This window comes from Oryctolagus cuniculus, chromosome 8 (genome assembly GCF_051225735.1).
Source record: "Oryctolagus cuniculus isolate XC-2025 breed Fujian yellow rabbit chromosome 8, ASM5122573v1, whole genome shotgun sequence".
In the NCBI taxonomy this organism is placed as follows: Eukaryota; Metazoa; Chordata; class Mammalia; order Lagomorpha; family Leporidae; genus Oryctolagus; species Oryctolagus cuniculus.
The window spans coordinates 95,460,915-95,533,003 of NC_142874.1; the positions used below are offsets into that span (position 1 = coordinate 95,460,915).

The 72,089-nt window shown below is 40.2% G+C and overlaps 1 protein-coding gene, 1 long non-coding RNA gene and 1 pseudogene across 3 annotated transcripts; 2 read left to right on the plus strand and 1 right to left on the minus strand.

Annotated features, from left to right (window-relative positions):
- Positions 1-2,454: 2,454 nt before the first annotated feature.
- Positions 2,455-39,929, minus strand: LOC127483289 (uncharacterized). Its single transcript, XR_007909436.3, has 3 exons — positions 39,752-39,929; positions 17,913-17,987; positions 2,455-2,976 (listed from the first exon to the last, which is right to left on the minus strand). It is a non-coding gene; the product is annotated as an uncharacterized LOC127483289 (long non-coding RNA).
- On the plus strand, positions 22,747-23,320 carry LOC100349685 (small nuclear ribonucleoprotein Sm D1 pseudogene; annotated as a pseudogene). Its single transcript, XR_016212396.1, has one exon. The product of XR_016212396.1 is annotated as a small nuclear ribonucleoprotein Sm D1 pseudogene (transcript).
- Positions 39,930-41,350: 1,421 nt separating the features above from the next.
- Positions 41,351-59,028, plus strand: ADH1A (alcohol dehydrogenase 1A (class I), alpha polypeptide). Its single transcript, NM_001101704.1, is given in 9 exon segments — positions 41,351-41,403; positions 44,750-44,851; positions 45,706-45,844; positions 47,348-47,435; positions 47,531-47,750; positions 50,034-50,294; positions 53,957-54,092; positions 54,954-55,092; positions 58,871-59,028. Coding segments are annotated over 9 exon segments (1,128 nt in total). The 5' UTR covers positions 41,351-41,385; the 3' UTR covers positions 58,896-59,028.
- The last annotated feature ends 13,061 nt before the right edge of the window (positions 59,029-72,089 follow it).

The following is a 72,089-nucleotide window of genomic DNA, read 5'->3' on the forward strand; positions in this document are numbered from 1 at the left end:
TAAGGAAGGAAAACTGAACTGATAAGACCAGATGGCAAGCAACTGCTAGTGTAAACCTGTTAGCATTACACATGGTGAGAGGACCATGTCTTCAAACTCAACCTCTTCATTTTATAGACAAGAAGAGTGGAGAACAAAGTTGAAAGGCTGGTTGGTTCCAAGCAGAGAAGGGAACTCATGTATTCTTGTTATAGGTTCTTCTCTGTTCAGTGGGATACTCTGCTTTCCAACTAGCAGCTGTGTCTTTTCATTGTTAAACCACAGAACACAAAGAAATGTTTTCTGCTGGCTGCTTGGAAACACTCTGTGTCCCCAATAATCAAGAGACTCTAATCTCTGGTTAGAAAGGGCTTTGGAAAACATCTGTTAGGACCACCCCTCCCATCCGGTATTGGACTTCTCCCCCACTAGAATCTGCCAAGGTATTGTGTAATCTCTGCTAGAACATCTCCCAGCCTGGGAAATCATTAGCTATGTCCACAATTGTGTACTAATGCATGCAGCTAGACTTGGGACATTGTTCATCATATCACTCTCAGCTACCTCTTTCCAATTCCTAGCTTTGCCCTGACCCAGCTGGTAGGAGCTAGAAAAGGTCTGATCTTTTTCCCACATGTCTCCACCTCCATCCTAGGCCTTTACCTCTCAGATTCCTTTGACAAGTTCCTGACTCTGAGTAGGCAGGGCAGGGTGCAAATTGACAAAACATCCTTGGAGACTTGGAGGTCTAGCAAAGACTATGTTCTGTGTGGTCTCTTGGTGCTCTGAGTGGAAAATACATTTAGAAAGAAATACAATATTAAGGAATTTGAATTGATCACATGTAAAAATAAAAGTCTTTGTTTTTCTGTTTCAATAACTATTTAACCTTCCTGAATCCAAATTCCCTCATCTACACAAGGACGATAAAATAACTTATGGGGCTGGCAGAGAGAATGCCTGCAAAGCATTCAGTGAGTGCCTACAGAGAGCGGTTCTCAGTCCTCTCCTGATTGTTACCTGTCACCTCTCCTGGGCTCCCCTCACATCCTTACACCTCTCCTCCCCCTGCAGAGCCAGAGTTCACTATTTCTTCACAACTCTTCCAGCTGCTGCCATTAACACTGCTCTTCCTTTCCTCTGCATTTCCATTCCAAATTAGCATCAAAGCTACCCCTAGATTGAATGTTTGTGTCCCCAGAATTCATATATTGAAATCTAAGCCCCACTGTGATGGTGTTTGAGGGAGGACTGGATGTTGATTGATCATGAGGGCAGATTGTCTCATGCATGCAATCAGTGCATTTGTACAAAATGAATCCAGAGAGCTCCTCTGCCCTTCTGCCATGTAAGACCACAGTGAGGAGTCAGCCATCTACAGACCAAGAGGAGCACCTCACCAGATACTGCACCTGCTGGTGCCTCCATGTGGTACTGCTCGGCTTACAGAACTGTGAGAAATAAATGACGGCTGTTCATAAGCCACCCAGTCTGTGCTGTTCTGTTTAGCAGACTAACAAAGAGACTCTCCAGCTGTCCTGTGCTTGTTTCCTAACTCACTCTTGCCTCCTCTGCTTCCCACTCTTAACCTTGCCTCACTATAATATACAGTCTGTTCTCATCTGACAGAATAACTCATTTATAATCAGACTAGGCCATGCCACGCCTCAAAACCTTCCTGTGGCTTTCGATTGCAATCAGACTAAAAACAGAATCTCCTCAAAATAGCCTCAGCACTCACACTGCCTCACCTCCATTATTTCTCCGAGTTCCTTCCTTTGCTATCTTCCCTCCCTTGCTCCCTGTGCTCTGTCCACTCTGGTCCCCTTGCTAATCCCGAGCCAGCCTGGGAGACTCCCAGCTCTATTGTTCACTTTGTCTGGAATGATCCTTGCCCAGGCAGCCTGGTGTCTCTCCTCCAATTCTGTCAAGTCCATGCTGAAATGGAATATTCTGGAAGAATCCTTGAAATTGCAGGTGTGTCCCCTTCCAGGAACCTCTAGACCTCTTCCTGATTATATTTTCTTCTCAGCACTTACTGCTATCTAACTTCTTACGTAAACAACTTGCTCTGTTTCCTCCCTAAAAGTCTTCATTAGGATATGGGTCATACAAGGACAGTTTTTTTTTCCTAGAATAGCACCCAGTATATATTACACACTGTGTTTGTTTACCTAAAATGAACTTTCTTGTGAGAAGCAAGGTGGTATGGTGGGAGAGCTGTCGGTTTGGACTTTAAATTCCTGTTCTTCCACTCTTTAACCCTTGTAAATGATACTGGATCCTGCTCAGTTTCAATTTCCTCATGTGCAAAAAGTAAAGTAGACCAGTAACTAACTTGCAGCACTTGTGGGTGGTCTGTTGAGATGGTGAGGGAAGAAAAACACACCACCAGTGTCTTTTCACCACCTCTCCATGTGTATTTGCCACCCCCCTCCCACAAGAGTGGAGAGAAAACCTCCTTCTTTAAGATTCTTTTCTCTTCTTTTTTTTTTTTTTAAGATTTATTTATTTGTTTGAAAGTCAAAGTTACACAGAGAAAAGGAAAGGCAAAAAGAGAGAGAGAGAGAGAGTCTTCCATCCAATGGTTCACTCCCCAATTGGCTGCAATGGCTGGAGCTGTGCTGATCCGAAGTCAGGAGCCAGGAGCTTCCTCCAGGTCTCCCACATGGGTACAGGGGCCCAAGGACTTGGGCCATCTTCCACTGCTTTCCCAGGCCATAGCAGAGAGCTGGATCGGAAGTGGAGCAGCCGGGACTCGATCTGGCGCCCATGTGGGATGCCAGCACTGCAGGTGGCAGTTTTACCCGCTATGCCACAGCACTGGCCCTTAAGATTATTTTCTTAAAATTCCCAAAGAAGAACTCCAAAAGAATATCTTGGGTCATGTGACCCTCCCAGAGCCACTCCCTGTGCATAGAAGGACACACTGCTGTGCTTGGCCAGCTTGGGGTCTTGTTCTCATTCCCATAACCAGCGTGTGACAGAGCCAGTCCCCTGAAAAAAAAAAAAATGGATTCAGGGAAGAGTAATTCCCAGATGAAGGACCTTTAGTTTATAAAGAAGGAATAATGGAATGCTTTGGATTCAATAACAAGAAGTGTCAAAGACCAGAGAATATGCTAACTCCAAGAATGCAAGGAAGGGCAAACCATCCAAAGGCACCTGGATCTCAGTAACAAGTAGACCCAGGAACCTGGCCTCAGTGCACACTTTCTCTTTATTGTTATGTCTACTGCTTTGTGTGTTTTCTTCATTTTCTGTCACTGTAGTGTGAATTTCTTCACATGACGTAAAACATAATAGGAGTTAGTACCATTCCCACCAATGACTCATACCCTACTGTAGATGAATTTATATCACAGGCGATTTAGGCAACCCTGAGACACAGAAGACTTTGACTTTGTGTCTCTCATATTCTCCTTCTGTTCTTTTCTCCATCTCTGGAGTCATCTACCTCCTGTCTTAACCAGCTGTGGTATGTGACCTTATAGTTTACTATCCAAATCAGTACAATTTTAAGAATTAATGGAAGAGTTAATGTTAATTTTTCTGAAAACACAAAACATCAGGATCTCACTAAAATTATGACATATTTTCACCTTGCCTTTTAGCTTTATACTCCTTACTCTTTGAAGGGGTCTTATAAGAGAATATGTCCAAGGGTTTGTGGAAAAATGTAATCAAAAGGCAAGTTTATTGTGGTGGTGCAAAAATTTTGAAATCCACACATAATTTTTTGTATGCATTTTGCATGAACTTTTAGAAGACTCCTGTTATCTGTGGTGGAATGAGAAGGCCATGCCAAGATGGCCGCTGGCAAGCCAGCGTCAGTTACTCAGGAATGGCTTTGAAACTCACCTGGAAATGGAGCCTGCCTGGCAACAGGCTGTGATTGGATGGCTTTGAAACTCACATGGCAAACAGAGCCTGCCTAGCAACAGGCTTTGGAAACTGCCTGACAACAGGCTGTGATTGGTTGGGGCATAGACTGCCCCTTGACCGGATTGGCTGGTCTTGGCTATATAAGATGTTGTACCAACTGAAATAAACGAGTCTGCGGGCTGCTTGCCTCAAGCCTGCTTTCACCCGACTCACGGGGTCTGTGGTCTGTGTGGTGACTCCACGCCTCTTACCCCCACCACGCTCCTCCTCTCAGAAACGAATCCACTGCAACATTGTTGAGAAATCAACTACAACAGTTATCCATCTTTTTTTTTTTTTTTTTTTTTGACAGGCAGAGTTGATAGTGAGAGAGAGAGACAGAGAGAAAGGTCTTCCTTTTGCCGTTGGTTCACCCTCCAATGGCCGCCACAGCTGGTGCACTGCGGCCTGCGCACCACGCTGATCCGAAGGCAGGAGCCAGGTGCTTCTCCTGGTCTCCCATGGGGTGCAAGGCCCAAGCACTTGGGCCATCCTCCACTGCCTTCCCTGGCCACAGCAGAGAGCTGGCCTGGAAGAGGGGCAACAGGGACAGAATCCGGCACCCCGACCGGGACTAGAACCCGGTGTGCCGGCGCCGCTAGGCGGAGGATTAGCCTATTGAGCCACGGCGCCGGCCAAGTTATCCATCATTTATGTCTGCATGAATCAAACTGCATTGTCATCCAGGTAAATTTTAAATATTAACTGACATATGAAAATAAATAATTTTGTTTCCTTTATAAAGGAGGTAAGGAGGGTTGCCTTCTACATATTTAACTTTACAATGTTTTAGAAAGATAACTCAGTGCTATTAATCAAAGGTGTTCCTACTGTGGTGTAAAGTTCTGTTGATTTTTTTTTAATTTGTCCTATTTGAGACCATAAATATAGCTGAATAAAGCCAGCCTGGAAACTGTGAGAGAAGTAATGTAAATTTCCCTGGCCAACCTCACAAGGTGCATTCAAAAAGCTTTTCTGGAACTGTGATTGTTGTATAATAAACTGTATAGATACAAAGTATACAATTTGATAAGTTTTACTCTATGCTCACAAGCAAGATAATAAACACATCTATTATTCCACAAAGATTTCGTGTACCTTTGTGATTCCACCATTCAAACCCTTTCCTGTCTTCCCGCACCCCAACACAGCCATTGAGCTTGTGTCTGCCACTCTGGAGTTTCCTTCTGCCTGAAGGAATTTTTTTTAATAGTATTTGTACTGTAGGTCTGATGATAATGAATGCTTTCTGCCTTTAGGGCTGAATATAGTCTTCATTTTGCCCTCATTTTAGAAAGATATTGAGGGAGAAGTAGGCCTGGTGGCACATCATTTTAAGCCACCAGTTGGGACACCCACATTCCATATTGGAGTACATGTATTGAGTCTTGGCTACCTCTCACTTCAGATCGGGCTTCCTGCTGATGTGCCCACGAGGTAGCTGATGATGGCCCAAGTACTAGGCTTCTTGCCACCCACATGGGATACCCAAATGATGTCTGGGTCCTGGTTTCTGCCTCGCCAAACCCTGGCTGTTGTGCAACTGAGGAGTGAATTAATGGATGGAAGATCTCTCTCCTCCTCCTCTTCATCTCCCTCCTCTGCCTCCTTCTTCCTCTTCTTCCTCGCTGTCTCCCTCCCTCTCTCATTCTCTCACTCACTTTGCCTTTAAGATAAATAAATAAATGAACATTTTTTAAAAAAAGATATTTTCACTGGGCATAGTATTCTAGATCTATGTCTAGATATTGTTTTTTGAATCTTAAAGATATTTCTACTAATTTGCAGAACTTACAACAATACATCTGCTGTTTTTATTATCTTTTTTCTTTCTTCTTTGCTTTTAAGATTTTCTTTTTAGCACTGGTTTTGAGCATTGTGACTATGATATACTTGCTGTAGTTTTCCCCATATAGTTTGTGCTTGAGGTTTATTAAACTTCTTGTATTTGTGCATTTATATTTTTTATCAAATGTTGATAATTGTCAACAATTATGTCTTTCCTCCCAGGAAAACCTAAGGGATAACATCCATGGGCCTTAATAAATGCATGGTCCCACAGGTTGTTTCTTGCTCCTCATCTACTGGTTGAGTTCTTGCTGCCTCCTAACTTGCCTTCAGCCTCTGCTTGAAACCCACTGGAACTGTGAGTACTAAATTTATTCTGTTTATACATTTGGTTTCATTCCCTCATTGTGTCTCACCTAACACACTTGCACCTACCTTTTCCCTAGTCAGGATTCTCCTAGAGTGGAGACCTTGGTTTATGACTTGAGAAAGGTCTCAAGTCCAAATTACAAGGAAATGATAGCAATGAAAATCCCAACAACTCAGGTGCTACAAACATTTAAAATACAGTAAGACAGACAAGCATTTGGCCTAGTGGTTGGGCTGTTGGTTGGTATGCCCACGTCAGGACTAACTGAATTCAGTCCCTGACTCCAGTTCTGGCTCCAGCTGCTGCAGGCACTTGGGGAATGAACCAATGTTCTCTCTCTCTCTCTCTCTCCCACTAAAGTAAATAAATAAAACATTTTAAGATTATTTTTAGATTTATTTGAAAGTCAGAGTTACACACAGAGAGAAGGAGAGGCAGATAAAAAGAGGTCTTTGATCTACTGGTTTACTCCCTAGTTGGCCGCAACAGCCGGAGCTGTGCCGATCTGAAGCCTGGAGCCAGGAGCTTTCTCAGGGTCTTCCCGTGCCGGTACAGGGGGTCAAGGACTTGGGCCATCCCCTATTGCTGTCCCAGGCCATAGCAGAGAGCCAGATTGGAAGTGGAACAGCTGGGACTCGAACTGGCTTCCATATGGGACGCCAGCACTGCAGGCGGTGGCTTTACCCACTATGCCACAGTGCCAGCCCCAAGATTATTTTTATAAGAGTTTAGTATATGATAAAGTTGACATTTTAATCAATGCAAAAAGGACAGATAGGTAATTTATATTGCGATACTTGATCATGTTCCTACCTCATTCTGTATATGTAAATAAGTACCAGAGATGTTAGGATTATATGAGTGGCCTCCAAAACATTCATGGAAAATGAAAAACTATGCATACATTTCAAATTTTTTATACCAAATAGACGTATCTTTAATTTCACTTGTCCATTTTTTTTTAACTTTTATTTAATGAATATAAATTTCCAAAGTATGGCTTATGGATTACAATGGCTTCCCCCTAACGTCCCTCCCACCCGCAACCCTCCCCTTTCCCATTCCATCTCCCCTTCCATTCACATGAGGATTCATTTTCAATTCTCTTTATATACAGAAGATCAGTTTAGTATACCTTAAGTAAGGATTTCAACAGTTTGCTCCCACACAGAAACATAAAGTGAAAAATAATAGATGATTTTTTAAATGATGATGAAATCAGATCAGACCTATTGTCATGTTTAATCCCAGTGAGAGTCAAGTTGGGAATTGATAATTTCTTCTTCTTCTTTTTTTTTTTTTTTAACAGAAGATCAGTTTAGTATACATTAAGTAAGGATTTCAACAGTTTGCACCCCCATAGAAACACAAAGTGAAATATACTGTTTGAGTACTCGTTATAGCACTAAGCCTCAATGTACAGCACATTAAGGACAGAGATCCTACATGAGGAGTAAGTGCACAGTGATTCCTGTTGTTGACTTTACAAATTGACACTCCTGTTTATGGCATCAGTAATCTCCCTTTGCACCAGTCATGAGTTTCCAAGGCTATGGAAGCCCCTTGAGTTCTCCAACTCTTATCTTGTTTAGACCAGGTCATAGTCAAAGTGGAGGTTCTCTCCTCCCTTCAGAGAAAAGTACCTCCTTCTTTGAAGACCTGTTCTTTCCACTGGGATGTCACTCACAGAGATCTTTCATTTAGGGTTGTTTTTTTTTTTTTTCTTTTTTTTTTTTTGCCAGAGTGTCTTGGCTTTCCATGCCTGAAATACTCTCATGGGCTTTTCAGCCAGATCAGAATGCCTTTAGGGCTGATTCTGAGGCCAGAGTGCTGTTTATTTAGGACATCCGCCATTCTATGAGTCTGCTGAGTATCTTGCTTCCCATGTTGGATCACTCTCCCCTTTATTTATTCTATCGGTTAGTGTTAGCAGGTACTAGACATGTTTATGTGCTCCCTTTGACTCTTAGTCCTTTTATTATGATCAATTGTGAACTGAAATTGATCACTTGGACTAGTGAGATGGCATTGGTACATGCCACCTTGATGGGATTAAATTGGAGTCCCCTGGTATGTTTCTAACTCTACCAATTGGGGCAAGTCAGCCCGAGCATGTCCCAAATTGTACATCTCTTCCCTCTCTTATTCCCACTCTTATGTTTAACAGGGGTCACATTTCAGTTAATTTTCAACACTTAAGAATAACTGTGTGATAATTGCAGAATTAAAGCAGTCATATTAAGTAGAACAGACAAAAAAAACTACTAAGAGGGATAATGTATTAAGTTGTTCATTAATAGTCAGGGCTATGCTGATCAAGTCACCGTTTCTCATAGTGTCCATTTCACTTCAACAGGTTTCCTTTTGGGTGTTCAGTCAGTTGTCACCAATCAGGGAGAACATATGGTATTTGTCCCTTTGGGACTGGCTTATTTCACTCAGCATGATGTGTTCCAGATTCCTCCATTTTGTTGCAAATGACTGGATTTTGTTGTTTCTTACTGCGGTATAGTATTCTAAAGAGTACATATCCCATAATTTCTTTATCCAGTCTACCGTTGATGGGCATTTAGGTTGGTTCCAGGTCTTGGCTATTGTGAATTGAGCTGCAATAAACATTAGGGTGCAGACCGCTTTTTTGTTTGTCAATTTAAACTCCTTTGGGTAAATTCCAAGGAGTGGGATGGCTGGGTTGTATGGTAGGGTTATCTTCAGGTTTCTGAGGAATCTCCAGACTGACTTTCATAGTGGCTTGACCAGTCTGCATTCCCACCAACAGTGGGTTAGTGTCCCTTTTTCCCCACATCCTCGCCAGCATCTGTTGGTAGATTTCTGCATGTGAGCCATTCTAACCGGGGTAAGGTGAAACCTCATTGTGGTTTTGATTTGCATTTCCCTGATTGCTAGTGACCTTGAACATTTTTTCATGTGCCTGTTGGCCATTTGGATTTCCTCTTTTGAAAAATGTCTATTGAGGTCCTTGGCCCATCTCTTAAGTGGGTTGTTGGTTTTGTTTTTGTGGAGTTTCTTGATCTCTTTGTAGCTTCTGGCTATCAACCCTTTATCTGTTGCATAGTTTGCAAATATTTTTTCCCATTTTGTCAATTGCCTCTTCACTTTCCTGACTGTATCTTTTGAAGTACAGAAACTTCTCAATTTGATGCAATCCCAAATGTTAATTTTTTCTTTGACTACCTGTGCTTCTGGGGTATTTTCCAAGAAGTCTTTACCAGTACCTATATCTTGCAGGGTTTTTCCAAATAGATGTATCTTTAATTTCACTTGTCCATAAACTTTTGAAGTCTCATGCTGTGTATTTATTCACATATATATACCATATAGGATACCATATATATACCATTAGTAGTAGAAGACATGGGCTCAAATGAAAAAAAAATTATCTACCAAAGAAATTTTCAGCAAATAACTGCCATACTGAAGTGTCTGGATTCCAGTCCAGGCTCTGCTTCTGGATCCACCTTCCTGATCATCCTCAGGGTGGAAAATAGCAAGTGACGACTCCAGTGCCTGGGTCCCTGCAATGCATGTGGGAAATCTAGATTGAGTCCCTGGTTCCTGGCTTTAGCCTGGCCCAGTCTCCTGGAAGCTATAGGAGTTTGAAGAGTGAACCAGTGGATGGAAGATCTCATTCTCTCTCTCTCTCTCTCTCTCTCTCTTTCTCCTTCAAATAAAAATAAATAAATAAATTTTTTTTAAATCCTGGAAAAACTAATAAAATATTTACATTTTAAAATAAGCCTCTAAAAATAAGGAAATGAGACTAAATTAATCAAATTAAAAAATTTTAAAGACCAAGAATATTTAATTTTGGCTTGAATACAGATTCTTATGCAATTGTTCAAAAGTTATGATACATCCATATAATAAAAACAGTTTCACATATTAAATAATTTGTATAACCATTGTGACATAAAGCTCAAAAGTGCTAAACAGTATTAATCCTATAAAATTGTTTGTACAAAAATTCTGGAAGTAAATAAGTTACTATTCATAGTTATCTCTGGGTAGTTGTATTTTGCTATTTTTATTATCAGTATTTTCTGCTATTTCAACAATAAATATGCATTGTTTTCCAAAATGTTAATATATTAACAAAATTTTGAGTTGTTTTCATAATTTCTATCAAGATAAAACCTTTCTGAGGAAATTATTTACTTCAAATATTTCTCTATCAACAAGAGTTTACTGAGATTTCAAGGAATATTACTGGTACCTATCTCACTGAGAACCATATGTAGTGTGTATATTTTGATTGAATGTTTGATTTCTTCAGAATTTCTTGTGTTTAAGGCAACTGTCACAAACACTTTGTTTTCAGTAGATGCTAGATGTTTCCATAGATGTTCCCATCATTTCCTTTAAGCTGTAGCTTTTTGTTCACTTTGTGAATAATAAATTTCATTTATTTACTTGTCCACTGGTCTTTTTTAAAAAGATTTATTTGTTTACTTGAAAGGCAGAGTGACAGAGAGAGGCAGATACAGAATGAGAGAGTGAGAGAGATCTTTCATTACTGGTTCATTCCCTCAATGGATGCAAGAACTGGGGCTGGGACAGGCTGAAGCCAGGACCCAGGAACTCTATCCAGGTCTTCCATGTGGGTGGCAGGGACCCAGTACTTGGGAAATTTTCTGCTTTCCCAGGCACATTAGCAGGACGTTTAATTGGAAGTAGAGCCACCAGAGTACAAACTGCTGCTCTGATACAGATGCTGGTGTCTCCTGCAGGCAGCTTAACCCGCTGTGCCACAATGCCAGCCTTGGTGCCTATTTCTGTTCTTATGCTAATACCACGCTGTTTTGATTATTTTAGGTTTGTAATTTATTTTGAAATCACAAACGTGATGCCACCAGATTTGTGATTTCTCAAGATTACTTTGGCTATGCCAAACCTTTTGTGGTTCTATATGAATTTTAGGAATGTTTGTTCTATTTCTATGAAAGATGTCCTTGGACTTTGATTGAATCTACACACATCTTTGGTTAATATAGACATTTTGACAATATTAATTCTTCCAATCCATGCACACAAGATAACTTTACTATTTTAAAAAATTTCCTCTGTCAATATTTTGTAGTCTTCAGTATATACATTTTACTTTCTTTGTTACATTTATTCATATTAAATATTGAAATTTAAGTTGAATTAAATATGGAAATATTTTGATTTTAAAACATTTCTTATGTATTTGATGGGTGGGGTGGGGGGGGAGTGCTCTAATATGCTGACTCACTCCCCAGAGCCTGGGAGCCAGGAATTCGATCCAGGTCTTCTAGGTGGGTGGCAGGAATCCAACTGCTTGAGCCATCACTGATGCCCCCTGCCCCCTGGGTCTGTGTTAGCACTAGATTCAGGAGCCAGCTAGGTATTGATCCCAGTTTCTCCTGTATTGGACATGGGCATGTTAACTACTAAGCCAAATACTCACTCTTTGATTTCTTTCTTGGGTAATTAATTGCTAATGTTTAGAACTACAACTGGCTTTGGTACATTGGTTTTTGTATCCTGAAACTTGCCTGAATTTGTTCATTAGTTCTAAAGGGGGCATCTTCAGGGTTTTTCATATACAGAATCATATCATCTGCAAACAGAGGCAATTTCACTTTTTCAAATGTGGATGCCATTTTCTTGCCTAATTGCTGTGGGTAGGGCTTCCAGAAGTATGCTGATCAGAAGTGTCCAGAGCAGGTATTGGGCATAGCAGTTAAGATGCCACTTGGGACACCCAGATCCTAAATCGAAGTGCCAGCTCCACTCCCAATTCTCGTTTCCTTCTAAGACAGACCAGGGAGATAGCACTGATGGTTCAAGCAGTGCGTTCCTGTTACCCACCTGGTAGACTTGGATTGAGTTCTTGGCTTCTATCTTCAGACTGGCCCATTCCCAGCTGTTACAGGCACCTGGGGAGTGAACTAGGCAATAGGAGAGCTCGCTCGCTCTCTCTCTCTCCCTTCACTCTCTTTTCCTCTGTCTTTCAAACAAATTAAATAAATAAATAAAAACCTTAAAAAAGCAGCAAGAGTGAGTATGCATCTTAGAAATACAGATGAGAATTTAAGATTTATCTGGATCTTACATAATTTTCAAGGTTCCTTTCCTAGAGACCTCCTTTCATACATTCTGCACAGCCTAACCATGCCCCACGGTTCGTGCCTTCCAGAAAGGCATTCCTCCACTTGGAATTATTTTAACCTCACACACCTCTTGTCCAAATAATGTTGTCTCCCTCACAGATGTTTCCCAATCACACTGATTATGCTTTCCTAAGCTTCTCATAAAGGATTCATTTGATTTTTCCCTATATGATCTTCTAAGTTTCCTGAAAGGAGAAAGGAGCTCTCTTATCTTACTGTGTTTGTATCTGGCCTCATTCAGCAATAGTTGTCTGAACTGCATTTCTTACAGGAAGGAAAAAGGAAGCCTTCCTCTATGTCTCCTGCCTTCCCATCTCATTCAGAATTTTTCTTAAGCTTTAATAAAAGACAAGGACCACAATTCCCAATCTACTTCTATGTAGATCACTAAATCTCACCTAGAAAACGTCCTCTGCAGAAACCCAACAGGACCTGGTTCTCATCTTTACCAGTTTTTATTTTAACTGCCTGGCACAACTGTATCACAGCTTCTTTGAAATCTTCTTATAGGAACAGGATGTGATGGACAGCTTTTATTTTCTATTGTTCTTAAGCAAAGTATGCCAAGGGTTGGGCACATTCTCTGATAAATTTTGAATATCTACAGTAAGAGGAGTAAACATGCCTTCTGCTCACACCTCTTTAAGATTCTCTATTGATAAATGATACATATTTCCCTTTTATTTGTTCGTAAAACTTAGAAAGAAGCTTGTCCTTTGTATCCTAAATCAAAGCAAAATAATGTTGTGCTTGAATTTCATTCTGGACCCACATTGTTTGCCCTGAAAAAGTAATAAAAAGAGAACACTCTCTTCCTCCCTCTTTCCTAGGAAGAGCGTCAGCTTGTTCCAGGGAGGCTCAATTGTGATCTGCAGTTGGGCGGCCTTTCATTAATGAGTGAGTTACTCTAGCTCTGAGTCTCAGAGTTTTGGGCAATCAAGGATTGTCTTTCAGGCAGAGGGTTGAGCACAGTATGGAACCACTGGAGTAGCAATTCTCTTTAAAGCCAATGTAAAGAAGAGATAACGCTGTAGTTGGTTAAATATAACTTACAAGCTACCCAGACAACAAACTTGGTTGTATCTGTTTTGCCACCAGGCATGTGTCTTGTCCTTGACTGTGGGGAGCAACCGGGACTAGACTAAGTTACTGGAATTAAGACTTATTCTATGCATCTGCTCTCCCACAATATGGCGCTGGGAGAGGAGAAAAAAGCTTCTACGCAGCTGCCTCTTGCCAACTTGAGTGATGACCTCCAGGAGCTGATCCTGCTCCTGATTGGAGGAGAGCAGCGTACTCGGCGTGTGGGCAGCCGAGTTGGGATTGGCGGAAGAGGACTATAAGGGAGGAGAGAGACAACATGCACCAGGAACATCTAAGGGGAACATCTATCTGAAGGAACACCTGTGCAGCCCCCGAGAGAGCCGGCCGGCGGTGTGCCGCTCCCTTGCGGAAGTGGGGAATGTGGCCAGGGGGAACCGCCCTTCCACGGAGGTGGAAGGGACTGCAGCCAACCCGGGAAGAACCAGCAGCAAACCCGGGAAGGGCCGAGCAGATGAAAGAACAGCGCAGGGTCCTGTGTGGTTCCTCCACGAAGAGGGGGAGCGACACTTGACCATTCTATAAAACTGTCATAGGCTTTTATCTAAGAACACAGACGAGAGCATTTTATAAATCTTGGTATGAAGCTTTCTCAAAAGTCCACAATTTTATTTTTAATGTCTTCTTTGAGATAATAGCTAGCTAAGGTTTTGTTTATTGGTTGGTTGGTTGATTTTTTCAACATTGGTGTAATTAAATTTTAATCTAGTTTTCAGACCACATAACTTGCACAATTTCTGCGTTTTGGTGGTGAGAAGAGTTTTGTCTATAGCCTAGTTAAATGTTCAAAAAAAGAACATGGTCTCTGTTGGTAGGGTAAGTAGCACATACAATTTTGCCTCATTAACTTTATTACTCAGAATCCTCACATACCAAGTAAGTATATGTCTGACCATGAGTGAATAATGTGCATGTGAATCACCTGAGCATCTTGTTAGACCGTAGATTCTGCTTCAGTGTATGTGAGAGGGGCTCCAAGATTCTGCTCCTCTAATGAGTTCCCCAGTGATGCCCATTCTACCCACCTGTGGACATTGTTTTGCGTGGCAAGGGCTTAAGCAAGATGTTGTTAGTATTTTGTAACTTAGTACCTAGGCATCCTCATGCAGAGATGTCCAACCCATATGCATTTCTATCCCTTGGAGTAGGTTGCAACTTTCAAGTTTCCACTAAGTGCTTACTTTTCTAATTTTCTCCATAATTCTAACTTTTAAAATATTACATTACTTAATGCCAGGGCATTTCATGCATAAGCATTTTTTTTTTACCAATACAAAATGATCCCCTCTCTCAGGTCTGTATCTTCTTTGCCTTCATTTATACTCTGCATGATGTTTATTAAACCATTCTGATTTCTTTTTTGTATGAATTTTCCCAGCATGTACCTAAAGCATAATAGATGTTAAATAGCTATCAATTAAATGAATTAAGTTGTCATCAACTATTAGATTATTATTGACCTTCATCATTTTGTTTCAAGAAATCTCTGTCTCTGTTTCTCCTTTCTCTGTCTGTCTGTCTTAATTTATTCTAGGACTTCTTGGTGAATATCTCGAGTTCGCTCCCCAGATTTCTGATTTGATGTCAGGAGTGTTAGTTATAGTCCTTAGTACTTCTAGATGGAGGGTTTTAGTTTTAGTTTTGCTTTTCACTATTTTATCTCTTTTTTACTTTTACTTACATAAGTTTGCCATTCAGTTGGGTATCATTTGTGTCATCTTAGCCTAATGGTTCAAAGTACCCATTTCATGGAAGCTACATCATTCCTACACTTAGCAGAGACCTATGAAACAATTGCTTTCTAAAGTTAGAATTCGCTTCTTATATAAAATTATTTTCTCTTACATTTTGAGATAGTCTTCCCTTCTCTTAAGTATCTACTATAAGCTCTATTTCATTTTTTTCTCATTTTTAAAAAAAATATTTATTTATTTGAAAGGCAGAATTACAGAGAGAAAGTAGGGAGAGAGGGACAGAGAAATCTTCCCTTCCCTGGTTCACTTTCCAAATGGCCACAGTGGCCAGGGCTGGGCCAGGCCTAAGCCAGGAGCCAGGAGCTTCATCTGGGTCTCCCATGTGGGGTTAGGGACCCAAGGACTTGAGTAATCTACTGATTTCCCAGGTGCACTAGCAGGGAGCTGGATCAGAAGTAGAGCAGCTGTGACTCGAATCAGTGCCCATTTGGGATACTGGCATTGCAGGTGGCAGCTTAACCCCACAGGCCACAGTGCCAGCTCCCATTTACTTTTTCTTAAATGACTGATAATGCATTTGTCAAAAGCTGGGATGAATACAGCAGTGTTAAGTTTCTGCTCTGTGCACTTAGGACTTTGTTTCATAGCTCAAGCAAAATATCTAATTTATGAGCACAATTCCTAGCTCATGTTTAGCAGTGAAACTACCACAAAGTATGAAGTTCTTTACTGAACAACATAACACATGGGACTAGGACTCCTCATGAATTTTTCTAATGTGCTAACTGTAGCCACATTTGCAATACTTTCCTTGGGTTGCTAAGCATATCAGATGGCTTTTACTTTCTCCAGACCCCTGTCATACAACGTATCACATTCATGGAAAAGCCTGCATGGAGAAAAGGAGGCACTGATATTGCAAGATCTGGCTAGGGAGAGTAGAATAATTCTAAAGGGGTAGGGAGAGTTTGGCCTGGTGACTAAGTTTGCATCTCAAATCAAGGTGGAGTGCTTGGGCTTGGTGCTCATCTCTGGCTTCTGGCTCTAGTTGCAGTCCCAGCCATTGCAGGCATTTGGGTAGTAAACCAGCAGCACATAGGAGTGTGCTGTCTGTCTCTGTTCCTCTCCCTCTCAATCTCGGTGGGCATCTTTGCCTTTCCAATATATATGGTTGTTTGTTAATATATATGTTTGTTAAGAATAATTAAATACATGTTAATAGTAAATATATAAGATGAGTTAAAATGTTTGTTAGGAATGGTTCTAATGGGTAAAATCAATATTTCAGGAGACCTGCCTTGTGGTATACAGGGTTGAGCCACCACTTGTGATGCTGGCATGCTGTATTGGAGTCCTGGCTGCTCTGCTCCACAGCAGGGGTCCCTGCTAATACGCCTGGGAAGGTAGCAGAAGAGAGCCCAAGGTCCCTGACATCTTGTATGTGGGAGAACCGGATGGAGTTCCTGGCTCCTGGCGTGGACCTGGCTCAGCCCTGGCTATTGTGGCATTGGGGAATAAACAAGTGAGTGGAAGTCTCCCCTACCCCAGCTCCCTCTCTCGCTCTAACGCTGTCACTCTGCCTTTCAAATAAATAAATAAATAAATCGTTTTAAACAACATAATACTTCATTGTCAGATCAGGAATCCCAGTGGATGGGCGAACCCTCTGTTCAGAAAAAGGCACAAAGGAGACACATAATACTTTCCTACTTCCTTTCACACTATTCAGTACCAATCAAGTTCAAAGGCTTAAAATCACAATATACCTCAAGGAATAAGCTTCTCCCTACAGAGGGAAAGCCTATTCTGACTATAGACTTCTGAGTTTATACTGTGGCTGCCATTTTTCTGTAGTTATTGGTTTTGTTGGGTAAAAGTGTGGAAGGCACGCTGCTTTTATATCATGTTAACCCAATAATTTAACCTCAAAAGGCAGTAACTTAGTGAACTAAGAAATCCGTTATCAGACACTGATATTAGTGAGGTTTACGAGAAAATGCAGACAACCCATTTCAAATATTGCACCAAATATTTGCAACCAGAATAAATTGCATAACCTTGGAGGACCTTTGATTTTATCACGTGTAAGATAATTTAGACTAAATGATCTCATCCAGCTATAGAATGTTGTAAAAAAAAAATCTCAAGGTGCAATGGAAATGTTTTTATTTTTTCCTACAGAGTGTTGGAGTCAGAAAAACCTTTTAGTAGGGCAGTTGTTTGGCACAGCAATTAAGAGGCAGCTTGAGATGCCACATTCCATATCGGAGTGCCTGGGTTCTAATATTTTCACATTCGGTACAAGTGTACACCCCCCCCCCCCCCCCAATTATCTATTGGCTTCTAGAAGAATTTTACCAACTGGCCTTATGATTGACTTCGCTGAGCTTTTGTTTTTGACTCTTGAAAACACTACTTTATACCAGGCGGCCAAATTCACCCAGCTTTAAAACTTGTTGGTTAACACATTATTCCCTTCACCGATTAACACAATTAAGCAGAAACCTGGAAACTGATTCAACGGCTCAGGCACTTTGCTTGATGTTTTTCTGGTTACCATGTGGTGTTCCAACTAGATTTTAATCCGTGAAGGTGAGATATGCAATTTTGTTTTGTTTGTTTCTCCTTTTGAAGGCAGAAGCTGTGAAACCCAGTTGAAATGTGTAGTGTCATTCCACCTGGAACACAGCCACACGGCCGTGTTGGTTTGGGCAGCAGTGCAAACAGAGTGAACATAGATGAATACAGGAAGCACAGATGGCTACGTGTTTTATTGGGAGATATGCACCTCTGGAAGGGCTTTTCTCCTAAAGACCAGGAGCTTTCTTTTATTTTTCATGCAGTAAGCTCACAGTTAAGTAAGCACAACAAATCACTTGGTAAGCGTGCAATAAAACTCACAGAACACGATGACAGAGCCTGGTGTCCAGAAGGAAGGTAAGCAAGCGTTTCCATCCAACATCAAGTCCTTCAACTCTGGCAAGAAAAAAGAAAAAACATTTAAAAGACTCTAGGATTTTTCCATCCAGCTCCAAGGCTGGCCTCCTGTATTCGAGTTGTTTGGTTCTCTGTGGCGCTATCTCCTATGGCCTTTTTCTCAGTTGACATGAAACATCCATATGCCTCATGGCCAGAGACAAAAATGAATCAAAACAGTGCTTCATTTGTGGACATTTAAAATAGGACCTGAAATAAGGCAATAAACCTAAAACCAAAGCTTTGTAGGGAGTAAAATTTTCTAAGTCTCCCTCCCTCCCTCCCTCCTTTCCTTCCCTCCCTCCTTCCTTCCTCCCTCTCTTCCTTCCTTCCTTCTTTCCTTCCTTCCTTCCCTCCCTCCCTCCCTCCCTCCCTCCCTCCCTCCTTCCTTCCTTCCTTCCTTCCTTCCTTCCTTCCTTCCTTCCTTCCTCTCTTTCTCTCTCTCTCTCCTCTCTCTCTTTCTCTTCTCTCTCTCTCTCTCTCTTTCTTTCTCTTTCTTTCTTCAGGGTGTGCAGAGAAAGGGAGGAAACCAATCCTCCGGGGCTGGGGGTGTTGGGATTAAAGAGGAGAGGGAGGAGGAAAGGCAAGAAACAGATGGAAGTGCTCTGACTTCCCCCTTCTGGCTACAACCAGAAAAGAGAGGGATCCTGGAGAAGAGAGCTGTTGAGTCTTGTCTGGGTGCAAAGAGCCCAGTTAAAGGCTGCTCAGCTCAACCTGGAGCAGCATCTCATATCAGAGTTGATTCAGTTTTCTCCAAGCAATTGAAACTCTATCAAGACAATAGAAAACACAAGAAATGTTCCCAGTGGCATATAAGATCCTGTTTCTTTCTTTTTTTTTAAGATTATTTATTTGAAAGTCAGAATTACACAGAGAGAGGAGGAGAGAGAGAGAGAGGTCTTCCATCCGATGGCTCACTCTCCAATTGGCCACAATAGCTGGAGCTGCGCCGATCTGAAGCCAGGAGCCAGGAGCCTCGTCCAGGTCTCCCATGCAGGTGCAGGGGCCCAAGGACACGGAACATTCTCTACTGCTTCCCCAGGCCACAGCAGAGAGCTGGATCAGAAGTGGAGCAGCCGGGTCTGGAACCCGTGCCCACAGGAGATGCTGGTACCTCAGGCCAGGGCATTAACCCCACTGTGCCACAGCACTGGCTCCAGATCCTTGTTTCTTAGGTCAGTTTCAAGAATAAAGCTTTGATTAAGAGGATTAGCACATGGCATCATTCCATTATTTAGGGCAGTTAAATACATCAAGAAACAAGGAGGTATGAAATCAGATAATAATTCATCTGGTCTACTAAGACACAGGAACTGATTTAAAATAATTTCCTTTTAATATCACACAACATTCAACTTCTGCAAACATTCTACAATATTCTTATTTACTTCAGTTTCTTTTTCTATAAAAAAAATCTCTTTCTTAACCTTCCTCACCAAAAGTACATTCTTATGCTTTTGGCTTTCTCCACATTCTCTTTTTCTGTCCTACCTACTGGTTTCTTGAATCTACATTCTTGAAGAATCCTCTAACACTTCTAAATTAAGAGAAAAATTATTATTCTAAATTAAGAGAAAAATATCTTCTAACAAAGAACACACAGAATTGTCCTTTAAAGTAGTTTTTGAATTTTGGAGGAATTAAGTAGGAAAACAGATAAATGTTTTTATCTTTGTTTACACAACTATACTTTACCAAGTGTTGCAAACCCTAGAAATCTCAGGAAAATCTTTAAGCCTAGAAAGGAAAACATTTAAGCATAGAACCAACAATGTTTTCAGTAAAAGACATAACACCCTGAGTCCAATTGCAAATATTTCCAGAGAAGAATCAAAACTGTGGATGACAAAAGACTTAAAATAGTCGTGCTCACAATTAGAACAACTCAGCAATTTCTGTGTTTCAGAAAGCACAACAGGGCTTCAGGGACTATTCTTTCCTTTCAGACCTTGGACCTATAATGGGGGAAGGAGGGGCATGACAGACAAGGTATATATTGGCCCTGACCTCAGAACAGAGGGCTCTTAATAGATAGGCAGAGAAATACCCATAATTTAGAAAGCCAGAAAATGAGAGCCTTTTGAGGAGCTGGCCTCACTAGGCTAATCCTCCGCCTGAGGCGCCGGCACCCCGGGTTCTAGTCCCAGTTGCGGCACCAGATTCTGTCCCGGTTGCCCCTCTTCCAGGCCAGCTTTCTGCTGTGGCCCGGAAAGGCAGTGGAGGATGGCCCAAGTGCTTGGGTCCCTGCACCAGCATGGGAGACCGGGAAGAAGCACCTGGCTCCTGGCTTCGGATTGGTGCAGCACGCCGGCTGTGGTGGCCATTTGGGTGGTGAACCAATGGAAGGAAGACCTTTCTCTCTGTCTCTCTCTCACACTGTTTAACTCTGCCTGTAAAACAAACAAACAAACAAACAAAACAAAACAAAACAAACCACCTTTTGAGTCAGAGGGGCCAGAAGGCCTGCCCTTGCCAATCTAGAGAAAAGATATAGGATGGAGTTGGAAAACAGGTCTATGCAAGGTGAATGGTCAGTAGTAAAACCAGCTGTTTAAGACAAGCCATATAAGACCAGTTCTTGCAGAGCTTTTTAAAACAGTGGCCCATGGTTTCCTCTAGCAGGGAATTTAACATATAAAGATAGTGCCAACTAACGCTGGGCCTCGGGCCTCAGCTACTGAGCAGGCACAACATTCCTGCCCCTTCCCAACACTTGAGATGCAGAGGGGGTAGCAAATACACACCAGGAAGTCGTAAGCAAGATGGGCCTTGGTAGTCAGCTGGAAAGACAGAGAGTGAATGGCCTCTGTCTCCTTTAAGATATTCCTGATGGGATCATCTGCAGGGAGTGGATGGGTGTGTGGTTGGCCGGGTGCCGAATGTAATTTTCCTGTTCCACACCCAGATTATTCTGCTACAGGAGCCTTCTTGCAGCATGTGCCCTAACTGCATTTAACTACACGACCTGTGCCTGCATGTGTGCAGCAAGAAGACTGCATGGCTGACACTGCACAGGACAGAGAAGGGAAAGGCCAAGGTGGCTAGTTAAAAAAAAAAAAAAGAGTGAGAGTGGGTAAGCCTCCGTCTCTGTAATAGATTCCTAACAGCATTGGCTTCAGGCAGTGGACAGGTGCATGATTTACAATGTGCCTATGGAATGTGGACACTGAATTGAGGCAGTGGGATGCCTAATGCAATCTTCCCCATTGGGCATTCCCAGCTTATCCCACCATGGAAATCTTCTGGAAGGGAATGCCCAAATAGCATTTACCTGCTTGACCCATTATTGTGTGGGTGCAGTGAAAAGAGACTGGGGCCGCTGTTGAATGAGATAGACAAGGCAAGAGAAAGGACAGAAGTAGGCCTGACATGGAGCATTCCGCAAGTCATCAGCTGAGGCTGCTCAGACTTATCCCCACTTTTGATCTGCCCCGGCTGGCTTGCCAAAGCTATGTTACTAGCCATGGCTGGAGTAGGTACTTGTCTTCCCATGAGAATGGTATTTCAGACATGAGCCAGAGACTGGAAGGAAAAAAATGGTGAGTTTTGATGAACAAACTTTACCTGGCAGGCCAGGAGGGTATCTCAGCAAAAAAAAAACAACAGCCCAGTCTGCATTAAGATTGAAGTTTTTATGGGTATGAGCCCATTCTTTCTCTTCCCTCTTATTCTGGGATGTTGCTGGACAGAGGGCTTTCCAGGTGTGGAATTTATCAAACTCCTCCAAGGGCTTTATCAGCACAATGTTATTGGAACTAATATTACTCCTGACAGAGCTTGGACAAGTCCCCTGAGGTGCCCCTGGGAGAGGGCTGGGGGCCCACATATAAGGTTAGCAGATGTGGGCAAGACCTTTGATGTGTGAATGCCACACTGCTTCCAAGGCATGCCTCTTTGTTTCTTCCCTCATTCCACCATGAGGGAAAATTCTTCCCATTTTTCTTCTTTGCTTCTTTTCATATACATAGGCTAATGTCTACTTTCCTACCTAATAAAAATAGGTGAGGAGCTAGGCAAGGAAAGTTGGAAAATCATGGCACAAACTTCCAAGGGTTGTGTGGGTAAAGGGGCTGTTGCCTGCGAACAGACCACCATAACTTTAGTTTTGTTTACAGTGGTGAGAAAAGAGATGGGTTGAAATTAAAGTCTTTAGGAAGGTAATTATGCACTAAGTCAAAGTGCTGTATTGCCTCAGTAACAAAAAACCTGACTTCTAGAGCCAAGAGTTCTATTTTTGTTATTGTCCCCCACAATATCATTCTTCGAATCTACACAACTATTGGTGCTAATAGGGGCACTGATGTTTTTGCTTACTGTTATAAAGGTGAAGGAAAATGTCACTTCAGCCCTATGAGAGTTCAGATGTTCAATAATAAGACATACAGATTTATTCATGTGCAAAAGCATAAAATCATGGCACAGACGAGAGCCATAGGATATCATTCTCCTGTGTATGTAACATTATTCCAAAACTTGCATACCCCTTTATCTATAGGGGAGGGGAGGAAAGAGGAGTGTAGGCAATTCCGAGGGCTATTAAGTGATTACTAGGGGAATCATGACTTCAGAGGTCATCTCTTTGGAATTTGCACAGGCCCAAGGGACAGACAGTATCTGGTCATGGAAGTCCACTGAACTGTGGTTACTTTCCTCAGTCCTCTTTTCTGAGATAGGAGAGGATTTCCAGGTGGAGATAGAAGGGCATTTTTCAATTCGGTCTTAATGCAGATAAGGAGAATTCCAGAGAGCCTTCTTGCTCTTGAAGGGACAGGAATAAAAAAGATTAGAGTAGGTTCATACGCCTAGCCGGTCCTCGGTAGTTGCATTCTCTGCGTTATCGAGCAGAAAGGACGATTGCGCCGCTACGATGAAGCTCGTGAGATTTTTGATGAAATTGAGTCATGAAACTGTAACCATTGAATTGAAGAATGGAACACAGGTCCATGGAACAATCACAGGTGTAGATGTCAGCATGAATACGCATCTTAAAGCCGTGAAAATGACCCTGAAGAACAGAGAACCTGTACAGCTGGAAACACTGAGTATTCGAGGAAATAACATTTGCTATTTTATTCTACCGGACAGTTTACCTCTGGATACACTACTTGTGGATGTTGAACCCAAGGTGAAATCTAAGAAAAGGGAAGCTGTTGCAGGAAGAGGCCGAGGCCGGGGTAGAGGAAGAGGACGTGGCCGTGGCAGAGGAAGAGGGGGTCCCAGGAGATAATGTCTCTCAAGATTACTGTTTCAGAGTGATGAGTGATTGGGGATTTCTTTTGTACAGGCTTTGTTTGTTTATGTCACTTTTTAATAAACATAAATGTTGGGCAGAATTGTCTATTGACTGTATCATATTGAGGTTCTAGTAGTTTCATATTCATGAAGTTGCCCTGTGAGACCTGAGCATTTCTTAGATAGTTCCCTTCTTTGATGATCAGACTTTAATTTTTTAAGTACAGTTTTTCTATTATGAATATATATATATAGAAAGAGAGCAACCACGTACCTTTTTACTTCACATGCTCTGAATATGTATTTTGTTACTTTACTCTTGACTCCTGTCTGTGGAACCTACCTATAGGTGAAACCATAAATTCTTTTTGATACTGTAGAAACTCAAGTCATTATTTTGGCGCCATGGCTCACTTGGCTAATCCTCCGCCTGCGGCGCCAGCACCCCGGGTTCTAGTCCCAGTCAGAGTGCCGGATTCTGTCCTGGTTGCTCCTCTTCCAGTCCAGCTCTCTGCTGTGGCCTGGGAAGGCAGTGGAGGATGGCCCAGGTGCTTGGGCCCTGCACCCGCATGGGAGACTAGGAGGAAGCACCTGGCTCCTGGCTTCGGATCGGCGCAGCACACCGGCCGTAGCGGCCATTTGGGGGGTGAACCAACGGAAGGAAGACCTTTCTCTCTCTCTCTCTCTAACTCTGCCTGTCCAAAAAAAAAAAAAAAAAAAAAAAAAAAAAAAAAAAAAAGAAAAGAAAAGAAAAAAAAGAAACTCAAGTCATGATAGAATAAGGGCTAACATTCATTCTGCTTTTCTGAGTTTCACTCTTTGGAGACTTGGGTACCTGGTAAAAGGTGGTAATCATCTTTGAATCAGGAGTCATTGATTGTGTTGTCATAGATAATGTTTTTTGTTTTTGTTTCTTTAGTTTTATAGAAGTTCTGAATAGAACATAGTTTTACGTGCCTCTGAGTTGAAACTGCAGCTAATATTCAGTAGATTATCAGTTATGAGCAATAATGAAACCTGTTGATGTGGAGGCACCTAAGTGGCTCCCCTTTCCAGCACTTTTTCAAGGAGTCCTTAAAAACAGAAGGGAGAAAAATCTTTATTTGACAGCAAAATGATTTTTTTTTCTATTATTAAGGATTTAATTGGTTAAGCTTAGAGAAAAATGCTTCTTGGTGTGTATAATTCCTTGTAAAGCTTACTACCATTTGTTTATATGTTAAGAAAAAACCTTACTTTGAGGCATTTGGGGAGCCTAAATCTACATTTCTGCTCAATATGCCTATGGATTTTTGTTTATTTTGTAAACAAGAAGATTTTCTGCAAAGTGTTATCTAAAAGTTTAGGCTTTGGGGGAAGGTTATATACAAAAAAGTGATAGCAAGGAGATGGTGTGTGTGTGTGTTTTTTAAAGTTACCATAAATCTTGTCATAAATATTTAAAGGTATCCACTCTCATCAAGTAAATTTAAATTTCTTGATTATTCCACAATTGACTGTCCTCTTGTTCATAAGTTAACCCATAGTGAATTACCTGTTTTATTACAGATCAGCCAGTTTGAATACAAATTCTTTGATCCAAAAAAGAATGTATAAAATTAATAATTAAGACAACTTTATATGAATATTCAAGTTGAACTGGCATGGGCAAAATACAATCAGTATGTAATTTTTCTCCGCATCTTTTGTAAATTTAGAAGTTGAGGGAATAAATATCTGGATCTTAAAAAAAAAAAAAAAGATTAGAGTTAGTTCATTTCTGAGCTTCCTGCTTTTAAGATCTGCAATTTACTTTAACTCAGATTGTTCAACATGCTCAAAAATTGCCATGTTTTAGGGCATCATTCTCCAAGCTCCAAAATAATGTTAGTCCCCTGAAAAATTATAAATGATATGTATTTAATGATTAATAAGTTCATGGTCTACATAACTGGAGCAAATACTCTCCTGTGTTACATTCACACTTTAAAAAAATGTATTTACTTGAAAGGCAGAGGGGCAGAGAGAAAGGGATATTCAGATAGACACACACACACACACACACACACACATACACACACATACACACACATTGAGAAGTCTTCCATCCACTGGTTCACTCCCCAGATGCTCACAACAACAGCAAGGGTGAAGCCAGGCTGAAGCTATGAGCCAGAAACCCCTTCTACCTAGTTCTTGAGCCATCATCTGCTGCCTACTGGGTGCATTAGCAGGAAATTGGCTTTGAAGTGCAAAGTAGCCGGGACTCTAACCTGGCACTTTGATACGGGATTCAGGCATCCCAAGTGGTAACTTAACCTGCCACAGCACAGCACCCGTGTCTACACTGACATTTGAGTACTAAACAACCATTGCATAATCCTCATTTAATCATAATGTATTATCATTTTATTTACATATTTTTGACTTTCATCTGTAAATTTCATCTGCTAATTCATTAAGGATTTGTGCATCTATATTCATAAAGCCAGTGTTTTTTTTTTTTTTTTTTTTTTTGTCTGACTTAGACATGAGGAGTTGGAAAGTGTCCCCTCCTCCATTTTCTGAAATTGAGTAAATGGCATTATTTTCTCTTTAAATGTTTCACAGAATTTATCATTGGAGCCACACAGCCATGGATTTTATTTGTGGAAGGTTTATAATTAAGAATATATGGGGGGTGAACATTGTGGCACAGCATGTTAAATAGCCATTTGCAATGCTGGCATTCCATATCAGAACACCAGTTCACATCCTGGCTGCTCTACTTCCAATCAAGCTTCCTGCTAATGAGCCTGGGAAGGCAGTGGAAGATGGTGCAAGTGCTTGGGTCCCTGCAACCCATGTAGGAGACCTGGATGAAGTTCCAGGCTGTCGGCTGTTGGCTGTTTGGCTTTGACCCTGGATGAAGTTCCAGCCAGGCCACTGTGGCCATCTGGGGTGTAAACCAGTGGATGGAGGATAGATCTCTCTTTCTTTCTCTGCCTCTCACATAAGTAAATAAATAAATAAATAACTTTTTTTAAAGAATCAAAATTTTAAATGGTCATAGTGATCTTCAAATTTTCTTTTTTCCTTGGTCAGTTGGTTATCTGTGTCTGTCAAGGAATTTTCATATTCCATTAAAATTGTCAAATTTGTTGGCATAAAGTTGTTTATAATAGTCCCCTGATATTTTTTAATGTCTCCAATACATGTACTACTGTCTTCTTTTTATTTCTAAAGTTGATATTCATGCCATTTTAAAATTGATCAAACTAGCTAGAGGTTTCTCAATTATATTCATTCTGCTATTTTCTAAGAATTAGCTTTTGATTTCATGGGTTTTTCTGTAAATTTTCTTTATTATTTATATTTAATTTTATCTTATTTTATTTTTTCCACTTACTTTGAGTTCAGTTTGCTTCTTTTTTATTTTATAAGGAGAATGCTTGGTTTCAATCCTTTGTTTCTATTGTTTTCATCTAGAGATATATGATTTCTATCTAAGTCCAGGTTTAACTGAACCACACAATTTTTAATATGCTGCGATTTTATTATCATTAAGTTTTTTTTTTTTTGACAGGCAGAGTGGACAGTGAGAGAGAGAGACAGAGAGAAAGGTCTTCCTTTGCCGTTGGTTCACCCTCCAATGGCCGCCGCGGCCGGCGTGTTGCGGCAGGTGCACCGTGCTGATCCGATGGCAGGAGCCAGGTACTTATCCTGGTCTCCCATGGGGTGCAGGGCCCAAGCACTTGGGCCATCCTCCACTGCACTCCCTGGCCACAGCAGAGAGCTGGCCTGGAAGAGGGACAACCGGGACAGAATCTGGGGCCCCAACTGGGACTAGAACCCGGTGTGCCGGCGCCACAAGGTGGAGGATTAGCCTAGTGAGCCACGGCGCCAGCTATTAAGTTTTAAATGCTTTGGATTTTTTGGCCTCATAATTTCCAAATACCTTGGGTTTTTTATAGATGTATTGCTTTTATTGTTTTCTATATTAATTCTACTGTGGTCTGAGTACATCCTGTATATGATTTTAATAATTTCAGAATTGTTGAAAGTTATTTTAAAGTACAGGATAGGGCCCATCTTTTTTTAGATTTTTTAAAAATTTTATTTAAGGTCCACAAATTTCGTATATTTCATATGTACAGATTCAAGAACATAGCGATACTTTCTACCCTCCCTCTCACCCACACTCCCACTCTTCTTCTTCTTCCTTCTCCTATTCCTGTTCTTATTTTTTACAAAGACCTATTTATGGTCAACTTTATGCTCATAAGATTAACCCTACACTATGTAGAGAGTTTAACAAATAGAATGAAGAAAAAAAAATAAAACACTGTTCCTCAACAGTTGAGACGAGGGCTGTTAAAAATCATGGCATGTCGTTCCAAGTCGTTGGAAAGAAACACATGCTGTATTAGTCAAGTTGTCATCACTGTAACAAATGCCTGAGAGAAGCTACTCAGCCAGGAAGGTTTATTTTGGCTTCTGGTTCTGGAGGTTCACAGTCCGAGATAGGGTGGCCCCATTGGTTCAGTGTATGCCGCAGGCAGTGGATTGTGGAACATGGGTAGAGGGAACATCAGTTGGTGAGCCAGGAAGCAGAGTGGGCAGCTGGGCCAGGCACTCAGAGTTTTACAATCAACATTCCCCTCAGAACGACTTTCCAAGGGCATGATTCTAATAACCTAAGGACTTCCATCAGAGCCCTCTCCTAAATCCCGTAACTGGATCAAGGTTCCACCCTCCTAGCACCATTAACTTGTGACTCTGGGTGATTCAGTGACTGCATGCGTGTGTTGAGAAGCCAAATTTTGTTTAAGCATGGTATTTCATTGTTGGACATAAGGTTCTGTTTATGGTAATTGGCTCAAGCTGGTCAGTAAGGAGTTGTTCAGGTCATATCCCCACTGGTTTTCTTTTGACTTCTATCAAGTACTAATATGAGAGCACTGACTCTCTGCTTTAATGGTTAGGTTTGCCTGTTCCCCTTTTTAATTATAAGTCACTGCCTTAAATATTTTGAAACAGTACTGTATACATACACATTAATGACTAAAATCTGATGTTAACTATGGGTTTGTCATATATGCTTTTTATTGTGTTGAGAAAGTTTCATTTTTTTTAAAGATTTACTTATTTATTTGAAAGGCAAAGTTACAGAGAGGCAGAGAGAGAGAGAGAGAGAGAGAGAGAGAGAGAGAGAGAGGTCCTCCATCCACTGGTTCACTGTTCAAATGGCCACAACGGCCAGAACTGAGCCAGGAGCCTGAAGCTTCTTCCAGCTCGCCCATGTAGGTGCAGGAGTCCATAGACTTGGGCCATCTTCCACAAGCTTATGTATTTTGACTGGAGAATTTAGTCTGTTTACATGCAAGGTAATTTTTAGTGCCATTTGTTCACTGTTTTCTAGTAACTGCAGAGCCTTCCTTCCTTTCCCCCATCTTCCTTTGTGATGAAGTAATTTTCTCCAATAGTATAGTTTGTTTGGTTACTTGGTTTTATTTTTAGTCTATCTGTTACAGGCTTTTGTTCTGTTCTTACCATCAGGCTTATCAAAATATCTTGAAGTTATAATAGGTTATATCAGGTTATTTTAAACTGATAAAACTTAACTTTGTTTAAAAGGGAGGCATTTGGGAAAGCAGCTAAGCCACCACTTGGGATGTCTGTGTCCCATATTGCATTGCCTGTATTCAAGGTTAGGCTCCACTGCCAATCCAGCTCCCTGCTAATGTGCACTCTGGGAGGCAGCAGGTGAACACTCAGGCAGTTGTGTCCCTACCACCTTGTGGGAGATCCATGTTAAGTTCCCAGCTCTAGGCTTTGGCCTGACCCAGCCTGGTTGTTACAGGTGTTTGGGGAGTGAACCAGCAAGCCAATTGGAAATCCTCATTCTCTCTCTCTCCCCCTGCCTTTCAAGCAAAACAAACAAATCATTAAAAAAAATGAAAACCTTTATACATTAACTCCATTCGTCTTACCACATTTAAAATTTCTTTTTATATTCCATTTTCCTCAACAAATTATTATAGCTACTGTTATTTTTAATAGTTTTGCCTTTTAACTTTCATATTGATTTACACATCATTGTTACAGTACAAGCATAAGAGTATTCTGAATTCAACTGTGTGCCTGCTTTGTTTTGAGACAAAGATAGAAAGAAAGAGACAGGGTTTATCTGCTGTTTCAATCCTCATATGCCCAAACAGTCAGGACAATGCCTAGCTGAGAAGCTGGGAGCCGGTATCTCAATCCAGATCTCCCAAGTGAGGGCAGTTAGTTGAAAACAAGCACTGCTGTGGTCACCGACATGACTACCAAGTGACTAACAGGCATATGGTTACACAGTGCAGATACCCTGGGCAAAGGCAGGGCTCACCTCCTGGGTGCAGTGGAGCAGGACAGAGTGAAACTTCATCATGCTACTCCAAATGGCATGCAGTTTAAAACTTACTAGCTGTTTCTGGAATTTTCCATCGTGTATTTGCCGACAACCCTAGTCCATGATGGATAATTGAAACTGCGGGAAGTGAAACCATGGATGAAGGGGATTTGTGCAGTGTGTGTGTATGAGTGTGTGTGAATTTGGACAGCTGCAATCATCAAATAATGAGAAATAAGAGAAATACTGGCTAGGTATTTACTGTCAGTTTTAGACTTTGCTATTTTTTCTGTAGAAAAGAGTCATTGAAAATGCAGGTTAAAAATGCTAAGCCAATTGAAACTCCACAAAAACAACTCTAAAAAATAGTAGAGTGCAAAATAGAGAGTGGAGAAGACTAATTAGGGGACCGTTATAATGAATCATCAGTTCAATGACAATGAAAGCAAATGCAAGAATCATCACGAACGCTAAGAATTAAATTATCATTATGAGAAAAGTCAAAAGTCAAAGGGGACCATAAGGTCACCAGCCAAGAAAAAGGAAATAGGAAAGCAAAGATATGAACATTTTAAAACAGATTGTTAACATTCACCCACTCAGGGTGTGGTATTGGAGGAAGTTGGAGTGGCATTAATTTTTAATTATAGTATGGTTTCTTTGTTTCTGTTTGGTTGCAGCAATAATTGTATATTGAAATATAATAATATGGGTCTGGTGCTGTGGTGTAGTAGGCTAAGCCTTGGCCTGTGATGCTGGCAACCCACATGGGCATTGGTTTGTGTCCTGGCTGCTCCTCTTCTGATCCAGCTCTCTACTATGGCCTGTGAAAGCAGTGGAAGATGGCAAGTGCTTGGGCCCCTGAACCTGCATGGGAGACCTGGAAGAACCTCCTGGTTCCTGGCTTTGAATTGGCCCAGGTGTGGCCATTGTGGTCATTTGGGGAGTGAATCAGAGAATGGAAGCCCTTTCTCTCTGTCTCTCCCTCTCTCTGCCTGTAACTCTTCCACTCATTAAATAAATAAATAAATAATCTTCAAAAAGAAAAGAAATATGATAATGTAAAATGCTGTAAAGTAAAGGTAAATTTTTCAATTCTTGACATTCATATATAACTGTAAAATAACTTGCACATGGTGTCTTGTTTCTATTTTTAAAGAAAAGCTTGGGCAATTATTGTCAAAATAAGACAAACTACTCTTAGCTACCTCTGAAGCACTTATAAATTTTTCAAGGACTCTTATAAGATGCAGAGATAAAGAAATATTACTTTTTTATTGGATCATTAAGAGGGCAAAAGCCAAATTTATATAAAACAGATGGTAATTCAAATAAGCTGATTATATTCACAAACCTTAAAACACATGTGAGTTATTTGACTCTTTGTTTTCAGGTTATCATCATGTTGATGTGGACTTTAAAGAATTCTGGTTTATAGATTTAAGAGATTAAAATGACCAGACTTTGTGGGTTAGCCTGAATAGTCATGGGTTGCTACAGTTTCCTCCAAATGGTTTGTCATCTCCCCATCTGTCTCACATGGGGTTTACAGGCATTCTTTGAGAAAATTCACCCTCCACTATGTTCCTAGAATGCTGGTGAGTGGAAACATAATTTCTTTTCTTGGGGAAATGGGGAAAAAAAGGACCTAAAACATCTGAACTTGAGGTTTTTCCCAGCCACCAAACCACGCTGTAATGTATTAGTAGTGGATGGAAGCTCAGAACTTTTTTAAAATAAAGTATTTATTTTATTTTAATGGCAGAGTTACACAGAGAGAGAAGGAAAGGGAGAGGGAGAGGGAGAGGGGGAGAGAGAGAGAGAAAGAGAGAGAGAGAGAGAGAGAGAGAGAGAGAGAGAGATCCTCCATCATTGATTCACTCCCCAAATGGTTGCAATGGCCAGAGCTGTGCTGATCCAAAGCCAGGAGCCAGGAGCCTCTCTCAGGTCTCCCACACGGGTGTATGGCCCCAAGCACTTGGGCCATCTTTTACTGTTTTCCTAGGCTATAGCAGAGAGGCGGATTGGAAGTGGAGCAGCCAGGACTAGAACCGGCGCCCATATGGGATGCCGGCACTGCAGGAGGCAGCTTCACCTGCTACGCCACAGCGCTGAACCACTCAGAACTTCTAAAGAAGATGAAAAAGAACAACAGAATAGCAGAAGGGAAGTGAACATGAAAGAAATAGTAACTATGAAGGAAGGGGAAATGAAAAAAAATTATCTGAATATGAAATATATAACTTTTATAATATAAATGTATATATGCATATTATGCATATACTAGACATGCATATATTCATTTACATTTATATTCAGAAGGACAAAAAATGGCTCTCCTATGTAAAATATAAAGAACAAAAGTAAGTTCTTCATAATGAAAATATTATAGCATAAATTAAAAACTCAATAGACATGTTGAAAGGTACGTTCAGGAAATTTCCCAGAAAGTAAAGCAAAACTCAAAAAGACATGAAAAGGGGAGAATGAGGGGTGGGAGGGAATTAGAGTACCATATCAAACACACTGTCTTAGTAGTAAGTTCCAAAACGAATTCATAGAGAAAATGTGGCGGGAGGGGCAGTGAATGCCAGCTAAATGGACAAAAATAGAACCACCCCAAATGTATTATTATTTCAGACTACTTGGGATAAACAAACTGTCCTACAGACTTCCGAAGACAAGTAGATGAAGGGGGAGGAGGGGAAAGGAAAGGGATGGGGAGCAACAGCGCTACAAGCCAGGCCGTGCTAGCAGCTGTGGGAGCGGAAAAGGCAAGGCAAGGACTATTTCCCAGAGCCTCTGAGTCATGCTCCTTAGCCAACAGCTCGCCTTGGACCTAGCAATTTTCATTTCAGATCTCTGACTTCCAGCACCAAGAGAAAAATAAACCTCTGTTGCTTTAAGTCATCCAGTTTGAAAAAAAAAAAAAAAGAATTGTTGGGGCAGTCACATGAAAGGAATACAGCAGGTGTGGACCAGATGCAGAACACATGCAGGTCTTACCAAAGACTCCAATAAGAAACTCCAGGAGAAATTTCCTTCAAGACAAATGGATGAGGTACCTGACGTGTCTGTAGAACTTTGTGGGGAGAATTAGACAGCTGGTGAGATTTGGGGAATTGGATACGTCAAAGAGAACCTAAGCTAATTTTTATTTTATCAATTTGCAAAAGATTTATTTATATATTTAAAGGGCAGAATGAGAGAGAGAGAGAGAGAGAGAGAGAAAGTGTCTTCAATTTGATGGTTCACTCTCCAAATGTTGCAACAGCCAGGTCTTGGACAGGCTAAAACCAGAAGCTGGGAACTCAATCCTGGTATCCCACATGAGTGGCACTTAGGCCATCCCCCACTACCTTCCTAGGCACATTAGCAGGGAGCTGGATCAGAAGTGGAACAGCCAGAACTGGAACTGGCACTCTGATATAGCATGACTATGTCACAGTGGCTTAACTAACTGTGCCACAATGCTGGCCCCTATGCTAAATTTTATAAGGTAGCATTTAATTCTAGGGAAAAAGAAAATTGTTCAGGTCAATAGAAAAGAAAATCATTGCAAATCACATGGTTCATCTGTAAACAGCATTTTCATAGTCATAATAGTGAATCATTCTATTGCTCTATTGGAAAATGGAGAAGTAGGGTCTTATTATAGTAGTGATTACCCTAAATCTTCAACCTCCCAAAAAATGGGAGATCCATAGAACTGTCCAAAGAACAACACATACTACATAGAGATATACAGATAAAAATCTATAGAATAAGTTTCAAAAGTCGAATGCAGTGGCTTCTAGGGAAGAATAAATGTAGGAAGAGGTGAGAAAACACCTCTTTTTTCCATTAAAATTTTTTTTATTTATACAAAGGGAACAAATTTCATGTATTTAATGTGTATATGGTTTTAACAGCACAATGATACTTCTCACCCTGCCATCCCTCCCACTCTCCTCTTTCCTTTCTTATTTTTCTTTTGATTTTTTGCAATGACATACTTTTAAATTACTTTATAATCACAAGCTTAACCCTCCACTAAATAAAGACTTCAACAAGTAGTAAGTAGAAAAACCACTATTCATAAGAAGCATTGTAGAAAAAAAATAGTATATTGTGAATATTCATGTATGTTTTTATAACAATGAAAACTGGGAAATAAAACTGGAAAGATGATGACAACAAGACAAGCATTGGTTACATTCTAAGATCCACAAAATGTAAAACGCATGAAAAATTTAAAACAAGCTTCAAAGCATTTTGCAAATAGGTAGATATGGCTGGGAACAGCATTTTCAGTGACTACTTCATACAAGGGTTAAAAAAAGTATTACATGTTTCAAACACATTGGCAGGAAATGGAGGGCATGCAAAACATTGCAGGCCAACGCTTGTTAACAAATCTGTAATGGAAAAAAGCCACTTGACCCTGTTGGGCACCTCTACTGGCTTCCACTCGGTTGAATATTCTGGGTCTTTCCCTTTCTTCTCAAGTCCCGGAAACATACTCACTGCAGTGCTTTCTATTTCAGCAAATGACAACCATTAGAAGACATCAACTCAATCTGTGTAAACACAGATGTGTACTTCAGAGTCTGCTTCCGAGACCACTGCTGGTGGCAATTACTAAGCAATGTTTCCAGTTACAGAAGACTGGAGGAGCAGGTGTTTCGCCTACTGGTTAAGACACCCACGTACCATGTCAGAGTACCTGGGTTTGATTCTTAGCTGTGGCTCCCAGTTCCAGCTTCCTGCTAGTGCAAACCTTGAGATGCAGCAGTGATGGCTCAAGTAGTTGGATCCCCACCACCTCCATGGGAGACATGGATTGCATCCTCAGGTCTTGGCTTCAGCATGGCCCAGTCACATTCATTGTGGACATTTGAGGAGTAAACCAGCAGATGAGAGTGTTTTCTCTGTCTCCCCCCATGCTCCCCAAATAAACAGGTGATTATATTTCAAAGTAGATTTATTACATAAAACTGATTATAGACTTGTTGGAAGCTTGACAGATTATAAAGGGCATGCTGAGGTCACATAGAACACTAATGCTCCCTGAGGGTTGGGAGAAGAAAAGAAAGGGACAGGGTTACCAGAACCAAGGTTTCAAAGAAAGCGCTCTGGGAGTTTGGGGTGTGGACTTCTGAAGAAAGTGTGTCGCCCAGGGATTTCTCAGAAGGCAAGCTGTGTATTTATGTGGCTGAGAGTGTGTAGCCCAGCTGCTGCTGAACCCGCAGAGGGAATCCGGCAAGTCTGTGCCTGGAGGATTGACAACCACTGGAGGACAGAACCCACTGTGTGACATGGACTGGCACTAATGGGAACTGGGAAGAAAGGACCCTCTCCCTCCTCCTGCCCTCATGAATCTCTAGTGCCTTTCACTGGCAGAACTGTTAGGGAAGCCAAGTGTCAACAGGATGTGAGATGTTGCATTTGGAGGGTCACAGTTCAGCAGCATAGAGCAGGCGATAAAAGAGTAAATTGTGTAAGATAATAGGTAAATAAACCATATGTTATTTCTATTTAAGTAATACCCGGATGCACTCATTTCTGCTTCCCTCCAATTGCCACATTCACCTGCAAGGCAGCTCTGTCTCAGAAAGCTAAACTCTCCCACTGGCCCTTCCCAGCAGGGGGGGGGACCCATGTCCACAGGTACTCCCTTCTCCTGCGTGGAGAGGGCCTCCAGGCCTACTAGCTTTCCCCCACTCTGCCTGCACAGACCACTAACTGCTGTCAAAGAAACTCCCACACAATCCAGCATTCCTTCAGCTCTGTTTGCTTCCTTCCCCAAGCATGACTTGCACCCTTTCTGGCTCCCCAGTCTTCTGGCTGCAGTCTCCCCTCTTCCTCAAAGAACGACCTCACAGAGGTCCTCTGGGAACCAAATTCCTGTTTCCCTACTCTGCTTTCCACTTGTCGTCCTGCTGCCGAGTTCTCACTGTTCCTTCACTCTGGGTCAGGTAACTGTCCACACTGTTTTCAGATTCTTGATCATCTTTTGTTGTTTTATTTCCAATTTTCTTGAATCCTGCTCTTTGCAAAACTTCTTTCTCAAGAAATCAGTTCACATGGGGAGCTGAGAATTATCACCTCTTTGTGGTGTCAGATCCATTTTGTGTTGGCCATAACCATTCCTGTGTTCCACAGCACCCAATTGTAAGTGGCATTTAGAGGATTTCAAGGTTATCTAAAATTGCATGTGTTCAAATCTACCTCCCCTGTTTGTCAATAAAACCACTGGTTATTCTACTCTCTGAAGCTGGAATGTTTGCAGTTGTATTGCTATTACTGCAAGTACTTTAGTTTTTCCTTAAAAAACTATTTCTTCATCATGCCTTCTTTGCCATTTCCACTAAGCCCCAGGACTAGAACAGTGGTGTAGACTTGTGCTAATCCTAATTGGACCACAGACAGGCTGGGGAGCTTGGTTCTGGGCCTTGCTTTCTGTACCCATCAGAAGGAGTAATAATAATCACACCTACCTCTTAGGTCTGATGTGAGACTGAGTTAGTAAATGAAAAGTACTTGGAGCTGGTGCCATGGCTCACTGGGTTAATCCTCCGCCTGCGGCGCCAGCATCCCATATGGGCGCCGGATTCTAGTCCCAGTTGGGGTGCCGAATTCTGTCCTGGTTGCTCCTCTTCCAGTCCAGCTCTCTGCTGTGGCCCAGGAAGGCAGTGGAGGATGGCTCAAGTGCTTGGACCCTACACCTGTATGGGAGACCAGAAAGAAGCACCTGGCCCCTGGCTTCGGATTGGCACAGTTCCGGCCGTAGTGGCCATTTGGGGAGTGAACCAATGGGAGGAAGGCCTTTCTCTCTCTCTCTCTCTCTCTCTCACTGTCTATAACTCTACCTGTCAAGTAAATAAAAAAAATAAAATAAAAAAGTACTGAGACCACTGCCTCCCCCATTTGGAGGCCCCGGAAGTGTTGGCTGTTATTCTTGTCATTATTAATTCTCAGTTAGAAACTTCAGCTCTGGGGAAAATATCTTAGACTCTTAGTTCATGCAATTTGCTTAATCTCTCTGAGCCTCAGTTTCTCTGTAAAGCATGACTTATAATAAAACTTTCCAAGTAAGAGTTAACTTCAACAATATAAGTAAGGCATTTCATGATTTCTCAATAAATCGTGGCTACTACTACTGACAGAATGGTATCCTCAATGAAAATAATACTACCCCATGAAACATCACTGAAGATTGTTTATCCTTAAAAAGCTCTCTTCGGGGCCAGCATGTGGCGTTGCAGGTAAAGCCTCCAGCTATGATGCTGTGATGTGACCCAACGGCTCCAGTTCTGATCCAGTTCCCTGTTAATGGCCTGGGAAAAGCAGTGAAAGATGGCCCAAGTGCTTGGGCCCCTGCCACCCATGTGGGAGACCAGGAAGAAGATCCTGGCTCCTGGTTTCAGCCACTTGGGGGAGTGAAATAGCAGATGGAAGATTTCTCTGTCGCCGACTCCCCTACTCTCTCTGTAAATCTGATTTTCAAATAAATAGATAAATCTTTGAACAAAACAACTTAATAGAGTGTTTATAGAATGCATTCTTCTCTGGTGTGTATTTTGCTATCTGTGTTTTTATATTATTGGGATTATGGGATTAATGCTATTTTGCATTCTATTAAATCATTATATAATTTTTGCCTCTGCATGTTCTTTTTTTTAACTTTTATTTAGTAAATATAAATTTTCAAAGTACAGTTTATGGATTACAATGGCTCCCCCCCCATAACTTCCCTCCCACTCGCACCCCTCCCATCTCCCGCTCCCTCTCCCATTCCATTCACATCAACATTCATTTTCAATTATCTTTATATACAGAAGATCGATTTAGTATATATTAAGTAAAGATTTCATCAGTTTGAACCCACACAGAAAATAAAGTGTAACATACTGTTTGAGTACTAGTTACAGCATTAATTTACATTGGACAACACATTAAGGACAGAGATCCCACATGAGCAGTAAGTACACAGTGACTCCTGTTGTTGACTTAACAATTTGACATTCTTGTTTGTGGTAATCTCCCTAGGCTCTAGTCATGAGTTGCCAAGGCTCTGGAAACCTTTTGAGTTCACCGACTTCGATCTTAGTCAAAGTGGAAGTTCTCTCCTCCCTTCAGAGAAAGGTACCTTCTTCTTTGATGGCCCCGTTCTTTCCACTGGGATCTCACTCTCTGCATGGTTTTTTTTTTTTTTTTTTTTTTTTTTTTTTTTTTTTTTTTTACAGGCAGAGTGGACAGTGAGAGAGAGAGACAGAGAGAAAGGTCTTCCTTTGCCATTGGTTCACCCTCCAATGGCCGCTGCGGCCCGCGCGCTGCAGCTGGCGCACTGCGCTGATCCGATGGCAGGAGCCAGGTGCTTATCCTGGTCTCCCATGGGGTGCAGGGCCCAAGCACTTGGGCCATCCTCCACTGCACTCCCTGGCCACAGCAGAGAGCTGGCCTGGAAGAGGGGCAACCGGGACAGAGTCCGGTGCCCCAACGGAGACTAGAACCTGGGGTGCCGGCGCCGCGAGGCGGAGGATTAGCCTAGTGAGCTGCGGCGCCGGCTCTCTGCATGTTCTTAAACCTGGTCAGTTGCCTAGCACTTCGTCATACTAATGTACAGCATTTCACAAAAATGTTTGCTGAACATTTAAATTTTTGAGTTTGAACACTCAGAGCCAAGAATATCTGTACAGCTCTGCCTTTGGGCTTCTTTGTGAGCATTCTTGGGGAAATCTACAAAAAACATTTCCAAGATTCTATACAAGCTCTTTATGATAGCATCAAGAGCTAGGCTGGCAACCCATGTTGTAAATTGTGGGAGAGGCGGTAACTAATTTTTCTCACCAACTTTGGCTTTAATGTTAAAATGAAATGTTAAGTAAGGACTTGATTTATAGCGATGGATTTGGGTAGATTAAACACGGTGTTCCAGCAACTGAAATCTTGTGCTTTTTCCCCCTGTTTAAATCCTATAATATTTGAAAGCCTTTCTTTGCACTCACAAGAAGCTACATGTTTTTTTTTTTCTTTCCAAATATCTTTCAAGTAAATATTAACCATATTATATTGCCAAGTCCCTTGACCTATAAACGAAGGAATTTGGACAGAATGATTTCTGAGCACTTGCCAATTCCTGTGCTTTTTCTTAGGCCTTGCAAAATGTGGGGGTGGCCTTTGTGGGCAGACAGCTCTATAGCTCACTCCAACCCTTCTCTGCCCGGCCTCCTTTTGCAGAGTAGACGACAGAATGTGGGCTTCTGAGTCACACAGATGTGACTTGGGATTCTGCCACTGCATACCATTTTCCCAGCGCATTTCAGGATGGTTTCCTATACTCACATAACCTCAGCCCTCTGATCTGAAATGATTGTTCTGTGGCCAGACATCTGACTTAGGCTGCACACTTGACCCCACTGAGTGACTGAAAGGCTCTAATTTAGACAAAGAAGAATTGGGCCCAGGGTCTACTGAAGGGATGGGGGGAGGAGAGAGAAAATGTGAGACAGTCAGTCAGTTAGCTCCTGATAGGCAGTTAGTTAAGACACAGTACCCACTTCTTATCCTTTTATGCTAATGCGATTTCCCAATTTTCACTGTAAAACTCTTATTAACATTATCCTGAATACAATTCTGTTCTTGAAGCTAACTTCTCTGTCTTAGGAAGGACATTTAGGGACCTATAACAATTGGGCTTCTCTTACCTCATCTGTAAAGTGGGAAAAATAACAGTAATACCTTCCTTGTAAGGGTGATCTGGGGTTTATACATGAAAATGCAGGAATAACTTCCCATAGAGTTCTGGAGACATAGTAGGTGCTCAATAAATTGTGGTCAGTAGCTTTCTGTAAACTTATACCTCAACTAACATTGATTTATTAAGAAATGAAATGGTTCTTTGCCATCTTTTCATGCCTGTCTATCACCATGCAAACACACTAAAGAGTCCTTCAAATGGATCTGGACAAGCAGCATCCTTGATACTATCCAGATCATATGCTAAGTGGCCAGACTCCCTTCTTTGCAATGGTCTCCACAAGTGAAGGTAGGTGGATGCGAGAGGAGACTGAATGCCATTCTCTGGAAGTGATGCCAATGAAATGAAAAAAAGATTCTACTTATTTATTTCAGAGGTAGAATTACAGACAGAGAGAGGGAGAGGAGAGAAAGGTATTCCCTCCGCTGGTTCACTCACCAAATGGCCACAATGGCAGGAGCTGGGCCAATCAGCAGCCAAGAGCCAGGAGTTTCTTCTGGGTCTCCTATGTGGATGCAGGGGCCAACCACTTGCGCCATCCTCCACTGTTTTCCCAGGCAATAGCAGAGAGCTGGAACAGAAGAAGAGCAGCCAGAACATGGACTGGCGCCCATATGGGATGCCAGTGCCTCAGGCGGAGGCTTAACCCACTATACCACAGTGCCAACCCCTATGCAATGAGTTTAAGACCACAACAAAGAAATGAAAGACCTTCTGTCCCTGCTTGGTGGAATGGAACACCCCAGGATGGCTCTCTGTACCTGCATAAGTATAGGTGGACACAGACACAATGTTGCTCCTTTGGCAAGTCTAGATAAATATATATTTTTTGTGTGTATGCTGACAGACTATAAATCATTACATGACTATGTGCATTGTGGCCTCCAGGTGTTGGCAGAAGATTTGAGATTTATTAAAAATTAAGCCCATATTCTCTTTCCATATTCAAAGCCCTGAACAAGGGATAGGGAAAGGCCTAAGTGAGCATTTGGTCTATTTGCCAAGACAATCCTTGGGCCCTAACACAAAGGGCTGTTCTTTATGAAGCCTCCTTTGAGTCCTTCAGTCTGAATGCCCTGCCTTTAATAAGCTCTGCCCAGAGAGGCTGACTTGCTTGCTTGTGTGCCTTTCTCCTCCCTGGATGGTGAGTTTCCTACCTGCCAAGCTCTGTGATAAGTGCTTAACTTGTTTTTTTTTTTTTTCATTTATGCACCAAACAGTCCTTTGAACTGGTACTATTATTCATTCTAGTCTTATAAGAAAACTAAGAGGAGGAGCAGTTCAATAAGTTCAAGTTCACACAGATAGCAAGGAATCATGTGTTAGATCCACAAGTTATACAATACCCATTGCCCCATGTTGCCTATTGGCACTGGTACATGTCACCCAAGGGCACCAGTTCAGTGCTTGGAACAGGGAGGTGATTAGTCGATGCTGACTGATGTTGTGTGGAGCAGAAATACCAGGGACAAGTGAGCACCTTTGCTAGGACAGAGTGGGTGCCTAATTTCCTCTCTGGAGAGAAGAAGAGAGCTGGATCAAACGTGCTCTTCCAGTCCTATATCCTTCTGTCCTGCTCCAGGTGTCCTGCTCCCCCTTCTTCTCCTCCTTCCCAGCTGCACCACGTGCATTCACAGTTGGCAATTGGAGCAGACAGAGGGAAATAGAACTCGGAATAACCTCAGTGGGATTGAGAGAGGAGAAACATGGAATCACCAGGGAGAGAGAGTAAGAGAGAGACAGAGAGAGACAGAGAGAGACAGAGACAGAGAGATAGATTAAAATTTACGTGTAGGGAAATATTTAACCTAATAAAAACAAAGTATTATCTGCAATGATATATTGCAAAATCAGTTTTGAATCAAGGTTTTGAGTGCCTTTTTTTTCTTTTTCTGGTTTGATTTAGTGTGACAATAAGCTGATAAGGTGTGGCTTAAGGACTGAGATCATGTGCAAACTGGGTGGCACTTGAGCAAACAATCTGTGCAATATATTGGCTTCATGTACTAGAGCAGGCAAGAAGTCCACAAGAATTCACCAGTCTCCTGTTCTGCAGAGAAAACAGAAACAACATGAGCACAGCAGGAAAAGTAAGCAAAAAAGATTTTACTGTTGGAACTATAGTCTCATTAATATCATAAATAACAGGACATGGTATTTGTTGAAGAGTTAAAATTCATATATGAATTAGAAATAATGTACACTGAAATACAATATAAAATATGTGCTACAATTTACAATGTGTACTGAACTGCAGTGGAAATAAGTTATTCCTAAATATCTTTATTAAAAATACATAGGATCTGTATCTATTAGTCTTTATTCATACATTAAATAAGTTTGTAATAATTTGTGGGTTTATTCTAAGATAACTATGACTAGCTTGCAAATATATAATTAGACATACTTAATCAAGAAGTTATATTTATGTTAAGAAACTGTAATTTTAATGTGGTACTCTTTGTAATTATATTCTTTGTCTGAATGCAGGGAAATTAAGTATGACAGTTTTATGAGAGGAACTTATTTCAGAGCACATTGAAATATCCTTTATTATAAAGTCTCTTACAAGATATATTATCTCAAGCCATTATGATCATCACAGTTAGATAATACTAATTTGCAAGTTCTACAGATATTCTATAGAACAGTATCTTCTCCATACAAAAGTCAACATGATTTTACAGAAAATGAACACATTTTGCAGAAAATTTGAATCACTTACTAATACTAGTTACAAAGATATTTTGTTTTAAGTCTTTCATAGATTGATACTTATTTGAGGAATGTGATTATAAGTGCAGAGAAATGGATTGGGTCTTTCAAAATAATCAGCTCATGTTTTTAACTGCTTAATTACAAAAGCCAATGCAACTGCTTGCAAGTACACTTGCTGTGTTCAGAACAGATGACACAGTAGTGGAATATCCAAGTATAATGCTTAAAGGTTTTGAAGCTTCTAAACAACAGGTTCATATCAATAGCACCGGCTGGAATCATGTGAGTGGCCAATTGCCAGTGTTCTTATTCCAGCTCATTTTATTTCCATTTATTATTGATGGGTATTTACAATGGCATATTATATTTCAAGTGAAAATGATTAGGAGAACAAAATGGAAATTTACCCAAACTCACTTAGAAGAAATGTTGAATTCATACAGTAAAGGTGTAAGCCAATTATATTAACAAAAACAACACGCAGAGAAATAGTAATCTAGCAATCCTCCCCTCTCAGGCACAACATCAGTAACTTAGCCTATTGATAGTACTTAAACTATGTTAACAAATCTTGCCTTTTATTTTTCTCAGGTGATAAATAGTGATAGCAGGAACACTGATCTCATGAGGTGGTTGTGGGAATTTACTAAATAAATACTATAAGGCACTTAGAATGAGTCAATACATGTGAGTCATTGCTACTATTGATATTGTTGTTTAGCTTTTCATTGACTTTTCACTACTCTGAGGTGAAGAAAAGGTAAAGTTTGATTTATCTTAATTCTCTAGACAGCCAATTTGAGACTTTAGAAAATTACTCACTGAGTCAGCTGAGCTTCAGTCTTTTCATCCAAAAGAAAGGCAAATAATTCAACATACCCAACCTTGCTGGGTTTAAAGATATAGCATATATGGCTGGTGCCGCAGCTCACTAGGCTAATCCTCCGCCTTGTGGCGCCGGCACACCGGGTTCTAGTCCTGGTCAGGGCCCCGGATTCTGTCCCGGTTGCCCCTCTTCCAGGCCAGCTCTCTGCTGTGGCCAGGGAGTGCAGTGGAGGATGGCCCAAGTGCTTGGGCCCTGCACCCCATGGGAGACCAGGATAAGTACCTGGCTCCTGCCTTCGGATCTGCACAGTGTGCCGCGGCGGCCATTGGAGGGTGAACCAATGGCAAAGGAAGACCTTTCTCTCTGTCTCTCTCTCTCTCACTGTCCACTCTGCCTGTCAAAAAAAAAAAAAAAAGATATAGCACATAACTCAGCCTACAGTACAGACTACAATGTACCTGCCACATCACAAGCATCTGATAATCATAAGTAGATATTATAATTGTATCAACATCAAGTACACTAATGGAGAGAGAGCTCCATCCACTGGTTCATTCCTGAAACACCATAGCATGGTGGCCAAAACCAGTAGCTCAATCCAGGCCTTTCACATGGGTAGAGGGAACCAACCACTTGATCCAACAGCACTGTTTCTTAGGGTCCCCATTAGCAGGAAGCTGGAATCAGGAGGTAGAGAGGCAAGTGTTGAGCCCAGGTATACTTGATGTGGGCATCCTAACTGGTGATTTAATTACTAGGCCAAACACCCACCCCTAATATTTATTTTGATGCTGATGCTGGTGAACACACTTCAAAGTTGAAGGATTTGAAAAATGCATTATGAAAATGAACTCTCAGAAGAATAAGTTTTACTGGAAATTTTGTCATATTTGCAATTATGTCAATTATCTCTAAAAAGAGCTCTCAACTTCATGCACTGAATATATACAGATTTGGAAACATGATGATTCTTTCCCCTCTACCTCCCTCCCACTCTACTGCCACTTTTCTTCCTCTTCCCTCTCCCTTTCCCATTCTTATTTTTTACAGAGATCAATTTTTCAGTTAATTTTTAAAAAGATTTATTTATTTATTTGAAAGTCGCAGTTACAGAGAGGCAGAGGCACAGATTGAGGTAGAGATAGAGAGAAAGGTCTTCCCTCCGTTGGTTCACTCCCCAACTGGCCGCAACTGGCCCAACTGGCAGCCAGAGCTGCGTCAATCCAAAGCCAGGAGCCTGGAGCTTCATCTGGGTCTCCCACGCAGATGCAGGGGCAAAGCACTTGAGCCATCTTTCACTGCTTTCCCAGACCGTAGCAGAGAGCTGGATCAGAAGTGGAGCAGTCGTGTCTTGAACCGGCGCCCATATGGGATGTCGGCACTGCAAGCAGCGGCTTTACTTGCTATGCCACATCACCATCCCCTCAGTTAATTTTTATACTCATAAAATTAACCCTAAATTAAGTAAAGGGTTCACTGATTAGTATGAAGAAGACAACAAAACCAAACAACCATCCAACCAAAACAATACTGTTCCTTGACAGGCAAGGCAAGGATTGTTCAAAATCATCACCTCTCAACGTGTCAGTTTCCCTCCTACAGATTACATTTTAGGTACTCTATTAGTTAATACAGGTCAGAGAGACCATATGGCATTTGTCTTTTTGTGACTGGCCTGTTTCTCTAAGCATAATGGTTTCCAGTTGCATCCATTTTCTTGCAAATGGAAGGATTCATTTTTTTAAAGCTCTGTGTAATCGATAGTGTATTATATTCCATAATTTCTTTATCCAGTCTTCAGTTGATGGACATCTGGGTTGATCACATATCTTAGTTGTTGCAAATTGAGCTGAGATGAACATGGGGGTACAGACTTCTGCTTGATTTTACAGGTAATAAAATGCAAAGCAGCTGTGCTGTGGCAGCTAAACAAACCCTTTTCCATCGAGGAGGTGGAGGTTGCACCCCCGAAGGCCCATGAAGTTCGCATTAAGGTGAAACATTTTTATATTTCTATAAAGTTTTAGTTTTAAAAATTTCAGAAAATATTCAAACTGGAAAAACCCAAAGATCCATTAAGTAGTACTTAATATGTGTTCATCCAGACAACATAATTAGATTTGTTGTTAAGGAAAGGTGTACATATATACTCTTAAAGATTTTTTAAAGATTTCTTATTTATTTATTTGAGAAAGCAAAGGAGAAACAGAGGAAAAGGTCTTCCATCTACTGGTTCACTTCCCAAATGACTGTAACAGCCAGAGCTGGGTTGATCCAAAGCCAGCAGCCAGGAAATTCTTCCAGGGTCTCCCAAGCGGATGTCGGGGCCCAAGTACTTGCTTTCCTGGGCCATAGCAGAGAGCTGGAGTGGAAGAGGAGCAGCTAGGACTTGAACTGGCACCCATATGGGATCCCAATGCCACAGGCAGAGGCTTAGCCCACTAGGCCATAGTGCCAGTGACCAAAGAATATGTACAGTATAATCCCAATAAATAAGAAAGAATGTATGTGTTTGTAAAAAATGGTACAAGATTTCAAAACTGATCAACATTGGGTGATTTCTTGGTGTTACTATGCAACTTATATTTTCACAAAAATCACACATTCTTGTCTATTACATAAGATAATTGTCAAGAAAAGTTATTTCATAAATTATTATAAATGGCTTACGTCAAGGAATGAAGGTAGACTAGATGTGAAAGGCTTTAGACTTGGAAATCAACTGACTCTTTCATATTTGGGAAATGCAGGGATTATTAGCAAAACTCTTTAGAAGCCCACTTTCCAGAAATGGTAAAATCCGTCAGAGGATCAAATCTTCTTCCGAATCTAACCCTCTTCTCTTTAGATGGTGGCCACAGGAATCTGTCGCTCAGATGACCACGCGGTTACAGGAAGCATTGCGGTTCCTCTCCCTGTGATTTTAGGCCATGAGGCAGCTGGCATTGTGGAGAGCATTGGAGAGGGGGTGACAACAGTAAAACCAGGTAAAGAATTTCCACTCAGGGAAGGTGACTTGGTTCAAGATCCCAAGGGCATCGAGGTCAAATAGGAAACAGAGGCCATGACAGATGAAAAAACTTGCACAAGTTCACAAGCAAGCTGGAACTTGAGGGCTCCCCACCTTCCCTCCCTGCCTAACTCAGTCATGTATGCATTCAGGCATTTAGAAATTCTCTCCTGCAGTAATTATGTTTTGAGTATCCATTCTAGATGTCAGGCACCAGTCTGAGGATTACATGAAGACCAAAAGACACACAGCACCTGCCAGCGTGGAGTTAATACATTCTAGTGTTGCTGAGCTCTGTCTTCCATAAAGCACAAAAAGAACTACAATTGGGACAAAGGAAAAAGCATAGCCTTGGTCCTGAGTCTGTAGATCAGTGCGTGGACTTGGTCCTGTGCTGAGTTCACAGAACCTGGGCTGTTAGGCTATGACTGAATCAATACGATCTTTTCCCAGATGGGAAGAGATTTTCCTTTTCCAATATGGCCTCCCTTCTTGAACATGGAACAAATGAAACACACTAGGTGGAAGGAACTGAAAGAAACATAATAGAAAGTATTTGGCCATAAGCAACATCTGCTTTGTTACCTTTAGCCAGGGCTAACTGTGACTGGTTACAAATCACTAATTATTTTATCCTTAATATTCATTTTATTCACATCTAATGGATATTACTAGTAATGTTTTATGGGGAAAGGGTGAATAAATAGAAAATGTCCATGTCATCATCCCTTCATAAAGTTTGCCTATAAAATGTAAGGGAGCATTTTTCCTGGTCTAGAGGGATAGTAACTTAAATAATTAAAGCAGAAAAAATAGATAATTCATAAACTATCAGCTAAAAACATTTGAAAGTCAGGTCTTATCTTAAAAGAAAATCCCTAATCCATTTTTGAGAATTAAGGGTTTCAAAGGAGATTTTTGAATTCTTTGTCGCATTTTTGTTAGTTCCCTCCCCCGCCCAATGATTGTTTTCTTATTCAGTTCATAGTAAAGATGAGCGGAATCACTTTGAAAAGTCAAGAATTGGTTGTTGAAATTCTCATTTTTACTATAACCTATGCTACAACAAAAGCCAAGTCTCCTCAACATGTAGTGGAGGTGTGGTAGCTTCCTTGCAACTAAGATTTGTGCTTAGAGGGGGAATATTTAAGCTTGAATTAATGAAAGATTAAATGAAATTATGAGTATAAGGTCCCCAGCAGAAATCAGAGTATGCAAAAGTTAAGAATTAAGACAGTGGAAGTAATTTTTAAAATCCATGTTTCTTTCCACATCTGTATTTCCTCTGTGGGAGTCTTCAGGCACAAATAAACCCAAACTGATGACAATGCTGACAGTGATGGATGACAGTTGTATTTGGACCTTATTTCTTGGAGACTTCAAAGACACACACGTCTAACGTATAGATATAAGCTTTGTATTCTTGCTTTATTAATTCCTGTATAGAAATCTAAGAAGGATTTGTTTTATCCCTCTCCAGGTGATAAAGTCATCCCGCTGTTTACTCCCCAGTGTGGAAAATGCAGAATTTGTAAACACCCAGAAAGCAACTTCTGTTTGATAAATGAGTAGGTTTCTGATACTCTTTGCACAGCCAATGAGTTTTCATATTAGTTATGATCTGGTCTCATGTCCTTGTGTGTTTCTGTGTTGCCCTGAGCAGTCTGGGCAAGCCGAAGGGGATGCTACTGGATGGCACCAGCAGGTTCACCTGCAAGGGGAAGCCCATCCACCACTTCATTGGCACCAGCACCTTCTCCCAGTACACAGTGGTGGATGAGATTGCAGTGGCCAAAATTGATGCAGCTGCACCACTGGAGAAAGTCTGCCTCATTGGCTGTGGATTTTCAACTGGTTATGGGTCGGCAGTCAAAGTTGCCAAGGTAGGAATGACAGCAGCCAATAAAACCGGTTCTACTCAGGCTGTCAGGAAATAAAAAGGGAAGCAATTTCTTAAGGAATTAGAGATTTTTTCAAACATCTGGGAGGCGTTGGTTGTGAATAGAACTATAGTTCTGGAAGAAATTTGGGAGCATGTCTTAGAAAATTCACCTGCTTATTACAGTTGAAAAAGCTCTTGATAGTTAAGAAAAATTAAATATTTCATTTTTAATAATTATTTTCTACATGTATTTGTTATTTATAAGATTATTAAATATTAGGTCTTGGAACTCATTTAGTCATGATTCTATAATTAGAAAGCACCTGTGCATGCATCAGGCACAGTTGGTTCTGCTAGACTCCGAGGCAACAAAAGTGAAGGAAGCGAAGGACTTTCCCTTGAGGATGTTTTAGTCCCTACTCCCAGAAGTAGGATCAACAGTAGATTCCAAAGCCTTGTCTGTAAACTATTAAAACAAGGGTCATTTATCATTTGGATTCCTAGGAAGGAATTAATGAAGCTTTAGCGATATGTATAATTCATTGATTATGGAATTTTACTGCCACATCTCCTCCCTGCTATGAACACACACACACACACACACACACATGGCACACACACACACACACACGCACACACTTCAGCAGTGGCAAATCTCAAGGAGAAATTATGTGAAGTCTTTTTCTCCTAAGGGGTTGAAAATCTAGTAGCATCCTTCATTTTACGAAATTGAGATCCAGAGACTTAAAAATATTTTCGCAACATGTCATAGCTGGTTAGTTTGAGAGTGAGGATGAGAATAACTTCCTCAGATCTCCTGCTGAATTTTAAATCATAATACTTAATTACCAACACTTTCAAATTAACAATCACAAGCCCTGCATTTTTTCCAGTTATGGTAGAAAGTAGTTTTTGTATCTTGTTGAATTGTTTTTAGGTATTCATTTTTATTTAGTTGAAAGGCAGAGAGACAGAGACAGAAACAGAAATCTTCCATCCATTGATTTGTTCATCCCTAAATGCCCACAACAGCTAAGGCTGGACCCAGCCAAGCCAGGAGCCCAGAACTCAAGCCGAGACTCCCAAATTGGTGTCAGGGACTAAACGCTTGAGCTATCACCTGCTGCCTTTCAGGAAACTGGAATCAGAGGAGAGCTGGGATTCTGACCCAGGCAATCCAGCATGAGATATGGGTGTTCTAAGTGCCCGTTCCTATTCTGGTACTTAATAACATTTGGTGAATGAACAAGTAAATAGACACTCACAGGGAATATAACAATAAAATTACTGAGGACAAAAGGAGTATTTTATCTACCCTGAAGGATGACTACAGAAGACTAGATTTATTAAACAGTCTTTAGACAATTTAAGCAATTTAGAACATGTCTTTCCCGTTTTTCTGTTACTTTATCCCTAACTCCCTTGTGTTATTGCTTCATCTGTTTTAGCAGGTGGTATAAGTGAGCCTAAACACAAACTAGAAGCTAAGGGGAATCACATTAATGGATTTTGGTCATTATTAAAATTTAGAACATCTTTTCATTGCATTATTGTTCATTTATGTGACTTAAAAATCAAAGCTCAAGATCTATGAAGATCACATTGGTCTCAAAGTGTATTATCTTAAAGTTATATGTTGGATTTCCTCTATTGTTTCGGTTTTGCTTTGAATCAAGGATAACTTGTCTGTGTTTCACAGCTAACTTTGGCTCTCATTTTACTGCTTATGACAAATGAAAGTCAATGAACCAAAAAAAGGATTTAACTTTTGAGGGTTGGATTTGGGTTATTTTCAGTCACTTGGCATGACCCTGTCCACTTATTTTTTTTCCACTTATTTCATTTCCCAAAAATTGCTTCTGTGTACATATGAGATACTGAAGGGAGTTGTCAATGGATTTGAACCATTGAGGTTCTTGCCATGAATGGAGTCACTGATATTTCAAACTCAAAGATCATCCAGTCCACTGTTCTAGCCTGGCTTCCAACTGGAGTCATGTGGGGATAGATTCTGCCTACATAGATTCTGATTTAATTGGCACAGCTGGGCAATGGGATTTTGTAAAGCTCCCCAGATGAGTCTCATATACAGGAAAGTTTGAGAACCATTATCCAGTTCAATGCTCCCCAAATTAAACATGAAGCAAAAAAGAAGAGGTTTTGACAGTGGGTTGGATTTAAGAATATGAGTAGCTCCTAGTAGCAGACAAGGCACTGCACTTCATAGCTTAGTGACTTTCGAACAATCATCACTTAATCCATTTTGCATTTTCTAAAAACACAGGTCACCCCAGGCTCCACCTGTGCTGTGTTTGGCCTGGGAGGAGTTGGCCTCTCTGTTATCATGGGCTGTAAAGCAGCTGGGGCATCCAGGATCATTGCAGTGGACATTAACAAAGACAAGTTTCCAAAGGCCAAAGAGGTGGGTGCCACTGAGTGCATCAACCCTCAAGACTATAAGAAACCCATCCAGGAGGTGATACAGGAGATAAGCGATGGAGGAGTGGATTTTTCATTTGAAGTGATCGGTCGACTTGATACCGTGGTATGTACTGTGACATGCCTTGAGATTTCTGCCTCTGTAATCTGGAATCTGCTGTTTTAGCAATAAAATATAATTATTACATATTAAGAATTAGGCTGATATATGGTAATTTTCCATCTCCTGTTTTTTATCTGAATTATTTAACTTATTGTTATGAGAAATTTTTCTTCCAGCAGCTAAGCAAAACTGTCTGAAGAATATTTCCCCTTTAAAGAAAAAAAGTGTTTTTAATTGACCCATTACAAGTTAACAAATTAATCTTTAGAAAAAAAAACAAAATCAAGTAAATATAAGCAACACATATTCTTTTCCCTCCACAATATTATAAAGATGATTTAACAAGTTTTATATGTTTTAATGAATCCCAATATATTTTCACATTTTATTAGTTGGATAAAATGAATAATGATCAATTTCAGGCCAAGTATTATTTTATTAATGAAAAATATACCCCACAGAAAATGACTGCTTTAACACTATATTTTACTAGAGAGAGCACAGTGCCTGGCCCAGAGCCCACACCCAGGATCTATGTCTTTCTTTTAAAATTCAACTAGCTCTTTAGAAACATGCCATGGGATTCCAAATCCCATTAAGGTGGCATGTACCAATGCCATCTTACCAGTCAAAGTGATCAGTTTAAGTTCATAATCGATCATAAAGATAGGATTAAATCTCAAAGAGATCACACAAACAAGACCAGTGTCTGCTAATAAAAGCTGATAGAATTAAAAAGGAGAGAACAATCCAACATAGGAAGTGGGATACACAGCAGACTCACAGAATGGCAGATGCCCTAAACAGCACTCTGGCCTCAGAATCAGTCCTTAAGACATTCAGATCCAGCTAAAAAGCCCACAAGAGTTTCTCAGGCATGGAAAGCCAAGACACTCTGGCAGAAAAATGACCTAAATGAAAGATCTCTGTGAATGAGATTCCAGCGAAAACAATGGGCTATCAAAGAAGGAGGTACCTTTCTCTGAAGGGTGGAGAGAACTTCCACTTTGATTATGGCCTTGTCTAAATAAGTTCGGAGTTGTTATGATATATCACACACACACACACACACACACACACACACACACACATATATATGTTATATATCAAGAGATTCCATAGCCTTGGCAGCTCATGATAAGGGCCTCAGCTGATTACTGACATCAAAAATAAGAGTGTCAATTGTTAAATCAACAACAGGAGTCACTGTGTACCTACTCCCCATGTAGGATCTCTGTCCTTAATGTGTTGTACTATGTGAATTAACGGTAAAACTACTATTCAAACAGTACTTTATACTTTGTGTATCTGTGTGGGTGTAAAATCTTTGATTCTACAGATTACAAATCTTGTGTTGAAATCTTTACTTAATATATACCAAATTGATCTTCTGTATATAAATATAATTAAAAATGAATCTTAATGAAGAATGGGATGGAAGAGGGAGTAGGAGATGGGATGGTTTACGGGTGGGAGTGGGGTTATGGGGGAAAAAGCCACTATAATCCAAAAGTTGTACTTTCAAAATTTAAATTTATTAAATAAAAGAAAAAAAATTCAACAGCTCTTACCACCCACTGTGGTCCATGGCTTTGCTTATAGGTGACATGAGATAATGCATGTAAAATTCTTATCACATGTCATCTGTAATCTGTAAACTTTCAATAAATGCCAGCTGCTATTACTGGTAGGAAATTTTGTTCCTAATCTTACAGACATTACATTTAGAAAATACAGGATATTACTTTCATATAACTACAAATGTCATCAGTTGCCATAGGAGAAATCTCCAGCTATAATTCTCCTAATCTAAAATCTTTAGTCCTATGCTAAAAGTTTCCAGAAACCAACACGTCCCCACTGTTGAAGTTATCCAATAAGTTCCAGCAGTCTTGGTACCATAATCAAAGGAAGAAGTGACCTGCGAGTAAAATTTTTTACATCCCTGCTCTAGGACAATATACCATAAAATGATTGAAGTTCCAACAGAATCCAGCTCTTCCCACATCATAGCTTTTTTTCTTTTGCTCCTTTTACATTTTCCCTCATAGAACTAGATTGTGACTTTACCTTATGACACCAATTCCTGCTAGCCATGTGTTCTGAGGATATCTGATCTCCAAATGTCATACAACAAAATAAAAGGACTAACCATCATGTAACGTGGGAAGCCCAAATAATTTCCTTACTACAGAATATGTCCCCAAACCCTTTTGGAGATGGATGGATTTCTGGACAGTCTTAAGATTTCATAAAATCTTAAGTTTACAGTAAAGCCAATATACATTTTGTGAAGATAAAAATAACACTCAAATATGTCCATCTTAGAAGTGAACAGAATGGGGATCCATTGGAAAGGGAGATGAGAAAATTCAAGAGAGTTTTGATGACATAATCATTATATTTTTCAGAGTCCCTGGTTCAAAACACCTGCTTACAAATAAATGAATAATGCATTAACCAACTCATAGATTGCCCAAGAATCATGTGATAATCAAAGGAAACAGTCTTTGATTGAGGAAGCAGTATTTTTTTTAAAAAAAAAACACTTTTATTTAGTAAATATAATTTTCCAAAGTACAGTTTATGGATTACAATGGCTTCCCCCCCCACCCATAACTTCCCTCCCACCCTCACCCCTCCCATCTCCCACTCCTTCTCCCATTCCATTCACATCAAAATACATTTTCAATTATCTTTATATACAGAAGATCAATTTAGTATATATTAAGTAAAGATTTCATCAGTTTGAACCCACACAGAAAATAAAGTGTAACATACTGTTTGAGTACTAGTTACAGCATTAATTTACATTGGACAACACATTAAGGACAGAGATCCCACATGAGCAGTAAGTTCACAGTGACTCCTGTTGTTGACTTAACAATTTGACACTCTTGTTTATGGTGTCAGAAATCTCCCTAGGCTCTAGTCATGAGTTGCCAAGGCTATGGGAGCCTCTTGAGTTCGCTGACTTCTATCTTATTTAGACAAGGTCATAGTCAAAGTGGAAGTTCTCTCCTCCCTTCAGAGAAAGGTACCTCCTTCTTTGATGGCCCGTTCTTTCTACTGGGATCTCACTTACAGAGATCTTTCATTTAGGTCTTTTTTTTTTTTTTTTTTTGCCACAGTGTCTTGGCTTTCCATGCCTAAAATACTCTCATGGGCTCTTCAGCCATATCCGAATGCCTTAAGGGCTGATTCTGAGGCCAGAGTGCTGTTTAGGACATCTGCCATTCTATGAGTCTACTGTGTATCCCACTTCCCATGATGGATTGTTCTCTCCCTTTTTGATTCTATCAGCTAGTATTAGCAGACACTGGTCTTGTTTGTGTGATCCCTTTGACTCTTAGACCTATCAGTGTGATAAAGCAGTCTTTATACCCTTACATGCTTATAATAATATTTGCCTCTTTATTACTTTGTAAGGAGGAGGGAAATACACACTCGTTCTTTTTTTCAAAAAATATTTTCAGGGCGTTTTCTAAAGCCACTGCACTATGGCACTGTTCCATACGCCATGGAGAATAAAGAAGCAAAGGACATAACCCCTTTCCTCTACACACACACATACAATCTAGTTAATTCAATATTACAGCATACTATCAAAAGTAGGAGCTATCAGAGAATTGACTTTAATGATGCTAAATCTGATTTTATTCCAGGTTGCTGCCCTGTTAAGCTGTCACGGGGCATGTGGGACAAGTGTCATTGTAGGGGTACCTCCTGATTCCCAAAGCCTCACAGTGAACCCTATGCTGCTACTGAGTGGACGCACCTGGAAAGGAGCAATTTTTGGTGGTATGTACTTAAGCTTGGAGAGCAAAGTCTTTTTTTTTTAAAAAACATTTATTTGAAAGGGAGAGTGAAAGAGAGACAGATCTTCCATCCACTGGTTCACTCCCCAACTGCCAGAGCCAGGACCCAGGAACTCCATCTGTGTCTCTCATATACATGACAGGGCCCAAGTTCTTGAGCCATCTTCTGCTGCTTTCCCAGGTGCAATTAGCAGGAAGCTGGATCAGAAATGGAGCACCTGGGACTCAAAGTGGTGCTCATGTGAGATGCTCATGTGAGATGCCAATGGGAGAGAAAAGTCTTAGAATTTCTTGGCTTTTACAAGTGACAAGGTCAGGTTTTGAAAAGCAGTCATCATCAAACATAAACTTGACTTCCTGTTGTATCTACAGGCTCCAAAGCCAGACAGGGAACAAATGGAAAGAAGGGATCCTAAGACAGATTTCCTGGAGTCCTCATAAACTAACAAGGACATTTCAGCCCCATCTCTTTATTTTTGTGACTGGATAAGGCACCAACATTCCTAGTAGGACATAGAAAATCTGTGGCAATAATTCATGACAGCATTCATTGCCCAAGTTTAGACAACCTCTACATTTGCCCCTTGACTTTGGGCATAATCATCTGTGCCATAATTTCTCCATGAAAGAGCTAAGAACTCAGCACCCTGGTTGATCTGGAGGTACTGAAAAATAATTAAGGCCCTGAAAAGGATACTGAAGCACTATCTCTCTACTAACCTCAACAATAGCAGCATGTGTATTCAATACTTTTATAAGCTTTCATTTTATTCTATCTGAAAAGTTGACAGTCCAGTTCTCCTACTTCTGGCTGAATCTAACAATGGCTCTGTCTTCTTTTCAGGCTTTAAGAGTAAAGATTCTGTCCCCAAACTCGTGGCTGATTTTATGGCTAAGAAGTTTTCATTGGATCCATTAATCACCAATGTTTTACCTTTTGAAAAAATAAATGAAGGATTTGACCTGCTTCGCTCTGGGAAGAGGTAGATTTTAAGTTTTCTTTCATGGTTGAAGTTTGGATAACATAGAATGAAAATGTGGAAGGATGAGAAAAAATTGGAGTGGCTTCATTTTCCTTTACCATTCAGTCTTTCAAGGTAGAACATCTAAGAACATATTGTTAGAAGCTAAGAACTACTGCTTTGCATTTCCTATTCTGCTAAAGCCAAATGCTGTTGGTTACAGAGGTCTGATGATCAGAACCACTCAGATTTCTGTATGATAGAATACTCGTCCTTGCTAGAAAGAGAATCAGACCATGATAATTACATTATGGAGTTACTGAAGCCTCTGGCTGGTCACAGAGGCTGATTGTCAATTTCTGTAAATTTAAATTCTATTCAGAATATCCTCCAAATCTGCATTATAAGAGTAGGTGGAACTACAATGGGATAGATTTATAAAGATATTGCCAGTTTTTCATTTTAATACTGTGATTTTTACTTCTTCTTGCAATGTACATATGGTTTTCATAAAGAAAGTTATTGTCAGAGTACAAAATGCTATTTGAAATGCTTAAATCTTATATATTCTTCAAAGCTTGGGGGAAAAAAGCAAATTGCCTTTCATACTTCTTTTTTTTTTAAAGATATCATTTATTTATTTGAGAGGCAGAGTGACAGAAAGAGACAGAAAGAATGGTCTACTGGTTTATTCCCCAAGTGACCACAATGGCCAGAGCTGGGCCAATTTGAAACCAGGAAACAGGAGCTTCTTCTGGGTTTCCCACATGGGTGCAAGGGCCTAAGCACTTGGGCCATATTCCACTGCTTTCTCAGGCCATTACCAGAGAGCTGGATCGAAAGAGCAGCAGCAGGGACATGAACCGGCGCCCATATGGGATGCCAGCCTCTCAGGCAGAGGCTTAACCTACAACGTCACAGCGCCGGCCCCCTACTTTCTACTTTTAAGATTTCGCACTTATACACATCTCATAGGCTGAGTTTTGTCACCTGTATGTATATGAGGCACAACTGGCAATAGTCAGTAATAAACCTCCTGCTCTAACTCCATTAGCCCTGCTGCTTCTCCTACCCTAAACTTTTTGTTATGAGGTTTTCAACTTTCAGTAGCATTTCTTGGGCACTCATATAACATATACTATATACACCGACTGTGAAATAGTCCTGAGGAAGGAAAGAAGCACAGAGGGCAAGGTGCTCCATGAAGCGTCTTACTTTCATTATTGAATGTGGTTCTCAAATATTGCCGATATGCTTTCATTTCACAATCTTAAGGGAAGACTGACTCAGAGAAGATGTGACCTGGCCAAATTAGGCAGATAGTAGGCATGAAACCAGGATTCAAAGGTAGATGTTAGCAAAATCTATTTTCTTTTTATTAAACTGCACTGGCTCTCATGAGCTCAAGAGCTGTGAAGTCCAGTAGTTAGTAAATGTTAGTTATCATTTACTGTCATCACTATTATCATTATATTGTAGAGATGACAGCAGACATGAAGGGTCTTCAAAAAGTTCATGGAAAATGGAGTCAAAAGATAAGTTTATTTTGATACAAACATTTTTGAAATCCACCTACAATTGTTGTAATACACATTTTCCATGAATATTTGGAAGATGCTGATCTAGAGATCACCAAAACTAGAGAGCTGAGCACCAAATATTTTTGTTAAGCAATTTAAATTCTCTTTATATTAATGCCACATTGTTGAATACACATTTAAATAAAGTGAACCATATAATGAGCAAATTTTTTAAATGGTAACATTCAATACTGATAAGAATAAGCTTTGGGGGGAGAGGGGAATGAGGGGAGTGTGGATGTCTTCTTGGAACTATACCTATGAAATATGTTCTGTTTATATTAATAAAAATTTTAAGAAAGAATAAGCTGACATGGGCACTTTAATGTACTGCTTGTAGCAATATTGTTATAACCTTTTGAGAAAACAATTTGGTAATTTCTATCAGAAATCTTTAAAAACCTAGCTCCTTTATCCTAATAATTCTACTTATAAAAGTCTATTGTACACAGAGAAATAATAAAAATGGAAGCATACATGTATGGTTGAATATATTTACTGTTTATCTACATAAAATTAGAAGCATCTTGAAAGTCCAACATTAAGGCAATGCTTAAATAAATTCTAACCATAAATTAGGAATTAATAAAACCATTAAAAAGTATTTCATTACATTGAGAGGTTCTTATGATGTTATTTTTGGCTCAAAAATAGAGAATACAAACTTATATGTATAATGTGATTCTAAATTTTCAACACTGCAGTAAAAAAAGCATATATATCTAGAAAATTTTGATAAAAATTCAAGAAAATATTAACAATGGTTATCTCTAGATTTTGTAATCAGATCATTTTTACTGTCTTCTTTACATTGTCCTGTATTTTCTAAATTATTTACAAATATTTTCTTGTATATGTATAATATACATGTAAAAATTTAAAGTTATTAATATGATATTTTTCAAAAAGTATTTATTCATCAGAAGATGGCTTTTAGAAAGGGCATTAGTTTCAATATAAATGTTATATTTCTTATATTTCTATTTCCAAGAGTGAAGTCTCTTGGAATTCATACAATTCAACTTTATATCTACTAAGAATCATTAACCATCTCTATACCAAAGCTCTATTAAGCCTTCAACATTGTGGATTTTTTTTAACCATCTGATACTTTTTATGTTAATGTGATATTAATACAAAGAGAACAGATTCAATGTAGTTTATAGATACAATTCTAAGAATATAATTATATTACCTTCCTTTCTCCACCCTTCTGTCCCACCCTCTTCTTTTCTTTTATTTCCTTTTTCTCTTTCTTCCTTTCTTTCTTTCTTTGTTTCTTTGCTTTTGAGATAATGTGTTTTTATTACATCACAGTCAGACTTAAGATACCACTAAATAGAGTTCAACAAGTAGAAAGTTAAAAAAAATAACTTTGCTTTATATCTTTGTCAAATCAATGGTCAAGAATGATAGACTTCTATAGATTTAATGATCTGTATTCTTTTAAAATTTACTGCATATGAGTGAAATGGTCATCTTTTATTTGATTATTATTTATAGCCTTGCCTGAACTAGGTCTTTTTTGACTAATGGGTCTTTTTAACTTTTTACTTGTTGAATTCTTTATTAAGTGGAGCGTTAAACCTTTGACTAGTATGTAAATAAAATGTTATCTTTTTACTTTTAACATAGTCTTTATTAAGCTATCAGTTCCTTTAGGCAAGTTGCATATAATATAATGTGTACAACTTTGTATTTAAATTTGAATCCCCACACTCAACTAGACGTGTGACCTAAAGAAAGTTAAAAATCTCTAAGAATACATTTTTATAATCTCTAAAATGAAAAGTGTATTAAGAACCTTCTTCATAGCATTTATTGGATAGAGGTTTAAATGAGATAATGCTTGAAAAGCATCTACAACTTACATGACACGTAGCAAGAATATATTACATGTTATTACCCATATGTTTTATTCCTTATTGCACTAGTCTTGAAGGCTGTCAAAAATGATTTTTTATGGATGAAAATGTAGATTTGAATTATAAATGGTAGTCATATGCAGGAGGAGTGAGCTTAAGACTGGAGAAAACACAAGACAGAACCAGAAAAGATGAACTGCACTCCTATTTGACTCAACAGGAATGCACTGAGATGGGAGTCGAGTGGCAGGGAATATGGATTTTCAATGAGACACTGAATGCTCCTTGGATTCTTATGTGGAAGAGTGTGAATTGCCTAAATGTTAAAACAGTATCTTTGCTTTCCTATTTCAGTATTCGGACCATCCTGACATTTTGAGACTACACAGACGCCTTCCTTGGAAGCAGTCTTCTGATTCCTGTATCCCACATCATCTGTAGCACCAGCAGACATCCTTAGTTCTCCCCTTAGAGATGCTCTCAATAAATGATGTGCAGAAACTTTACAAAAGACACAGCGATTGATGTGAAATGCTTTTTCAAGTAAAATCCAAGAGACATTTAGATAAGACATTGAACATTATGTGGGAAATTGGGGCCAGCCAATGATTCTTTCTAGTCATTTTATGTATGTCATCTTTCCCACTGAGGAAAGATATTGCCTGTGCCTTTTTGCATTGTTGTATCACTTCTACCCTCAGTCACTGAAACCCAGTGAAGAGGACCATCCATTTGTTCCCAAGCTACATATGATAGACTATTGTGCATGAAGTCTTCTACCCCTACTTCTCTTTCCACCATCTGTACTCTCATTGTTTTTCTTTTTCATTTCCTTATCTTTTGTTTGGAGCCTATCAGCACCTTACTTCTAGTTCTTCATACAGTATATTAAACATTATTGTGAACTACGGTCACCTATGAGACATCAAAACTTGTCATTCCTCTCTGTGTTTTGTTAACCACTATCCAACCTCCCTCCTTCTTCTCCCCACCTCTCCAAACTTCTCATAATCACTATTCTGAGTTCAGATCTACTTTTTAAACTTTCACATATGAGAGAGAACATGTATTTGTCTTTCTGTTTCTTGTTCATTTTACTTAACATCCTGATCTTCAGTTTTGTCCATTTTCTGGTAAATGTCAGGCTTTCATTCTTTTTCATGTCCAAATAATATTCTATTATATATTCATACCACATTTTAAAAATCCGTTCATCCAGCGATGGATGCCTAGGTTGATTCCATATGTTGGCTACTGTGAGTAGCACTGCATGACACTGGTATTCTTCTATTTATGAAATATACTAAAGCCCTAGGGTAAAAGCTACAGTCTGGTAAAAGGTGGATTTATATGTAATAGTTGAGATTATCAAGAACTTATAAATCCAAAAATTTCTTAGAAACTCAAAGGAAATTTCACGTATTTTATAAATTTTCTTTTTTTAAAAAAATTTATTTGGCAGGTAGAATTACAGACAATGAGAGAGAGAGACAGAGAGAAAGGTCTTCCCTCTGCTGGTTCACTCCCCAAATGGCCGCCACAATGGTGCTGCACCTATCCAAAGCCAGGAGCCAGGCGCTTCCTCCTGGTCTCCCATGCAGCTGCAGGGCCCAAGCACTCAGGCCATCCTCCACTGCCCTCCCGGGCCACAGCAGAGAGCTGGACTGGAAGAGGAGCAACCAGGACTAGAACCTGGCACCCATATGGGGTGCCAGTGCCGCAGGCAGAGGATTAACCAAGTGAGCCACGGCGCTGGCCCCCAGAAATGTCACACATTTTAATACAGTGAGGGGAAGTATTTTTATTTTATATTATTTATTTGCATTGACTACATAATTGCTCTTATAAATGAAGGCAAATGCATGTATGTGTGTGACAAATGTCAGGTTCAGATACTAACTACAAAATTAAACTATTCCGGGAACCATACTGAAAAAACATGCATTCCCAAATGCACAGTAGTGGTTAAATGGTTGTAGTTAGTGATCACAACTGACAATGTGAGCATGAGATGTCACTCCTTTTTGTTAAAAATACTGTGGTGGCTTGAAGTATAGGGATAAGATAGAAGCAGCCAGGAACATAGCATAGAAAATGGGTAAGCAACTAAGGAATGACACAAATATTTACAACCGTCTAAACAGATATTGACATATGTACTCACACAGGTATGCAACTTCGCAAAAATCTATTCAATGTAGAACTCTTCTGTTAACTTCTATGCCTCAAATCTAGTCTACGAGCCAAGAGTTAGTTCAATATTTTGAATTCATTAAGACCCATTGTCCTGATTGGTAATGCTTCTTTCCTCTCAGGGAAAGATTTACATGTTGAGCTTTATCTTTAAATGAATAACAAAAAGTTTACTCATACTTAAAGGATTAGAGCTATCTCCAAAAGTATTATTTGTTGCTGTATCTATCATCCGTTTGCTACTGTGACCAACCACTTACTGGGTGACCTTCAGTAAGTCACTTAGCTCCTCTGAGTCTGTTCATCATTTGATTTCAAAAAATCTACTAAGCCATTACAGCTTCATCAAAATTAAATGGCACGATGCTAGTGCGAGGGCTTTGAAGTGAAGTGCCACATAAAGGCAGGGAAGCCTGGTCACTTTGTCAAAGATGCTGAAGGACAGACTCAGAGTCAAGGCAATCCTCAGAATGTTCGTGAGGTAGCACGTGTCCAAGAGAACCACTGTTGCTGGATGCTCTGTGATTTTACATTAGTGCTAATGATGTCTGCTCCAGAGAAAGAAGGAATTCTCAATGCCTGTCCTGCTGGTGGCACAGAAGCCTGCATCCAGCTCCCTCTGCTTCCTCCCAGGTTAGGGAAGCAAGTAAAGAAATGGGCATGGGCACAGCCAGGCACTGTCAAGTGTTATCATAGAGTGACATGGCCCTCAGGGAGCCCGCTGTATCGCACAGCTGGCTTTTAGTTACATTGACATTAGTAGGGAGAGATGGATTGAAACCAAAGTACAAAAATGGAACCAAATGGGCCAGGCATTTGGTGCAGTGATTGGGACACCTGTGTCTTGTATCAGAGTGCCTCAGCCTTCAGGTTTCAGCTCCAAGTCCACTTACAGACTCCTGCTTGTGCACACCCTGGGAAACAGCACATGAGGGCTGTAGTAACTGAGTCTTTGCCATCTATGTCGGAGACTCTGATTGAGTTCCCAGGCTCCTGGCTTCAACTTGCAGGCATTTAATTACCCAGTAGACAGGAGATCTCTCTTTCTCTCTCTCTCTCACTCTCTCTCTCTCTCTCTCTCTCTGTGTCCTTTCAAATTAAAAAAAAAGTGGAACCACAGGATGGTTGTGTCCCAACAGGCCTGTAGTCATGCACACACTCTGGGTGTCCTGGTGGCTTCCAGCACTTTTTCACTCTAGCATCAAGAACTTCATGTTTGCTGGTCTCCAACAAGAAACACAACTCTGTGAATGTACATGGTTTGCACTCACTTTCAGCCTTCAGCACAAAACTTAGTAAAATGAATGAAAATTTCAGTTCTAAGAGGCAGAATTCCAGATTGATGGTTTAACTGTTTAATAGCTCTGATACACTGCTTTAGTACCTGCAGAAATTGTACATATAAACGCAAGGAGCAGCACCAAGTGAACTCCAACCGTTTGCTACTTTACAAATCACACAGCTGCTCCAGTACTAGAAGGAGTCATTTTGATAGAATTATTAGAAAATTACTTAAAAATCATAGTATGGTGAGAACAGGTCACTATATACATAGATCCCAGACTACTCAATTTCTGTTCACAAATGGTTACTACACAAATAACCTGAATTAGACAATTCCCTGAAAATGTTAAAGCCACAATTTCCTTGAAATACACTAAATTGTTTGTCTGCCAAATACTGAGCAATATTCAGGGAGTGGGCTATTGTGTAAGAGAAGCAAAAATTGGTGGGGCCAAGAACAAGAATAAAAGCAGAATGATAGCAGCGTGGTAGGGGCCAAATATTATTTTGAAATGAGTGGTCATCTCTGGAGACTTGGTTTGTTCATTTTACTCACTTGGGATCCAGAAGCCATAAGACCATATGCACAGCTCCATCACAATCAGAAGACTGCAGACTTGCTTAGCAACTCACAAATCTAACACATGAACAATGATAATTCGAGAGAGCATGATCTGGTTTCTGTGCCCTGGCTTGCCCTTTGACATATATGACACGTCAACGAATAACTTGCCAGCTTTGTTTTCACCAAAAGCAGGCCAGAGAGATCAACACATAGTTCTTATCTGACTATGATATTGAGAGATTGCTACTCACCCCGAAACCCATAATTCATATGGCATTGCCTTAAGGAGCTGTAAGTACAGTTTTGAAACAGTAAGATTTCCAGTTCATTGTAAATTTAAATGATACATATCATCTAGGTGGGGCCATGTTGCAGGTGGGTGGGAGAAAGAAGTTGGGAAACAACTTCAAGACAAGTATGTCTTCTGAATGTGAATTCAGGCCTCAGGAAATTGGAAGCAAAACAAAAGCTGGAGAGAAGAAAATTGGATTTCCATGTGCAGAATCACGAAGCAAGACCCCCTACCTTTCACCTTACACAAAAATTCACTCAACATGGATAAAAGACTTAAATCTACGACCTGACACCATCAGATCATTAGAGAGCATTGGAAAAACTCTGCAAGATATAGGTACTGACAAAGACTTCTTGGAAAATACCCCAGAAGCACAGGTAGTCAAAACCAAAATTAACATTTGGGATTGCATCAAATTGAGAAGTTTCTGTACTTCAAAAGATACAGTCAGGAAAGTGAAGAGGCAACCGAGAGAATGGGAAAAAATATTTGCAAACTGTGTAACAGATAAAGGGTTGATAACCAGAATCTACAAAGAAATCAAGAAACTCCACAACATCAAAACAAACTACCCACTTTTTTTGTTCTAGTACTATTGGTTGAACTCTGTAATTAACACACAATTATTCTTAGGTGTTTAAATTTTAACTGAAAATTGATCCCTGTTAGGAATTTGGAAAAAATTATGCTGAGTGAAATAAGCCAGTCATATGTACTCACTGATTGGTGACAACTAATCGAGCACCAAGAAGGAAACCTGTTAAAGTGAAATGAACACTATGAGAAACGGTGACCTGATCAGCCCTTGCCCTGACTGTTGATGAACAACTTAATACATTATCCCTCTTAGTATTTTTTTTGTTTGTTCTACTTAATACTTTTGGTTGAATACTGTAATGAATACACAGTTATTCTTAAGTGTTGAAACTTAACTGAGAAGTGATCGCTGTTAAATATAAGAGTGGGAATAAGAGACGGAAGAGATGTGCAATTCGGGACATGCTCAAGCTGACTTACCTCAAACGGTAGAGTTGGAAACATACCAGGGGATTCCAATTCAATCCCATCAAGGTGGCATGTACCAATGCCATCTCACTAGCCCAAATGATCAATTTCTGTTCACAATTGATCATAATGATAGGACTAAGAGCCAAAGGGATCACATAAACAAGACTAGTTTCTGCAAATACTAGCTGATAGAATCAAAAAGGGAGAGAATGATCCAACATGGGAAGCGAGATACACAGCAGAATCATAGAATGGCAGATGTCCTAAACAGCACTCTGGCCTCAGAATCAGCCCTTAAGGCATTCAGATCTGGCCGAAAAGCCCATGAGAGTATTTCAGGCATGGAAAGCCAAGACACTCTGGCAAAAAAAAAAAAAAAAAAAAAAAACACCTAAATGAAAGATCTCCGCGAGTGAGATCCCAGTGGAAAGAACGGGTCATCAAAGAAGGAGGTACCTTTCTCTGAAGAGAGGAGAGAACTTCCACTCTTATTACGACTTTGTGTAAATATGATCAGAGTCAGTGAACTCAGGGGGCTTCCATAGCCTTGGCAGCTCATGACAAGAGCCTAGGGTGATTACTGATGCCATAAACAAGAGTGTCAATTTGTTAAGTCAACAACAGGAATCACTGTGCACTTACTCCTTATGTAGGATCTCTGTCCTTAATGTGCTGTACATTGTGATTTAATGCTATAACTAGTACTGAAACAATATTGTTCACTTTATGTTTCTGTGTGGGTGCAAACTGTTGAAATCTTTACTTAATATATGCTAAACTGATCTTCTGTTTATAAAGAGAATCGAAAATGATTCTTGATGTGAATGGAAGGGTAGAGGGAGCGGGAAAGGTGAGGGTTGCGGGTGGGAGGGACGTTATGGGGGGGAAGCCATTGTAATCCATTAGCTATACTTTGGAAATTTATATTCATTAAATAAAGGTTAAAAAAAAAAGAAAGAAAATTCTTTCATTAATAGATGGAAATCCTAAGGCTTTAGGCTTTAGGTTTTATCTTCCCAAATCTTCTAACTATAATGAGTAGCAGAAAGAGTTTGTAGGGATCAATGACCACTTATTTGACGTTTGTTACTTTCCCTGCCTTTTGGAACGTTCAAAGGTGGAGGATATTCAAAGACACGCTGGTTGACTTCTAAGCATGAGAGAGAAGTGAATCTTTCTGATCTGTTGCCCAGCTCTTCAGAAGTTCTGAAGAAAATGAAGAAAGTGAAGAAGGGAAAGGGATAGCAATTACTTCTGAAACTAGTACAGAGGAAGAAACCAGCGGTTAGCAAATTCCACTGATTATGTTGATCTTTACCCAGTGTGAATATTTATGTCTACATATCAAGGAGTCATAGGAGGAAAACTGGGTGGGGGAGGGGTCCCAGACCAAGGACCCAGCATGAAAGAGCAGAGCACGTATAGGAGGTCAAGAGCACGCACTGTGAACTTCACGGTGGGGAATGTCTGTGGCCAGGTAGTAGTGATCCCTGGATTCCTCGCCAGAAAGTCTAGATTTTATCCTCTGAGAGATCAGAGCTCTGTGAACCTTTTTCTGAGCAGAATGGTAAGATGATCATTTTGGCATGTTGGAAACTCATTCCTGCAGCTTGAGAAAGGTGCCTGAGGACGGAGGAGAGGACCTGGGACAGGCAGGAGGGTTAGCTTTGGACAAGGGAGAGAGGATGGCTCTGTGGAAAAGACAAAGAGGGCACCAATAAGGAGATGCTCTGGGGAAGAATCGGTGACTCAACCTCAAGATTGCTGGAGTACAGAGCACAAGACCGATGGAGGAGGCTGGTTCTAAAGAGTCTGGTCTGACGACTGCATGTGGGCAGTGGAGCCTGTCGCCAGCTTGGGATCTAAAACCAGCATCAGGTATTTGTGGTGAAGATGATTGTCTTAGTCTGTTTTGTGCTGCTAGAACAGAATATCTGAAACTGGCTAATTTAGAGTGAATAGAAATTTTTTTCTCACAGTTCTGGAGGCTGGGAAGACCAATATCAAGGCGTGAGGTGAGGGTCTCCTTGCTGTCACAAACCCTGGTGGAGGAAGAGGGGGTGAGAGAGAACAAGAAGGGCCCAAACTGTCTCTCTTCTGATGTCACCAATCCCATCAAGAGTACAGCGCTCTCATGGCCTCATCATTTCTTAAAAATCTCAACTGTCAGGGCAGGCTTAGGTGGTCACAGCCCACCTCTGTTGTCAGGAGTGCCTGTGTTCCAGTCTCAGCTCTGCTGCAGATTCCAGCTTCCTGCTAATGTGCACCCTGATACCCAAAAGAAAAACCCAGATTGAATTCTGGGATCCTGGCTTTAGTCTGGCCCATCCCCAGTTGCTGTGGGCATTTGGGGAGTGAACCAGTGGACAGAAGATCTCTGTCTTTCTGTTTTTCAAATAAATAAATAAATATTTTAAAAATTATTCCAAGTGGCATTCTCATCTCTACTCACCAGTCTCCTTGACATCATTGAAAATGTTCCTAAAATTCTCTTTCCTCTATGAAGTCTTTTTTTTATTAGCTAAAACTGATCCCTTTCTAGACATTTCCCTTGATTACATTGAAAAGTTTACTCTAAATTTATGAATATATTGCCTGAAAGAATAAACACATGTAGGTGATTAAGTATATGAAACATCGCTTCATAGGCATAGTAGTTTTCTATTTCTTAATAATAAACTACCACAAAATTCTTGGTTTAACTGAAAACCCATTTACTATTTCACAATTTCTGTAGGTCAAAAATCCAGACACAAGGCTGTTTCTCCAGTTGAGGTGTCAAGGTGTTGGGCAGCATTCCTTTCTGGAGCTTAGGAATCTCTCTCAAGCTCACACTTTCGTTGGCAGGATCCAATGCCCTGAAGTTGTAGGACTGGAGCTTCCATTCTCTGCTGGCTGTTGGCCAAGAAACAATCTCACCAGGGTTCTGTCGGTACACCCTCTCGTGCCCCCAGTCTTCTGACTTCCAATGCGCCTCCACTCTCTTACAATGGTCTTACATAATGTGACAGGATCATAGGCATGACCATCCCATCACCATTTTCCATGGAATACAACCTAATCAAAGGAATGATTAACACATTATATTCAAAAGTTCCATCCTCACTTACATAAGAGGGATGATTCCAGAGACCTGGAATCTGGGGAGTCATCTTAGAATTCTGTCCACCCCAATATTTTATGCAGTCTGAGCTGCTTTACCAAAAATACTATGGACAAGATGGCTGAAATAGCATTTACTTCTCATGGTTCTGGAGACTTCGAAGTCCAAGGTCAAGGTGCCAATAGAGCTAGTGTCTAGTAAAAGCTTCCTGGCCTGAGGACAGATGCCTTTGCAACGTATCCTCATGGGGCCTAGAAGGCGATCATCCTTGTGTCTCTTCTTCCAAAGGCACTAACCTCACTCACGAGAAGGAATATTACCCTCTACTAGCACCAGTTCCACATATTATTTCCCTGGGGATTAGACTTCAACACATGAACATCGGCAAAATGCATTTAGTCCATAGCACACAGCAAGTGAACAGAACTCATGAAGAGATTCTTGATGTCGTTTGCATAACTTACTAAAGACTGATTGGCAGCAACTTGATTGTCCTGCTTCCCTTCAAGACTCTCAAGACCATTATGTACAGCAGTTTTTACTATGAGACAAGTGTTTAAGTACTTTAAGTGATTATATATGAGCATGTACTCAAGTGTATAAAATATTTGCTAGGGCTGTATTAATCAGGTCTTTTTACAGAAAAGGAGTGAAGTGGACTCTGACATTAGAGCAGAGGCTGGCTTCCTGGGTGTTGAGGAACAAGATTATGAGAGTAGCAGACAAGAAGACAGGAGAAAACATGCAGTGCAGGTGAGAATGCATTGCTTTGATCCCTGGATGTCTCATGGTATTCGTAATCACAATACAGCGGGAGGGAACCTCCATAGATTTCATGAAGTATTTAAAATTAAATTCTGAGATGCAGAAAAACTTAAAAATTTGACATAAAGAAATAAAATCAAATGGAAAATGATATACAAGGAAAAATACTTGGAATATATATGATTGACAGAGTTAAAATCTCTAAAGTCCAAGTGCTTTTTTTAATTAAAAAAAACATGATTCAATAGGAAAATAGAATTAAAAAAAACACAGGAGAGGAAATGAAAATGGCCAGCAAGCACATGGCATGGTGCTAAACCTTGGTAGTAGTCTGCAAATCAAATAAAACAGGTTATCTCTGCAAACCTACTAGCAGGAATGTGGACTGTTTTAGGTTTCTGACAGTTAACCATAGTTATTAAAATTTAAAAACACACATGTTCCTTCCCCTGACAACATCACACTGAGAAATCAGCTCATAGAAATTCAGTATCTGTGTGTAAGAATATAAAGACAAGGCCATTAACTAAAGCATTGCTTGTAAAAGAAAAAGTCTTTAAATTATGATTGACAGAATAGGGAATGGTAAGTCCCTATTTTGAAGTTAAGTGCATCATTAAAAGAATAAATTAGGCCGGCGCCGCGGCTCACTAGGCTAATCCTCCGCCTAGCGGCGCCGGCACACCGGGTTCTAGTCCCGGTCGGGGCGCCGGATTCTGTCCCGGTTGTCCCTCTTCCAGGCCAGCCCTCTGCTGTGGCCAGGGAGTGCAGTGGAGGATGGCCCAGGTGCTTGGGCCCTGCACCCCATGGGAGACCAGGAAAAGCACCTGGCTCCTGGCTCCTGCCATCGGATCGGTGCGGTGCGCCAGCCGCGGCGCGCCAGCTGCGGCGGCCATTGGAGGGTGAACCAACGGCAAAGGAAGACCTTTCTCTCTGTCTCTCTCTCTCTCACTGTCCACTCTGCCTGTCAAAAAAAAAAAAAAAAAAAAAAAAAAGAATAAATTATATCTTAAAATTTGAGGGATAAAAATGATAGCTCACTAAGGTTAAAATGTGAGATGTAGAGTAATCTGCATTGTATTGATCTATTTTTTGTGCAAGACAAAACACAGTAAATAAAACTCCCACTTATTTGTCCATAGATTTGTGTGAGCATCAGGAAAGATGTAGAAATATACAAAACAGGTTATTCATGACAGAAATCTGCATCTAAAGAGTGTTACAGAAGTAAAAACTGCTTAAAACTAACCGAGTTTACTTGTTGTGATGAGATTTATGATTTTATAACTTTATTATCTTGTAAAGAAACTGTAAAAATTGAATTTAAGATTTCAACTGACAATGTTCCTTTGTAATTGCTAGAAAAACACAGAACTAATTCAATTGTTTTATTTATTTATTTATTTTTACAGCTCTCTAGCCAAGTAACTGTCATAATCATGTAAACTCTCTCAGCTATCTCCAAATTCTTGGGAGGATTTATCAAAAACTCTGTTCATGTTTCCTATTAGTCAGTGAGTTAGAGAAATGTTTTTCTTACTGGATCATTTAGGAACCTAAGATTATCCAAAGCAGATAAACAGTCGTCCCTGGTATCCCTGGGGGATTGGTTCCAGGGCCCCATGGTTATAAAATTCAGCAGATGCTCATGTTTCTTATAAAATGGCACAGTATTTGCAGACAACACATGCAATTCTTCCATGTATTTAATTTAAAAAATTTTTAATATGAAGACTTATGAATTTTTAACATTTTACCATATTCATTTCATTTGTAGATATTATATATACAAATATTGGTTATTTTTCTTGAAAATAGAGACATTATTCTCACAAAATGTGGTATGCATAACAATCATAAGGCAGGAACATTGGAATATGTTGCAGTATACATGGTGCAATGCAGTGAAGTGATATTTATAATTATACACCCAAAAGTGTCGTTTACACAAGCTTTATACTCTCTACATATTAGTTGCCAAATAAGAGAAAATGTGATATTTGTTTTTGTTTTTCTGGGTCTGGCTTACTTCACTTAGCATTATGATCCGCAGTTCCATTGCATTCATTCTTCTTTATGGCTGACTAACACACACACACACACACACACACACACCTACTTAGTAGGTAGATAAAGAAAATGTGGTATATATATATATATATATGAATATATAATATAATAAAATATATATTATGTGGCATAATGGATATAGTGGCATAACATACCACATATTCTCTATCTAATCACCAGCTGACGGACATCTAGTTGATTATATTTTTGCTATTATGAATTGGGCTACTACAAACATTGGAGGGCAGGTATATATTTAATATGCTGATTTTGCTTTGGATATATTCCCAGAAGTGGGATAGCTAGGTCATACGATTGATCCATCCTTTGTTTTTGAGGAATATCTGAACTGTTTTTCTTATGGTTGCATTTAATTTGCATTCTCGAATCTTGATGTGAATGGAAGGGGAGAGGGAGTGGGAAAGGGGAGGGTGGTGGGTGGGAGGGACGGTATGGGGGGGAAAGCCATTGTAACCCATGAGACGTACTTTGGAAATTTATATTCATTAAATAAAAGATAAAAAAAAATAATTTGCATTCTCACCAACAGTGTATTAGGGAACCCCTTTCTCCACAACCTTGCCAGAATTTGTTATTTTTTAATTTTTGGATAACAGCCATTCTAATTGGAGTGAGGTGATACCTCATTTAAATCACCTCTAGATTATTCATGATATCTAATAAATTGTACATGCTACTTAAACAGCTGTTATACTGTAGTGTTTAAGGAATATGGAACTCCCCCCAAATGTCTGCACATGTTCAATATAGATACATTTTTTTCTTCTCTAACAGTTTCAGTCCCAGGTTAGTTGACTCTGCAGATGCAGAAAAGAGAGATTCAGAGGCCTGACTGCATAGGAATAGATATTTAGGTTCACTTGGGGCCTGTGTTGTGAGGCAGCACATTAAGCCACTGCTTGCAATTCAATCATCTCATATGGGAGTGAAGGTTTGAGTCTTGGCTGCCCTGCTTCTGATCTAGCTTCCTGTTGATGTACCTGGGAAGGCAGTGGAAGTTGGCCCAAGTGTTTGGGCCCCTGCCACACATATGGAATACCAAGAGCAGTTCTTGGCCCCTGGCTTCAGCCTGTCCAACCCTGGCTGTTGCAGCTCTCTGGGGAGTGGCCCAGCAGATGGAAGATACCCCCCCCCCTTTCTGTTTCTCTGCTTTTCAACCAAACAAATAAAATAAATGTTTTAAACATGTTCACAGGCCTTAAAAGAAAATATTTAAAGCTGTTAAATATTGTCTAAATATGATCAGAGTCGGTGAACTCAGGGGGCTTCCATAGCCTTGGCAGCTCATGACAAGAGCCTAGGGTGATTACTGAGGCCATAAACAAGAGTGTCAATTTGTTAAGTCAACAACAGGAGTCACTGTGCACTTACTCCTCATGTAGGATCTTTGTCCTTAGTGTGCTGTACATTGAGATTTAATGCTATAATTAGTACTCAAACAGTATTTTTCACTTTATGTTTCTGTGTGGGAGCAAACTGTTGAAATCTTTACTTAATATATGCTAAACTGATCTTCTGTATATAAAGAGAAACGAGGATGAATCTTGATGTGAATGGAAGGGGAGAGGGAGTGGGAAAGGGGAGGGTTGCGGTGGGAGGGACGTTATGGGGGGGAAGCCATTGTAATCCATAAGCTGTACTTTGGAAATTTATATTCATTAAATAAAAGTTACAAAAAATAAAGTTGTTAAATATGAGATGGTTATAGTCTAATAGATTTTTGTCTTGTCTTACAAGATCACTGTGAACAAACCCTTTGTAGTTGTCCTGGATTCTGTCTTTCTCTCCTTAGATTTGGGCTCTCAACTGCCCCCCTTAGCCCTCAGAATGTAGCAGCCTATGTACCTTCTTCACAGAAACTTGGAAAATATTTCCATGTAAAACATGGCCAGACCAAGAGGAAAGACCTAAACCCACTGACCTTGGAGATTCCCCTGGATAAATCCGTGATATAATATTCTATCAAATCCACCCTTGTGGCTTGTTGAGATTCCCAGCAGCTTGTTATTGTCCCATCCTTCAGCCACAGCCAACAACCTAGAATCTGGACATGTGGGATGGGTCCAGCTTTCTAAACTGAAAGAAAACAAAGCAAAGAAAAAAAGAAATTGGAGCAGCCAGTGTTGTGATGCAGCAGGTTAAGCCACCCCTTGCAACACCAGCATCCCATACTGGAGCACCTGTTGAGTCCTGATGTTTTGGTTTCAATCCTGCTTCCTGTGAATATGCCTGAGAAAACAGTGGAAGATGGCTCATGTACTCAGGTCCC